Source organism: Melanerpes formicivorus, unplaced genomic scaffold (genome assembly GCF_026170545.1).
Source record: "Melanerpes formicivorus ecotype bairdi unplaced genomic scaffold, bMelFor1.0.p_v2 SCAF_44, whole genome shotgun sequence".
In the NCBI taxonomy this organism is placed as follows: Eukaryota; Metazoa; Chordata; class Aves; order Piciformes; family Picidae; genus Melanerpes; species Melanerpes formicivorus.
The window spans coordinates 5,516,195-5,588,283 of NW_027142396.1; positions in this window are offsets into that span (position 1 = coordinate 5,516,195).

Below are 72,089 nucleotides of genomic sequence, written 5' to 3' on the forward strand. Positions count from 1 at the left end.
GCTGGAGGGTAGAGAGGCTTTGCAGAGAGACCTTGACAGGCTGGACAGATGGGCAGAATCCAACGGCATGAAATTTAACACATCCAAATGCCGGGTTCTGCACATTGGCCACAACAACCCCATGCAGTGCTACAGGCTGGGGTCAGAGTGGCTAGAGAGCAGCCAGGCAGAGAGGGACCTGGGGGTGCTGGTTGATGGTAGGCTTAACATGAGCCTGCAGTGTGCCCAGGCAGCCAAGAAGGCCAATGGCATCCTGGCCTGCATCAAGAACAGTGTGGCCAGCAGGAGCAGGGAGGTCATTCTGCCCCTGTACACTGCACTGGTTAGGCCACACCTCGAGTACTGTGTCCAGTTCTGGGCCCCTCAGTTTTGGAAGGATGTTGACTTGCTGGAACGAGTCCAGAGAAGAGCAACAAAGTTGGTGAGGGGTTTGGAACACAAGCCCTATGAGGAGAGGCTGAGGGAGCTGGGGCTGCTTAGCCTGGAGAAGAGGAGACTCAGGGGTGACCTTATCACTCTCTACAACTACCTGAAGGGAGGTTGTAGACAGGCGGATGATGGTCTCTTCTCCCAGGCACCCAGTACCAGAACAAGAGGACACAGTCTCAGGCTGCGCCAGGGGAGGTTCAGGTTGGATGTTAGGAAGAAGTTCTATACAGAAAGAGTGATTGCCCATTGGAATGGGCTGCCTGGGGAGGTGGTGGAGTCGCCGTCGTTGAGGGTGTTCAGAAGGAGTCTTGATGGGGTGCTTGGTGCCATGGGTTAGCTGTTTGGGTGGGTTGGATTGGTTGATGGGTTGGACACGATGATCTTGAAGGTCTCTTCCAACCTGGTTTGGTTTATTCTAATAAAGGTTTATTCTAATATTCCATTTGTTCATGCTGAATGAGAGCATACAACGTGACTATAAGGCACCTGAAATATATCTGGAGGTTATTCTCGGAAGCAGATGCTTGTACTTGACTGACCTGCATATTCCAGTTTTGTGTACTACTGATTTCTTTGCTACTTTTTAACAGATCTTCAAGATGAGCATTCAAAACAAAATTCCTAGTCATCATGACCAATGCAAAATAACTAAAATCCTACATTTTAGATCACAGGATATTAGGGGTTGGAAGGGACCTCTAGAGATCAAGTCCACTGCCATAGCAGGGCCATAGAATCTAGCACAGGTAACACAGGAATGCACCGAGGTGGGTCTTGAAAGTCTCCAGAGAAGGAGACTCCACAACCTCTTTGGGAAGCCTGTTCCAGGGCTCTGTGACCCTCACAGTGAAGAAGTTCATTCTCATGTTGCAGTGGAACCTCCTGTGCTGTAATTTATATCCATTGCCCCTTATCCTGTCACAGAGTGCAACTGAGAAGAGCCTCTCCCCTCCCTCTCAACCCCTAGCCCTCAGATATTTATAAACATTTATTAAATGCCCTCTCAGTCTTCTCTTCTCCAGACTAAACAGCCCCAGGCCTCTCAGCCTCTCCTCATAAGGCACGTGTTCCCATCCCTTAATCATCCTGGTAGCCCTCCTTTGGACTCTCTAAAGTAGATCCCAGTCCCTGATCTACAGACCTCATTGGTGTGCTGCAATTAATAGGAAGCTTTGGGAATAATTGCATACAGTATTCTTTTATTTCATGTAAAATTTTATGAGCTACTCAATTAACAGCTCCCCCACAGTACCTTCCAGCTTTGTAACTGAGTTGAACATTCTGCTCTGGCAGGGGGGGTTTGACTAGATGATCTTTAGAGCTCCCTTCCAGCCCTTGACATTCTGTGATAAGAGGGAAAATTTTATTATTGGTTTGGATCATTCTTTTTATCAACAAGTAATTGTAGAATTGTTGAGAAAATACTGCTATGCCTTTTCACCTCTCTTTTTAGAGTTTTTAATCTTTTCACCAAATTTTACTTTATACTATTTAGTAATATGCCTTAGTAATATATTGTCAGCACAATAGAGAAGGCACAGAATCACCTAATTCCCAAGGTCTGGGAAAGTCAGAAGGCACCAAGTTTAGGACTTACTAACTTCTCAAAATCCACTGGATCAAGATCCATGGCAGTGCATAGTACATTTGTGGCAGTTTCAGGCTATGCCTTTAAAAGTTAGCTGCAGATTTTCAAGCAGAAGAGTGGAGGAATATAAACAAATCCACAGCTGGCTGTATAAAGGAAAAGAAGAGATTATTCTAAACAAATGTCATTGGTCAGATATGTGGGATGTATTCTAACAATCTCACATTCTTCTTCATTCCTTTCTCTCTGCTGGCATGCTGCTTTCTGCTCTGCTAAGCTGGGAGGACCTTATCAGCTTAAACTTGAGATAAGAGCACTGACTCTCTAACATCTCTTTTTCTTCTAATTAAACAGAGGAAAGGGGTGGGAAGGTTAGGGGAGAAGCAGAGCAGTAGTCCCCACTCTTTTTGGGGATCCCATTAGGGGTTCAGGGGTGATTCCATGCTGTCTTTATGATTGTAAATACCTGTATAATATTGCAAATACTGTATATTTGTACATATTCTTAGAATAGCATAGCATAGCATAGCACAGACTAGACTAGACTAGACTAGACTAGACTAGACCAGGTTTAGGAGAGACCTTCAAGATCATTACATCCAACCCATCATCCAACACCATCTAATCAACTAAACCATGGCACCAAGCACTCCATTAAGTCTCCTAAACACCCCCAATGATGGTGAATCCACCACCTCCCCAGCATTGCATTCCATTATAGAGTGTAGTTTTGCTTGTAATTACAGCTTCCATTTGCTTTCCCCAACTGAGTGAGCCAAGCTTCTTGCTAATGTGGTGGTAGATTCTAAACTACTACAACGTTCCACTAGTATATTCTACTTCCTGAACTTCTTTAAAGGTAGTGAGAATGGGGGGCAGACTTAAATGCTAAGTAACACAGTGAGAGGTATGTGACAAGAAACAACTGATGCCTGTCCCTGCAGTGAGAGTATTTTTTGACAGATGCACTTGCTGTTACTCATTATTTAAAACCTTTCTCTTTCTTCCTTGAAGAATTCACTCCTCTTTCCTCAAGGAACTCTACATTCTGTGTAGATGTGTAAGGTAAACATTTTTTTTTTCTTTCTCACAAATATACTGAACACCTTGCTAACTGCACATAGCCAGAATTGAAACAGCAACTGCTACTTAAGTGTACAGAACAAATAGACTATGTTTAAGTCTAATAAAATAAAAACATTGTTTATGCTGTACCATGGAAATTATCTGTGGCAGCATTGTAAACATCTGTGGGCTTCATCTTACTAAATCTCATCATTTAGCATGGTTTATTTCCTTTTATTTTATTTCCAGCTTTTTATTTTCCCCCCTACTCAGGCATGATAGAAAGAGAGGAAAAAAAAATGCCAAGTTGATGCAGCTTGTTATGAAACTTCAACAGTTCCCATTCCCTCCAGTTAACTGAAAGGAATATAAACACCATGCACTGCTTTATGCACCCACAAGATTCTGTGAGCACCTGCTAGCTGATGGGGAGTCTTACCACTCAGAGCTGACTGTCAAAGAGAAAGCTAGCAAAGTTAAAAGCTTCTCTGGGAACTATAATCTTCATTTACTTTATTTGTCTCTTCTTTTTTTTTTCCTTTTCCCCCACAATAGTTGAAACCCAAATAAAGTAGCTGTTCTTAAGTAGTTGTTCTTAAACACTTCCACAAAATTTAGGAAAAAAACCCCAAACAACTGACAGATGAATTATTTAAACTAGTAGATCATTTCCAACAGCCTCCAGCTGCTGTTTCAAAGGCAAACGCCAAAACCTTTACAATTGTTAATGGGATAGATTTTCATGGAATTCCTTCTAACTCACAAAAATATCAGTGTTCTACATGACTGAAAAACAGGGCATATATGTCCCTCTCATACATAATTGTGGGAGTTTGAAGGCAGATCCTCCCTTGCCTCCCACCAGGGCAGGAAAACTATGAGACTCACACAAACGGATTGCAGAAGTGATGGAAAGTTTAAATGGAAAAAGCAGTGAGTGTTTTACAGAAGCTGCAAGCACAGTGACAAAAGACATCCCAGAGCATACAGAGCCCCTTATAGCATACCCAGAAACCTCCCAGCACTCCCCTTCTCCCTACCTGAGGGTACACTCAAAACCCCCAGGGCTCTTTCTTCCCCCCATCCACTGTTAGGCTAATCTCAGCTGGCCACAGCTGAGATTGCTCTTCCCCCTACTCCTCTTGGCAGGACTAGGAGGCCTTGAGATAACGCCCCTTCCATTACCAGATAGGGAGCATCTCCCATGGGAGCAGCAAGGGAAGAAAGAGGAAGTGTGAGACTTTGCAGATGGGTTTACAGGGCACAGGACATTATGGGTGTGAAATACGCAGCTTTCTGTGTCCACCCACTGGGCTGGACCACTGGGGCACCAGAGGCATGCAGCATGCATGCACCAGAGGCATGGTATGGCAGCAGCAGGAGGCACCCACCCCAAACTGCCACAACAATATTTAAACAATCCTCGAAATATCTTTTCCTTCTTTCCTTATTCCTTCATTCTGCCTTCCAAATTCCTTCCTTCCTTCTTAATTCCTTCCTGCCAAATTCTTTCATTCCGTAGCTAAATTGTGTTAGCGTACGAGCAACACAGCACTACTGTCTGTAGTATTGAAAACTCATTGCATGGCATCACATGCGGGCACACCTTCCACACTGTTTAAGTCCTTATCCAACCTGGCCTTGAACACCTCCAGGGATCACCCTGGGTAACCTGTTCCAGTATCTCACCAATCTTCCTGTCAAGAATGTCTTTCTAATATCTAGTCTAAATCTACCCTCCTCAAGCATCAATCCAGTCCCTCTCATCCTATCACTACAAACCTTGGTAAAAAGTCCCTTCCTGTCTTTCTTGTAGGCCCCCTTCAGGCAGGACAGCATCACAGTACATTAGAGGTTGAAAGGGACCTCAAGAGATCATCAAGTCCAGTCCCCCCTGCCAAAGCAGGCTCACTTAGGATATGCACACAGGAATGCATCCAGGTGGGTTTTGAAAGTCTCCAGAGAAGGAGACTCCACAACCTCTCTGGGCAGCCTGTTCCAGTGCTCTGTCACCCTCACTGTAAAGAAGTTTCTTCTCATGTTGAGGTGAAATCTTCTATGTTCAAGCTTAGACCTATTTTTTCTTGAGTCTAGAGAAGTACCAAAATTTAATTTTGTATGAAATGTAAGTTGATGTGGAACTATATGGAATTGAACAACACTCAGAATCTAAGCCCAGCCCCTCTGATATCTGAGGGTAAGCTGGAAGACAAGGCGGTTTATTTTCTGCCAAATTGGTTAATGTTTGGGTTTGGGGGCAGGTCAATCTCGAGGGGAAGTCTTGAAAAAGTGTCCCTTAGGTTTATTTTAAAACACTGGAATCAACCAGGGTAAAGTGTTTGTGAAAGTTTGAGAGGCAGAGCTCATGTTGGAACGTTAGTTGTATTTACTGTAGAAAAGGGAGTATTGGAAGAAGAGAACAAAGGAATTAGTTGAAACAAAACTGTGTTACACTGAAGAGGACCAGAGGAATTTAACAGTTTCCCAGATAAGACTCTGGCTCCAGCTAAGCTAGGGAATGAAATGTTAATTGATAGAGATAATAATAAATTGCTTTAAGGGACCTATAGGAGGGCAGAGAATTTAAGGATAAATAAGTGAGATTGTTACACCAATGCATGTCATGGTCCCATATTCTTGTACGATTGTAAACTGAATTCCCTCATGCCATTATTAGGTACTTGATTTAAAGCATGCCTTCTGGGTATGTCTGTTTACAGAGGGAAGAAAACAGCAGTTTGCCTTTGAATAGGAGCAGGAGGAAAAGGAAAAAAACAGTGAAGCAATAGCTGTGTGATCTGAAACCTTTTAGCATCTACGTTGTAAGTTTCCTTGCTGAGGACATTCCGGGGCTTTCTATTTGCCTTAAGAGCTATCCTAGGCACTTCAGTGTGCAAGACAATACCTGCTCCAGCCTAAGAAAGCTTTCTGAGGGGACTTTGCTAGGATTTCATGGACAAATAGCAAGGGCTTCTTGCTGTAGACTAATGCTAGATGAAGCCTTAGAGCTAGGGAAGGTTATTTGTTTGTGGTTGTTCCTGAATGAATTAGCTAAGTGGGCTCCTGGTGGTCATGGCAAAGGACTTGCACTTGTTCTCACTCGACTTTTCCATCAGGATTCTCAGAATTACTGAGTAGAAATGGAAACATCAGTGTAGTTTCATTGGTTCTTGCAGCTCCTGCTTTCTAGGGGGTGCCAGGGACCAGTGGAATTGTTTAATTTTCTTGCAAAAATAGGGGCTTAGAGTATTAGAAAAAGCACAAATGGTGGTTAAATATCTGGGATATATTCTGACTGAAGGTTAATGATGTATTGACCCAGATAGAGTATGAGGAGTTTTAGAAATACCGGTACCTAAATCAGGAAGAGTTGTGACAGTTTTTAGGATCAGTAGGTGTCGTAGTTTGGGCTGGCTGCCCTCTGCTACAGGGGTGTTTCCTGTGTCCAGAAGTCCAGCCCAGTGAGTGGACACAGGGAATTAGGTTATTTCCTACCATGATCCCTTGCACCACTATAAGTTTCGCGGCGGGGTCTGGCACTTCCTCTTTTCTTCCTCCTCCGTCAGCCGGTAACATGGGGGAGAGATCTCCTGGCTTTGGGCCTGGCTAGGCCCAAGGCCACGGGGGGATGGGCAGTCTCAGATCTGGCCAGCTGAGACTAGCCTAGCAGTGGGAGGGGGAAGAAGGAGCCCTGGGGGTCTCGGGTGTACCCTCAGGTAGGGATGGGATTTCTCTGGGTCTGTTTTGGGCTCTTTTCTCTTGTCACTGTATTTCTAGTTCTCTGCACGCACTCACTGTTCTATTTAAACTTTCCATCACTTTTGCAATCTGTTTGTTTGAGTCGTTATTTCTGCGCGTGGTGGTGTGAGAGACTAATAAGTTTGTCTCTCTCTATGTAAGTCAACAAAGATAAAGTGATAGCAGAGCCACTGGAAAGAAGGTGGAAAGAATCCTGTCCACCAATCCTGGATGCAAATCAGCTTGTGATTGCATCGTGATAACACGGGACTACAACAATGGACCCAAGGACCCAGCCATCACACCTTTAGGGCAAGATAATCACCACCTGTTTCCTGAGCTTTGTCTGGATGGAGACAGGGTAGACGGAGATTCCCCCCTCCTCCAGCCAGGGTCTTGCCCAAACACACAGATTTCCTGCCACTGGAATTCCTGAGGGACAATATTTTGACTACATACCTAAGGACTAAAAAACTGTATAAAAGACTTGAGCAACTACTGGTTTGTAGAGAGAAACACAAGAGAGAAACAGAGGAGAGAAACAGAGGAGAAAAACGGGGAGAAAAACGGAGATGAAGGAAAACACAGGAGACGGGCCAGGCCGCTGAGAAGCCGGGACAATGCTGCTCCGGAGAACAGAAGCTGCCCGGAGGACCACAGCTCCAGCCAAGCCTCAGCATCCTTTCTCTACAGACCCAGGCTGCCCAGAGGAGCCTCAGCACTGTTCCTGTATCAACCCAACATCTCCCCAGAGGACCACAGCTGTTCTCCAGCAAAAGCCTCACCACGGTTTCTCAACAAACCAAACATCTCCTGCAGCACCTTTCCTCCACAGACTTCAACTGTCCTGGGGGGGATGTGGGGTGTGGTAATATAATTCCTTTCCTCTTCTATCTCTCGTCCCTCTCTCTCTCTCACTCTCTCTTTTCTCCCTCTTCCTTTCTTATGTCCACTTTCTCTCTTTTCTCCCTCTTCCTTTCTTCTCTACAAACCAAACATCTCCTGCAGCACCTTTCCTCCACAGACTTCAACTGTCCTGGGGGGGATGTGGGGTGTGGTAATATAATTCCTTTCCTCTTCTATCTCTCGTCCCTCTCTCTCTCACTCTCTCTTTTCTCCCTCTTCCTTTCTTATGTCCACTTTCTCTCTTTTCTCCCTCTTCCTTTCTTATGTCCACTTTATGTAATAAATAGTCTAGCTGTTGATACTTTGGCCTCGTTTGTGCCTTTAATTTCACAACACGGGAATATTTAAAAGAACTGTGTCTCTGGACCGAGACATCTAATGTCTCCGGACCGTGACATTTAAATGGCGTAGTCGGCAGGATTCCCGTGCAGTGAAAAGTATCACAGCAAAATTATTGCATTTCTGAGAACCCCGAAATGTGTGTGTGTGCCTGAGACGTACTTTTAGTACGAAGCGAGAGTGGAGTCCAGATTCGCGTTTCCACTCGCCCGCGAGGGAAGTGGCCGGAGAAGGACGAAGCGAAATTTTCAGAGAGACTGTGTGGGAGTTCTCAAAAGCTTTAAATGTGTGTGCTTTCTCGGGGAAGATTATCTGGGGTACAACTGTTGGTTTTATAGTGTGACCTCCTCGAGAATCCTCTGTACCCTGCTTTAAATGTGCGTGCTTTCCCGGGGAAGATTATCTGGGGTACAACTGTTGACTTTATAGTGTGACCTCCCCGAGAATTCTCAGTACCCTCTTTTAGGAAACCCAGTGTTGGTGATATTTGTAAAGTGTGGCTTTCCCGAGAAGCCCAGTATTGAAGCAAAAGTTGAGAAACTTCTGCTGGTGTGTGTTCTCTCAGGGAAACAGAGTGACTCTTCCCTAAGAATCACAAGGTTGTTATCCTAGTGTAACAAAAAAATTTGAGGTACAAAAGCTAAGAAGCTTTTGCAAGTGTGGGTTCACTCAGGGAAATAGTGTGACTTCCTTGAGAAGCCCAGGTCGTTGTTGTTTTTTCTTGTGTGTGACCTCTCCTGAGAAATCTATTGTGCATTTTTCCTGGAGAAGATTATTTTGAAGTAAGCCTTTTAAAAGTGTACGTTTTTCCAGGGAAGATTTTGCTGGTACAAACAGTGTTTTGATCTGACTTCCCTGTGAAACTTAGTGCCCCATTAAGAAATGCTTTGTGAAACAAAAGAGATGGCCGGGAGTGAGAGGTTTTTTAACCTTTTAGAAGTTCACGGTGCCCGCCCATCTGTACAGGTACTTGACTGGGCCCGTGAAAATTGGCATAATTTCCAGAGTGTGGCTGATAGAATTGTGGCCCTGCAGAAAGATGCACGAGCAAAAGCCGGGAAAGGCAAAGGTTTTATTTGTGCGGTTTTAGGTGCCTGTTTAGCCGCCTCAGTGAAGGAGAAAGAGGAATGGCATGAACAGGAAAATATAACTATTTCCTCTTTGCAGGACTTAGTTTCGTCACTACAAAGCCATGTTGCCACTTTGAAAGACGTAGTGGCAGATCTTAAAATTCAATTGGAAAAGGAGAGGAGGCAAAATTCGTATTTGGACTCAAAAGAGGGTGTGAATTACTTGGAGTCTGCCCCTATGTGCCCTCGGGCAGAACTGACAGTGGCTAAGGAAGCTGCTGCGCATATCAGACCTCTCATTAAAACTGAAGTTTTATATGAGGATGGGGAGGTTACCCCCACTATCACAACCAAAGAAACGCCTTTCTCCTACGCTGAATTGGCCAAAATTCGTAAAGAATTTGCACGCTTTGCTGGGGAATCTGAGGTGGAATATGTCTGGCGAGTTTCAAAAACTGGAGGTGATCAGATTCTGTTAACAGAAGCTGAAGCCATGGGCTATTGGGGTGATAATGTTTTCTTAACTACAAAAAACAGAAGTGGACCCTGGAGTCTTACGCAAAGAGCTGCCTATTGGGCAGGGGGGTTTGATCCAAAGGAGAGGGGTGAACCCCTAATTCTGCGGGGAGGGATGAATCAGATAATGGAGAATGTGCAAAAAGCTGCATGCCTGCAGATGATATATGAAAGGGAACTAAAACATCATTTTGAATCCCCTCTTTCTATCCTGGTGGATGCAAACAGAATGACTCCTTTGATCAGGGGCCTCTCTGACTTGCTTAAAATAAGAGGTATCCAGCTTCAAAAAGAAATAGCTAATACCCCACTTTCTTCCAGGACATGGCAAGATGTGGGGAGGGAATTATTAGATTATGCTAGGCAGTATAGTGTACCTGAGGAAATGAAAAAACCTCAAACTAGAGGCTTGAGACATGTGAAAATGACTCACCCACCAAGCCCCCAGGGCCAGATGCGCCGTATTCCTAGTAGGCACCTGGCTGGGGGCAGGGAACACTTGAATACCCGGCAATATTGGTGGGGGGTGGGTCGGGAGAAAGGTATTCCAAAAGAAGTGGTTGATGGGGTAGCCACGAGACAATTACGAATCATTGTGCAATGTTGGCCCGAGCCTAAAAAGAGGGCTGAGGTCACTGCTCCCCTCTTGGTGGGACCATTTGATGAGGGGAGGGATATGGCCCCCAGGGCAACTAAGGGCTTCACTTCCCAGCGGTGAATTGGGGGGTGAAGCATGAGTCAGGAGATCACCAAAAAATTGTACTTGGTTTGGAAAAAGGCCTTTGTTTGTGTTTAGCTTGGCTTTGAGAGAACCTGAAACAATCAACGATACTTACAGGCCCATTCAAAGTAATTATCACCTGAGAGGGTGGCTCTGAATGGTAACCTGGAAATACCAGTTTTGTATGTTTCAAGGTTGTGTTTCTTATTTGTGTTTCTTATTTAAGTTCTAATGCTAAATTTAAGTTCTAATGCTGAAGACTACCTGATGTATTGTCAGAAGGACTTGTCTTGCTACAATATGGAAGACTTCTCAAGTTTTGCATCACAGAAGACATCTCTTCAAGGACTGTACTTTCCATAACCCCGCAGACATTCAGATCTGGACTGAAGCTCTCACTTCAATTCCAAACTGAAGGACTGACGGGGTGGGGGGGTATGGGTTTGTTTGTTCTCCTGGCTTCCAGGAGGAACAAGGATGCTTTCACCTTGTGTAATTACCTGGTTTAATTTTGTTATATTTTCTTAGCATTGTCAATCTTGTATAAATCCCTGTTGTATACAGTGATTCAACATGTAGTGTCCAATATGCAGTTTGTGTCTAATGATGGTGTACAACAGATTTGTGCTGTTAGCCAATCAAAACTTATGTCTATTGCAAAAATTGTTTAAAACTTCTTTCCTTTCTTTTCCACTTCTTTCCTTTCTTTTCTTTCTTTCTTCCTTTTATCTTTGATTGACGGGGTGGTGTGAGAGACTAATAAGTTTGTCTCTCTCTATGTAAGTCAACAAAGATAAAGTGATAGCAGAGCCACTGGAAAGAAGGTGGAAAGAATCCTGTCCACCAATCCTGGATGCAAATCAGCTTGTGATTGCATCGTGATAACACGGGACTACAACAATGGACCCAAGGACCCAGCCATCACACCTTTAGGGCAAGATAATCACCACCTGTTTCCTGAGCTTTGTCTGGATGGAGACAGGGTAGACGGAGATTCCCCCCTCCTCCAGCCAGGGTCTTGCCCAAACACACAGATTTCCTGCCACTGGAATTCCTGAGGGACAATATTTTGACTACATACCTAAGGACTAAAAAACTGTATAAAAGACTTGAGCAACTACTGGTTTGTAGAGAGAAACACAAGAGAGAAACAGAGGAGAGAAACAGAGGAGAAAAACGGGGAGAAAAACGGAGATGAAGGAAAACACAGGAGACGGGCCAGGCCGCTGAGAAGCCGGGACAATGCTGCTCCGGAGAACAGAAGCTGCCCGGAGGACCACAGCTCCAGCCAAGCCTCAGCATCCTTTCTCTACAGACCCAGGCTGCCCAGAGGAGCCTCAGCACTGTTCCTGTATCAACCCAACATCTCCCCAGAGGACCACAGCTGTTCTCCAGCAAAAGCCTCACCACGGTTTCTCAACAAACCAAACATCTCCTGCAGCACCTTTCCTCCACAGACTTCAACTGTCCTGGGGGGGATGTGGGGTGTGGTAATATAATTCCTTTCCTCTTCTATCTCTCGTCCCTCTCTCTCTCTCACTCTCTCTTTTCTCCCTCTTCCTTTCTTATGTCCACTTTCTCTCTTTTCTCCCTCTTCCTTTCTTCTCTACAAACCAAACATCTCCTGCAGCACCTTTCCTCCACAGACTTCAACTGTCCTGGGGGGGATGTGGGGTGTGGTAATATAATTCCTTTCCTCTTCTATCTCTCGTCCCTCTCTCTCTCACTCTCTCTTTTCTCCCTCTTCCTTTCTTATGTCCACTTTCTCTCTTTTCTCCCTCTTCCTTTCTTATGTCCACTTTATGTAATAAATAGTCTAGCTGTTGATACTTTGGCCTCGTTTGTGCCTTTAATTTCACAACACGGGAATATTTAAAAGAACTGTGTCTCTGGACCGAGACATCTAATGTCTCCGGACCGTGACAGGTGGGGAGGGGGGCCTGCCCCAACCCATTACAGTAGGATATTGCAGGACCTGGATTGAGGATTTTTCAATTTTAGGTAGACCCCTGTATGCTCTTGTGACATGGGAAAACCCTGATGTTATATTGTGGACACCAGAAGGGAGGCAGAGCTTTAAACTGTTAAAAAGCAGGTGAACTGAAGCTCCGGCCCTAGCCCTTTCAGACCAGGAAGAAGAATTTGAGTTATATGTGCATGGTAAACGAGGCCATGCTAAAGGAATTCTAATGCAGGAACGTGGCAGTAGTTGAAGACCAGTGGCTTACTTTTCCAAACTATTGGATCCTGGAACATGTCCAGAGAAGGGCAAAAAAGCTGGTGAGGGGTTTGGAGCACAATCCCTATGAGGAGAGGCTGAGGGAGCTGGGGTTGCTTAGTCTGGAGAAGAGGAAGCTCAGGGGAGACCTTATTGCTGTCTACAACTCCCTGAAGGGAGGTTACAGCCAGGTGGAGGTTCATCTCTTCTCCCTGGCAACCAGCACTAGAGCAAGAGGTCACAGTCTCAAGCTACAGTGGGGGAAGTGTAGTCTGGATGTTAGGAAGAAATTCTTCATAGAGAGAGTGATTGGCCATTGGAATGAGCTGCCCAGGGAGGTGATGAGGTTGCCATCATTGGAGGTGTTTAGGAGGAGACTTGATAGGGTGCTTGGTTGCATGGTTTAGTTGATTAGATGGTGTTGGATGATGGATTGGATGTGATGATTTGGAAGGTCTCTTCCAACTTGATTTATTGTACTGTATTGTACTGTATTGTACTGTATTGTACTCTATTCTATTCTATTCTATTCTACCCTCCACACAGTCATCACGGACAGCAGAATTGTATGCATTAATTGGAGCCTGTGATTTGCATTAAGGAAGAATAGTAAACATATAAAAATATTTACAGATTCAAAATATGCATGTGAGGTGGCTCATGCATTTGGGAAACTGTGGGAGGAAAGAGGATTATTGACCCGAAGAGGAAAAACATTACCTCATGGGGATTTAATTATTCTCCTATTGAAGGTGGTGAATTTGCCAGAGGCAGTGGCAGTAAGACGTCAAAGGACATCAGGTAGGACACTCTGAGGGGACAATAGGGAATCAATTGGCAGAGGAAGAAGCTTGCCAAGCAGCACTTCTGTCAGAAGCATCTAAGATCCTCCCTTTGCTCCAGGTGGTTCAGCCACTGAGGGAAGCGTCTTTTCTGCCAGAAGAGTTGCAGATAATTAAAGATAGTGGTGCAGAAGAAGGGGGCTAATTGGTAAACAATGTGTGAAAGAAAGAGGAGATAAGTGGTAAACAATGTGCGTCAAAAGTTTTGACATGACAAATGTTGAAGGATTTAAGGGAGCCACTGGAGCTCTTCAGTATTGGTGGCAGAAGCCTTCCTCAAGGTGTATGCTTCTTTGGGTCTTTTTGGGCTAGCAAAAAGAGCTATTGAAGGCTGCTTGGTTTGTGCCAAGATGAATAACCGGTTACAAGGGAAGTTGCCTAGGGAGGGCAACTCCGGTCTATACACCCACTCCAACAGTGTCAGGTGGATTTTGCCAAAATGCCTCAAGTGAGATGGCTTAAACATCTTTGGTAATAGTATGCCAACTTAACAGGGTGGCCAGAAACTTTTCCAGTTGCTTCAGCAACTACTGGAACAGCTATTAAAGCATTTCTGGAACAAATAATTACAAGGTATGGAATAGTGGAAGCTGGGTAGAAGAAAGGAATGGGGAAATCAAGAAACACCCTTTGAAGCTAGTTTTAGAAACCAAAATGCCATGAATATGGATTCTCCCATTAGCTTTGGTTGAAATACGAGCCAGACCTAGAGGGGATATACAGCTATCCCCCTTTGAATTAATGTTCGGATTTCCTTATCCTGCAAATTCTCAGCCCAGTGGGGAAGTAGAAATAAGTATCCAGGATACTGTCTCTTGTGAAGTCTCTCTGACAGGAAACTCAGCTTGCACAGAGCCTACCTTTGGATTTTGCTGTTCATAACATCCAACCAGGAGATTGGGTCCTAATCAAAGGGTGGAAGGAAGCACCATTGGTGGCAAAGTGGCGTGGACACAGCCTAAACTCTTAAACTTTCAAACCAGAGCACAGGCTTAGTAGATTACTAAATATTAACTTCTCCACCCAGAGTCGTGAAGAACCTAATTCAAATGAACATACAATGTACTGTGTCCAGTTCTGGGACCCTCAGTTTAGGAAGGATGTTGACTTGCTGGAATGTGTCCAGAGAAGGGCAACAAAGTTGGTGAGGCGTTTGGAGCACAAGTCCTATGAAGAGAGGCTGAGGGAGCTGGGGTAGATTAGCCTAGAGAAGAGGAGGCTCAGAGCAGACCTTCTTGCTCTCTACAACTACCTTAAGGGAGGTTGTAGACAGGTGGATGTTGGTCTCTTCTCCCAGGCAGCCAGCACCAGAACAAGGGGACACAGTCTCAGGCTGCACCAGGGGAGGTTTAGGCTGGATGTTAGGAAGAAGTTCTATATAGATTGAGTGATTGCCCATTGGAATGGGCTGCCTGGGGAAGTGGTGGAGTCACCATCACAGGAGGTGTTCCAGAAGAGACTTGATGGGATGCTTGGTGCCATGGTTTAGTTGATTAGGTGTGTTGGATTAGTTGATAGGTTGGACGTGATGATCTTGAAGGTCTTTTCCAACCTGGTTTATTCTATTCTATTCTAGTAGGAGGGTTGTATCTGAAGGGGGACATGCAGTAGGCGTTTCAGGAAACACTGTAAATCCTGAGTACCTTAGCCTATAGGGAAAGGGAGAGGGAAATTTGCAGCTGGGAATTTAGGATAAAAGGGAAGTTGCATCTCCCAGCAATTTGAGAGACCCCACCAGGAGTTGTCCTGTGGACTCTCCCTTTATCTGAATAAAGCTTTACTAAACTCCTCTGTCTCCATTGTGAACAGGAACTTCTAAGCAGAAAGAATTTTTCCTTACAATGGACAACAGACAGCTGTTCCTGACTTTTGTAACGACACAGCAGTTAGGGTGTTGCAAGAAGCTGAGAAGGAGCTCCATCAATCTATTAGCTGTTCAGCTTTTGGAGCTTTTTGGAGCAGGCCCTTCATTATCACCCTGATCTTGATTTCTATTGTATAAAGAGAACAGGTCATGTCAGAGGGTGATTTAGTACACCTAAGGTCTGGACTGACTTCTAGAAATTACTGCCTCTGTCTGTTTTCCACAGACAAAATGTAAGACAGCATTTTCCCAATTTACTTGCCTTGGGTATGCACCTGAAATACATAAGATGAATCTGGCCCATGCACTATCCTCAGTCAAGTCCAAGAGTACAGCAACACAAAGTTTTTAAAATTCAGTGAGATAGGAGGCTGCAGATGAGTGTTGAAGTGGGGATGTGATTTAACGATAGTGTTCTTCTCTGTTCATTTAGGAGGAATTTTTCTGCCAAACATTCACCTAAGTTCATCTGGAATGATGCTTTTATGCTGTGAATGCTTTCACATACACTAATAAATGAAGCATCCTCATTAGCCACAAGTTCTGTAGATTCTCGCACTCTCATTAATTAGCAAAAGGTCAATTTGATGGATGAGAAGGAGAAATCCTATTAGGTCTCACCACCCACCATTAGAGAAAAAAAAATTAGGGAACTGAAGATTCCAAGGTACATCTTTAATTTAATTGCATTTCACATTTAAGTAACATAAACCTGTTGATTAGCAGCAGATCCTCTTAAATCACTTGACTCATAACTTTGTATGCTGCAACCCCATTCTTGCACAGGTAAGGCCACTTCAGATATGAGTAACAATTTATAGAACAGACCAAAGCATTATAAAGAAGAAGCAAGCTCATAAACCTTCTGCCAGATTGAGTCTGAACTCTTCAGCTACACATCACAGGCCATACACATCTGATATTCTCATTCCTATTCATTTACAGAATAATGGTCCTCAGCAGCACAAACAGTGACATTATCCAAGGACAGGGAAAGAGTCAGTCAAGGAGTCAGGATCTGTGAAATGACACAAGTACCCCTAAAGTAAAGAGGGAAGGTGTCATGATCCAGACCTCCCTTTACCAAACCTGGTCAGCAAGGGGTAGGGGGTAGCAGTGCTAAGGTTTGAATAATTCCCTTGAAAGGCAGAACCATGCCAAATGGCTAATGAACTGGGTTTATTAGATTGAACTAGAGCAGAAGGAAAATGGGAGGTGAAAGCACCAAGTGCCATGTCCAACCCCCTCTTGAATGCCTCCAGGGATGGGGACTCCACCACCTCCCTGGGCAGCCCATTCCAATGGCTAACAACTCTCTCTGTGAAGAACTTTCTCTTCACCTCGAGCCTAAACCTCCCCTGATGCAGCTTGAGACTGTGTCCTCTTGTTCTGGTGCTGGTTGCCTGGGAGAAGAGACCAGCCCTTAGCTGGCCACAACCTCCCTTCAGGTAGTTGCAGAGAGCAAGAAGGTCTCCCCTGAGCCTCCTCTTCTCCAGGCGAAACAATCCCAGCTCACTCAACCTCTCCTCATAGGGCTGTAATGGGTTGGGGCAAACCCCCTCCCCACCACGCGCAAAAAATAATGACTCAGACAAACAGATTGCAAAAGTGATGGAAAGTTTAAATAGAACAGTGAGTGCGTGCAGAGAACTAGAGATACAGTGACGAGAGAAAAAGAACCCAAAATAGACCCAAAGAAACCCATCCCTACCTGGGGGTACACCCGAGACCCCCAGGGCTCCCTCTTCCCCCTCCCATTGCTAGGCTAGTCTCAGCTGGCCAGATCTGAGACTGCCCATCCCCCCCGTGGCCTTGGGCCTAGCAAGGCCCAAGGCCAGGAGATCTCTCCCCCATGTTACCGACTGACGGAGGAGGAAGAAAAGAGGAAGTGCCAGACCCCGCCACAAAACTTATAGTGGTGCAAGGGATCATGGTAGGAAATAACCTAATTTCCTGTGTCCACCCACTGGGCTGGACTTCTGGACACAGGAAGCAGCCCTGTAGCAGAGGGCACCCAGCCCAAACTACGACAAGGGCTCATGCTCGAGACCTCTCCCCGGCCTCGTTTCCCTTCTCTGGACATGTTCAAGAGTCTCAATGTCCTTCTTAAATTGAGGGGCCCAGACTATGCTCTAAATCTTGACATTTGACATTTCTAGGTCTGAGCACCTCACCTAACACTCCCTGTAACTATGTGGAGAGAAATAGATTACTGTCTTGAGTTAATTCATCTCAAACTAAAACAGGTGCTTTAGGTAGATGAAGTAAATCAATTTCTGTCTATACCTTATTCTCTCAGTGATTGCAAAAAGGACATCAAAACACTTGAGCATGTCCAGAGAAGGGCAACAAGGCTGGTGAGAGGCCTTGAACACAAGCCCTATGAGGAGAGGCTGAGGGAGCTGGGATTGTTTAGCCTGGAGAAGAGGAGGCTCAGGGGTGACCTCATTGCCCTCTACAACTACCTGAAGGGTGGTTGTAGCCAGGAGGGGGTTGGCCTCTTCTCCCAGGCAACCAGCACCAGAACAAGGGGACACAGTCTCAAGCTGCGCCAGGGGAGGTTCAGACTCGAGGTGAGGAGGAAGTTCTTCACCGAGCGAGTCATTCGGCATTGGAACAGGTTGCCCAGGGAGGTGGTTGAGTCATCGACCCTGGAGGCGTTCAAGGGGAGATTGGACGTGGCACTTGGTGCCATGGTCTAGTCATGGGGTCTGTGTTGATAGGTTGGACTCGATGATCCCCGAGGTCCTTTCCAACCTAAGTGATACTGTGATGCTGTGAAAAAAATTAAAATCTTAGGGTGACTAAGTAAGGCTCAGATGCCTTACTCTTAAATTTCTGAAGGTAGAAACAATCAAGCCCATATTCTGGAAATTATATGAATGAAGAAGAGAGTGGACTTGGAAGGAGTGCACCTGTTCCAATCCACAATGGAAGGGTTAAAGGGAATTAATGGGTTATTTATGGAGCTGAATGATCAGGAGTATGATAATGGAGTTGATAGTGACAGAAGAACAAGAAGAGGGGTGAAAGCAGTGACAGGGCAGGATAGTAGATCATATATGACCATGTAAAGCAGAAATTGGCAGCAATTTAACAAGGTGATGTCAGATCTTCACATCACCTTGCTCAACTGAGCAAAGGGAAGCAAATCCAGAGTAAGGAGTTAGGTCAAGTTCTAGGAGTCACAGTCATTAAGCATGTGAATAAATGGGTAAAACCACTTTCAAAGGCACGAATAAAATGTGATAATGAAATATGCATTAAGTTAATCAGGATCATCATAGATAAATCATTCCCTTCTCATGTATTTAACTGATCCATGTGAATAAAAAATGATTGAAAAGAAAAATTAAAAAGGTAGACTAAGGACAGCAAAAAGGCATTCATGTTCTAGATAGATTTCAAATTACCCAGTCAGCCTTTGATGACAGTGTGTCAGAAACCTAAAAATGTAACAATAGGGAGGTTAGGGTGGGTTACACAGAGGTAGGAATTATTTGATTCCAGCAAAAGTGCTCCAAATGCATTTAGCAGTGTTACAGACCTATTCCAGGAATTTTTATTTAGAAGCAAAAAGTTGAATCTATTATTGATATTTTCTGTGATGCATAAGAGAATCATGGAATCATGGAATCATGGAATCAATAAGGTTGGAAAAGACCTCAAAGATCATCAAGTCCAACCTGTCACCCAAGACCTCATGACTACTAAACCACAGCACCAAGTTCCACGTCCAATCCCCTCTTGAACACCTCCAGGGATGGTGACTCCACCACCTCCCTGGGCAGCACATTCCAATGGCTAACAACTTTCTGTGAAGAACTTTCTCCACACTTTGAGCCTAAACTTCCCCTGGCGAGATTTGTTTACTCTGTTAGTCTAAGAGTGACAAAGCTGCAGTTGCTCCTCGTTCAGCTCTCAATATCAGCAATCCCATGATGCTTATATATATGTCTTCTGGACAGTAGCTTCTTTGTGAACTGGCTCAAATCTCCTTTCTCCTAAGGATTATGTTTATCCATAAAAGAATGTTCAACTCTGAATGGCGCTGTGTCTTGCTGCTCCTGGATTTCTGACTGCTTTCTGTGTAATTTTAGTCTGCCTATGTGATTTAGTTTTCCTGCTTCTGTTTTTCTTCCACTCCAAGCAAGTAATATGTTGGCTTGACATTAGCCTTATTTTGAGGATGTTATGTAGAGTGCTGAGGCCAGAGAGGAAAAAGCTCTGACAAATGTTGTAAATTTTTAAAGTCCGTCAATATAAGCATTTATCGATACAAACAAGATTGCCTGAAAAGATTATTCATGTTTAACACAATACAATATTTATCACTGTATTAATCAATGTATGCTTATAGAATAGAATAGAATAGAATAGAATAGAATAGAATAGAATAGAATAGGACAGAATTAACTGAGTTGGAAAAGTCCTTTGAGATCATTGAGTCCAACCCACCATCCAACACCATCTAATCAACCAAACCATGGCACCGAGTGCCTCATACAGTCTCTTCCTAAACACCTCCAATGATGGTGACTCCACCACCTCCCTGGGCAGCCCATTCCAATGGCCAATCACTCTTTCTCTCTGTGAAGAACTTCTTCCTAACATCCAGCTTAAACCTCCCCTGGCACAACTTGAGATCGTGTTCTCTTGTTCTGGTACTGGTTGCCTGGGAGAAGAGACCAACTGGCTACAATCTTCCTTCAGGTAGTTGTAGACAGTAATATGGTTTGCCCTGAGCCTCCTCTTCTCCAGGCTAAGCAACCCCAGCTCCCTCAGCTTCTCCTCATAGGGCTTGTGTTCCAAACCCCTCACCAGCTTTGTTGTCCTTCTCTGGACACCTTCCAGCAACTCAACATCTTTCCTAAACTGAGAGGCCCAGCATTCTGTATCCAACAATAGCCAATGTTGTAGACTGCAGAGGAAACGCCCAGTGCACTGATTTGTGCCATACTGCACCTCACACAGAGATTTATGCTGTGTTTTTTGAGTGTAATTTCATTACAACTGAAAATGTAAAACATCACATTCATATCCTACATATTTGCTGAATTCACTACAAACTGTTTATTATTCTTCAAGGGTGTATTTTTTGTTTTTCATCGTGGGAAGGAAGATGCCCTGAAGGGTTGAAGAGAATGAGTATACATATGTAGAACCTAGAAACACTGGATCTCATTAAGCAATGAAAATTGTCAGCCTAGTGCAGGAATGAAAGAATATGACATTACTAGTCTTATTTACACAGATGATTAGAAAGAGATAAAGTAGCTGACCCAGACAGCTAATAAATACAGTATTAAAAACACAGCACTTTGTGCCTTATTTTTTTCTGACCTATTTTTCTTTCCCATAATTGTCTTACAGTTATATCCCGAGTTCACATATTTGTTGCATCCATTATTCTGGCTTCACTATCTCCTAGTTATTTGTTAAATTTAGTAAGAATTCGTTTGATTAGATTTGATTTAGTTCCTCTTGGGAGCCCTGAGGGACTGAGAAAGATAAGCAAATCCTGCAAGTAGGAGCTACACGTGTTCTCTATCTCATTAAGGAATAAAAAGTGCTGGGTTAGGGGAAGAAAGGAGGAGAAGGGTTATTCCTATTTACACTGATCTTTCAAAAGCCAGGGCATGATTCTCTACATTGTTAAATTGGTCTCATTCTCGTTTAACTCTTTAAATGTAACTAAACTCAATAAACTGGGGAGTTCATATAAAGCAAGAGAATTGAATACTTCTCAGTGTACAAGGTTTACACCCTTAACAAAATTTAACATAGTAACTCTATAGGATCTCCTCCTTTTTTCCCCCCTATTTTTTCACATTGATTTGCCATAATTAAAGTGCCTCAGTAATGTATATTTTATATCTGGATCTTCAAAATGTTAAGATCTGGCCTTAAGAATTCTTATACCTTAATTTGAGGAACAAAAAGTTGATTTTGACTGCTCCCAAAAAAAAAGGAAGTCTTTGCCCCTCTGTCTACTTACTATAGTAATCCATGCTTCCTGGAAGTATTAAGCAGAAAGAAATTAATCCAAAACCATAAGCCTTTATTTGTGGCTACCATTTTCACACCAGATTGTCTGACCTACTAGATGCGCAAAGTTGAGCCCTACCATATTGTGTCACTCCTCCCCACCAAAACGGGTGGTTTCCTCCTGCACGTGTATTTATGTTTCTGTTGCCCTTTTTAGAAAGAGCTTTAATTATAGAGTAGAGTAGAATAGAATAGAGTAGAATAGAATAGAATAGAATAGAATAGAATAGAATAGAATAGAATAGAATAGAATAGAATAGAATAGACCAGACCAGACCAGGTTGGAAGAGACCTTTAAGACCATCGTGTCCAACCCATCATCCAACACCACCTAATCAACTAAACCATGCAACCAAGCACCCCATCAAGTCTCCTCCTAAACACCTCCAATAATGGTGACTCCACCACCTCCCTGGGCAGCCCATTCCAATGGCCAATCACTTTTTCTATGAAGAGCTTCTTCCTAACATCCAGCCTAAACCTCCCCTGGTACAGCTTGAGATTGTGTCCTCTTCTTCTGGTGCTGGTTGCCTGGGAGAAGAGACCAGGCCCCACCTGTCTACAACCTCTCTTCAGGTAGCTGTAGACAGCAAGAAGGTCTGCCCTGAGCCCCCTTTTCTCCAGGTTAAGCAACCCCAGCTCCCTCAGCCTCTCCCCATAGGGCTTGTAAATTTAAATGTAAATGTATATTTGTAAATGTGCATTTGTAAATGTATATTTGCAAGCCTATTGGTTACCCTTGAGAAAGACAAATTAATTGTATTCTTTTCAACCTCACAATTATATCCTTATTTTTTCTTTTCCCAAACTTTTTCTACTTAGCCATATCCACATCTTTAGCTGGATAAACACGTTGAGGCATACAACATAGTCATACTCCCTTTACAGGTTCTTCCTTTTCAGAGTACAAGCATTTTGTCTTCCTGGGAGACCTAAAATAAGTCTGTAAGTCACTTAGATACAGGATGTTTGATTTCTAACAGGCCTCTATTTCAGTGAGTATAGGAGAGGACTTAGCATGCACAGGAAGAGTGGCACAGAGCACCATGCTGCATCTTCGGGACAACTGCTGCACTTCTATGGAAACAGAAATGTCAAAGACATGACTTTTTAATTATTTTTAATAACTATTTATTTCTTATAAAAACTGAGGTTCTTATGTAACCTCTTGATTACTTTACCTACCAGGAAGCTTTATCTAACAAGAAAGTAACCATTACTTGCTGTAAAAGTGCATATAACACCCTCAAAGTTGGTACTGTTGGGTTTTGTATCCTGTCTCATCCTTCCTCAGTGCAGGACTTATTGGCTATAATGTTATCAGCTTAGAAACTCATGACAGTCTTGTTTTATTCAGTAATACACTGAAGGCTTACAGAAAAACAAAATTAAATTTCCTTTAAAGGAAACCCAGGCCCTGGAGCCAAATCTAAATATCACAACCAAATGACAAAGATTTTCTCAGAGGACTGGGGGAAAGTCACTATTTAATGCCACCACTTTAGAGACAGGTCACAGGAGATCAGACTAAGAAAGGTGCTAAGGCAAGTAAGCATCTAATCAAATTAAAAGTCTAACTGTGGTTGATGGAATAATTCATGAACTTAAAATTAGACACCTGTCTCAGTGTGCAGTCAAAAAGATGACAAGACCTTGTCCTTTAGAAAGAGCAAAGAGAGCAGCTTCCATGATTTCAAAGTGCTCCCTACTGAGGTGTTGGAAAAGCCATAAAGCCTCATCAGAGCCAGTGTTTTGAATCCTGTCCCTAACCCCTTTCCCACAGATGCCACAAATCTCAGACTCTCCAAGCCACCTTGATGATCATCTGTGCTGTGAGCCCATGGAGATCTGGGATCAGCACATAGCCGCTGCCCAGAAGCCAGACGTTACTTCACAGGCTGATGTCCAGGGACAAGACTTTGTCCCTCAGTTGCTGGATGGCACTTGCCCAGGAGAAGTTGTTTGCTGCTAAGACATTGAGATGTATTAACATGTGCCTTTCACAATTACTGCAAGGAAACATGTTTGTTAAGAACAAACAAAAGATAAAAAGGGACACACTACTAAAATCAACTGTTTGTCCATGCTGTATGAGAAATACAGTGTTTGAGATCTATTTTAGTGAAGGTTATCTGTGCTTGGCTAAGAAAGGAGATCATTAAATTGGTTTTGTTTTGAAAAATGCACTGTCTCATTTATTTCCTGATTTGTGTCTATATGAATTTGCTTTCCTTTGTCCTTGCTACTGTCTGACATGCACCATAATATGATCCTAATGCTTTAGTTTTGTTCCATTTCCTTTCATACTACTTCTTAATTACCCCTTTTGTACCTCTAGTCTGTGGTCTCTGAGCCTCTAATAACATGGCTGTGCCAATTCCACCACCCCTAAGGCTTGTCAGGTTAAAGATTAATGAGTAGACTTTACCCAGAGGCTTTACAAAGGTTAAACATAATTACAAATGGGCATTTTATGCAATGTTGAATATGTGAAAGCTGTTAAAAAATAGACCAAAAAAAGGATAAAAATGAAAAAAAAAATAAGGGGGGGGGGGAAGAATGAAACTTATAGGATTTAAGTCAACCATTTAGATCTTCTGGGGGAAAAAAGTATAAAAAAGCAGCAGCAATATTAACAAAAACAAACAAGGTAAGAAGTTCTAGCCTTTGTTCCAAAGATGGTGATAAAAACAAAAACACCATATGGTGGAAATTAAACCGCATCTCAAGCTTGCAACTTTACAGCCTCCGAATTCTCCTTTAAAGTTAACTAAAATGTGCTGCATTAATAAGGTGAAAAGGCAAGAAGGTCTAAAATTGTTGGTGAATCTTCAGTTTGCTAAAGTCTCATATTTGCCTCTTTGTTAAGAAATAATAACGTTTTTCATGCAGGCAAAGCGTTGCCTCTGGGGATAGTGTTACCTTAAAAGATTGCTTAACCTAGCTGCCTGATGGCTAATTTTCTTAATTGTTTTGGTGCTTTTTATACTGTTGTCCTGGGTTTGAGGCAGATCCTTCCTTGCCTCCCACCGGGACAGAAAAATGAGACTCAGACAAATGGATTGCAGAAGTGGTGGAAAGTTTAAATGGAAAAGCAGTGAGCAGTTTTACAGAGAGCTACAAGCACAGTGACAAAGGAGATCCCAAAGCATACCCAGAAGCCTTCCAGCATTCCCCCTCTCCCTACATGAGGATAGACCCAAAACCCTCAGGGCTCTTTCTTCCCCCTCCTCCACCGTTAGGCTAATCTCAGCTGGCCAGATCTGAGATTGCCCTTCCCCCTTCTCCTGGCCCAAGAGGCCTTGAGATAACTCCCCTTCCATTACCAGATAGGGAGCATCTCCCATAGAAGCAATGAGGGAGGAAAAATGAAATGTGAGACCTTGGTGATAGATTTATAGGGAGCAGGATATTATGGGAATGAAATATGCTACTCCTGTGTCCACCCACTGGGCTGGACACCCAGGGCACCAAAGGTGTATCTTATGTGGCAGCAGCGGCAGGAGGCACCCAGCCTAAACTGCCACAACTGTAAAACGCAAACTTAACATCTGGGACAAGATTTTTCTGAGTATGAGACTGAAGTTCAGTTCATGAAACCAATATAATACTAGGGAAGTAGTCTGACTATCAGAAGTTCTAAACTCTACCAAATGCCATTGAAGTTAAAGAAAACTGCTTTGAAGTCTCTTTGCTTGCTCACTTCCTTGATTCGTAGAGATCGTTCTGTTTAGCTGATTGACCTGATTAGAGCTAAAACAGAATTCTATTCAGGGACTTTAGTTTCAGCTAAATGTCTCCTCTAAGTAGGTGCACTTTCTGAAGTTAATATCAGTGTCTACTGTAAACAGTGTCTATGTCATTCTTTTTGACCAAAAAACTTTTGCTGTTCACTGGAAATATACATATGGAACAAATGACAGCTATCCTCTGTGGCACAGAAACATGAAGAGCGCTTGAGCATATATCAGGGTAGATTGGTTTCCCAAACATAAAACAGAAACAGAATGTTCCTGTATTTACTGAACACTGCATTTGTAGCACCAGACAAAGAGAAAATAAGCATCATGTGACCTTTTACTGTAGTCATATAACTTCTGTCTTTAGCTTGAATGATCAGGATTTGAATACTCAGGCAGAAAAGCTGAAGAAAGATAAGATGTTGGCACCCCTAAATAATAGATATGAATTGCCTATGAAATGGAGACCTCGAGAAAAACAAACTGGGTTAAACCAAATACCCAACAGTTCTTCAGCAACAGATGCCAACAGAGAGTAAAATAGGTCAAGCATATATGACGCTTTCTCAGCCTCCAGCAATCTATGGCTCTCAGATTTCCTGAGCCAGAAATGTCATTTTGAGGTGGTATTTGTGGCCAGGCTATTAAAAGTGTGGAGGAAGCCAAAAGCCTTTAAAATGGAGTGTTTGTAAAGAGACCACTGTAAAGTATCTATACTATCTTAGGATAGTCCTGTGATTCAGATTGTTTATTTAAGGAAAGATACTGCAGTCTATAATATCCAGTGCTAACTGAGGGTGGTAACATGTTGAAACCGTGCATAAACATTGAATGCTTTCACTAAGTCTGCACAGTGGCTATGAAACTCCTATGATACAGAAGGAAATACCTTCAGAAAAAGCGAGGGACAAGTAATCCCGTACAAGTTAGCTACTATTCACATGTCCTGATGTACCTACTCTCATAGGCTATTAACATTTAGATAAAACAATGAAAAAAATCCAAAAAAGTCATGGGTATCCCATGTTTAGGCCACACCTTGAGTACTGTGTCCAGCTCTGCGCCCCTCAATTTAAGAAGGACATTGAGACACTTGAACGTGTCCAGAGAAGGGCAATGAGGCTGGGGAGGGGTTTGGAGCACAAGCCCTGTGAGGAGAGGCTAAGGGAGCTGGGGTTGCTTAGCCTGGAGAAGAGGAGGCTCAGGGGAGACCTTATTGCTCTCTGTAACTACCTGAAGGGGGTTTGTAGACAGGTGAGGGTTTGTCTCTTCTCCCAGGCAACCAGCACCAGAACAAGAGGACACAGTCTCAAGCTGCACCAGGGGAAGTTTAGGCTGGAGGTGAGGAGAAAGTTCTTCACAGAAGGAGTGATTGGCCACTGGAATGTGCCACCCAGGGAGGTGGTGGAGTCACCATCCCTGAAGGTGTTCAAAAAGGGGTTGGATGTGGCACTTGAAGCCATAGTTTAGTGGTCATGAGGTGTTGGAGGACAGTTTGGACTTGATGATCTTTGAGGTCTTTTCCAGCCTTATAGATTCTATGATTCTATGTCTTAGGACAATGAGAACCATGAAGCGTTTAACAGGAAAAAAATCACACCGAACAATCAAACCCATAAAAAACAAACCTCAGGCTCACCAAGGAATAAAATGAACATGAAATCACAAAACAGAGTCCCAGCTATGCTGTCATGTAACCCTTTCCCCCAGTTTCTACTTCTCATTATGCTCCATTCCTCCTCACTGCAGTTGTATCCCATGTTTCACTGCAAACTCACTGAAGTTGGGATGGATGTGATCTCCACCTCAATCAGCATTACAGAGCAGTGACATTCATCCCACCAAGGGGTACACTGCAACATTAACAGAGGGGTGGAGTTTCAGGTTCACCGTACATGCAAGATGAGAAAAACCCTAAATCACAGTAACATTAGTGTTAGTCAGTAGGTCTTAACCGAAGATATATTATGTTAATAAAAACTATGTCTTGCTGAGATTACAAGTATGGCTCACAAAGATGTGAGTACTTACTTTGACCCAGTACTTTATCACCCTCTGATTACCAAATTGTCTCTATTAAAAATCAATGCAATCAATGGATTAAAAATAAATGAGAGAAAAGTTAATTTTTAACTGGTAATCATCATGTGTTTAGCCAGTTCACACAACGATCTAGTCTTGCCTCCACACTCATAAATATTGTTACCAATGATAGAATAGAATAGAATAGAATAGAATAGAATAGAATAGAATAGAATAGAATAGAATAGAATAGGTTGGAAAAGACCTTTGAGATCATCGAGTCCTACCTATCATCCAACACTATCTAATCAACTAAACCATGGTACCAAGTGCCTCATCCAGTCCCTTCCTAAACACCTCCAGTGATGGTGACTCCACCACCACCCTGGGCAGCCCATTCGATTGGCCAATCACTCTTCTATGAAGAACTTGTTCCTAACAGCCAGCCTAAACCTCCCCTGGTGCAGATTGAGACTGTGTCTTCTTGTTCTGGTGCTGGTTGCCTGGGAGAAGAAACAAACCCCCACCTGTCTACAACCTCCATTGAGGTAGTTGTAGACAGCAAGAAGTTCTCCCCTGAGCCTCCTCTTCTCCAAGCTAAGCAACCTCAGCTCCCTTAGCCTCTCCTCACAGGGCTTGTGTTCCAAACTCCTCCTCAGCTTTGTTGCCCTTCTCTGGATACGTTCCAGCAACTCAAAATCTCAGCATTGCTAGGTAAATCTAACAGAAGAGGAATTGGGTTTGAGTACTTCCTTGTCATAGAAGGAGAGAAGGGGACATATTTACTGGAAAATGCATTGTTGTAAATCTTTGTACAAGCTTTCCTGCTGTGGCAGTCACAGAGAGAATGAATGGCTAACAATCACAAGTGGCTGATGACCCTCAGTCAGCAGTGCAAGTGAAAAGCAACAGTGAAACAGATCAGAGCACAGGGGGAATGTATCCCGTCCAGCACTGATTCTGCATGCATGCTACCATGAGGTTGGGCAAACATTCTGCACAGTAAGTACAGTATTTACTCTTCTGTTCACTTCATCTAAAGCACACTCACCACAGCCAAGTAAGAGAACATGTGTAGGGGTGTTGAAGTGGCTATCAGAACATGTGTAGAAATGCTCAGCTGTAAAAGACCACCTGATTCCAGTGACTGGGTCTTCTCAACCAGTGTATAGTCTTCATGAAATCATGGCAGAGGCTTGTGGATCTGATGCTTCCCTCAACTTCTGTATTGTTGCTGTGTTTCTGGTTTCAACTTGTGAAAACCTGTATAATGCGGTGGGTTGAAAATTCCCCCCAACATTAAATTGCCAGACCAGCTCAGTTGGAGGCAAATGAAGCTGTATTTACAAGCAAAACCACAATCTAAAATGAAATGCAATGGATATGTACAAAACACACAATATTTACAGGTATTTACTATTGATAAACAGCACAAGAACCCCCCTGGACAATCAGGGGAGTTGCTAATAGCTTCCCCTTCCCTCTACCCTCCTGTACACAAAGAGACAAGAAAAAGAGCAGAGAGTTGTTTGCTAGTGCTTAGCCACAACAAAGAACACAGTCAAGGTCAGCAAAGAGCCAGCAGAAGCAACAGCCAGAGCGAGGAAGCTCAAAAAGAAAAAGATAGTTTGCAGACCTGGCTTATGTTGGCAATTTTTCCAATGGGGTTATTTAGAGCTTATAATTTTTACACCCAATGGTGATTTTCTTACATTCTACCACTTTCTGTTCAAGATCTGTGGAAAATTTTCCAGGCACAGCCTGAAACTACCACAACATGTAAATAATTTCTTATGCCACAGAGAGGTTAAATCATTATTTTGTTCTTGGAATGATGCTTTGTTTCAATTCACAGAATCACAGAATCAGTAAGATTGGAAAAGACCTCAGAGATCATCAAGTCCAACCTATCACCCAACACCTCATGACTAACTAAACCATGGCTTCAAGTGCCATGTCCAATCCCCTCTTGAACACCTCCAGGGATGGTGACTCCACCACCTCCCTGGGCAGTACATCCCAATGGGCAATCACTCTCTCTGTGAATAACTTTCTCCTCACCTCCAGCCTAAACTTCCCCTGGGGCAGCTTGAGACTGTGTCCTCCTGTCCTGGTTGTCTGGGAGAAGAGACCAACCCCCACCTGGCTACAACCTCCCCTCAGGTAGTTGTAGACAGCAATAATGTCTCCCCTGAGCCTCCTCTTCTCCTAGTATCTCTGTTATTAACATCTTTATATTAGTATTGGATTTAATGAGACACTTAGCAAGGTCAACTTAAATGAACACTTCAGTATATCTATTACTCAATCATTCATGTTTCAGAGTATTCATGACCTTCAACACTGCCACCTTTTTACCAGTGCATCAGCTCCTCATTGTTCAAGTCTGTTACAGTAAGGTAAAGATGAAATTTTCAGGAGTTATCTTTATTATGAAGACAAGGAATGAGAGATGGAATCTCACCTCCTGCTGTACTGTCCCACTCAAAATTATTTCCGTTCCTGGGAGTTACACATAAAACATCCAACCAATGGCTCTTCCTGTCTTAGATGCCCACATCTCCATTACATTCTTGAAAAAAATTGTTTGTTTGTTTTTAAATTAGAGTATCATGTCCAGATGTAGGCAATTGAATGAGTTCTAGTGTTCTGTTTTTCACAGAATCACCAAATCACTAAGGTTAGAAGAGACCTCAAAGATCATGAAGTCCAACCTGTCACCACAGACCTCAGGACTAAACCATGGCACCAAGTGCTACATCCAATCCACTCTTGAACACTTCCAGGGATGGGGACTCCACCACCTCCCTGGGCAGTACATCCCAATGGGCAATCACTCTCTCTGTGAATAACTTTCTCCTCACCTCGAGCCTAAACTTCCCCTGGTGCAGCTTGAGACTGTGTCCTCTTGTTGTGGTGCTGGTTGCCTGGGAGAAGAGACCAACCCCCTTCTGGCTACAACCACTCTTCAGGTAGTTGCAGAAAGCAATAAGGTCTCCCCTGAGCCTCCTCTTCTGTTTTCCATTTCTAGCTTCAAGTTAAGAAGCCATTTTCTGAAAGCTTTCTAGTCTCAACTGAAAATGTGGAATTCCACACAACAGTCTACATTATTATTTCAGAACGAGCTATCTTTGCTTATATTTACTTAACACACCCACTGCAGGTCGAAAGCTCATCATGAGAAAGTGACCTGGCCACAGATGATATTCTGGGCAGTAGAACATTGCATTCTTTGGGCTGCATTGTGTGTTTGTATAAACTTTCCCTGAGTGCCACGTATCAACCAATCGATGTTTGCAGCCACTGCTAATTAGGACTATTCTAGACTGGATTGCATCCGTCAGTACTGCAGCACCATTCAGTACGACCTGCTAGTGCCAAAGAAATGTGTTCTAAACAGAGGTGCAGATGCTACCTGGTGAAAATCTTTGACGTTTTAAACATCAGCCTGCCTTTGACAAATAAAGTCAGCTGAAGATCTGTCCTGTTTATAGCTGCAATATATAAAGGTCAAGGAGGACCACGAGTCTTAGAGAAACCGGTTTGCTCATAACTGGACAAACAATTCTCAAGGCAGGCAGTTTAGACAGACAATAAAACTCTCTGAGTTTGACTCCATCTCTCGATGCAATAATAAGTTTGAGAATATTGTCCCAACTTCTCCCAAGGTATATCCTCAGGTGATTGGCACACCCTACCTTGATAGCCTATGTAAAACTTTTAAACCTGATAAAGGCTACTGGTGTCAGAATCTGGAGAGCACGAAACTCAGATAAATCTGTCTTTGTTTTCAGGACCAACAAATTACCATTCATTAAGAGAATCTCCACTTAGGTTTTGAGTTCAGTAGAAGTACATGCTCAGCACCCAGAATGGGAGTGCCTGCCATGACTGCAAGCCTACAGCTCAACCCACAAGAAAGCAATAGCCAATGTATAGTATCATAGTATCATAGTGTCATAATATCATAGTATCAGTCAGAGTTGGAAGGGACCACAAGGATCATCTAGTTCCAACCCCCTGCCATGGCCAGGGACACCCCACACTACATCAGGCTGGCCAGAGCCTCATCCAGCCTGGTCTTCAACACCTCCAGGGACGGGGCCTCAACCACCTCCCTGGACAACCCATTCCAGGGCTTCACCACTCTCATGATGAAGAACTTCCTCCTCACATCCAACCTGAATCTCCCCACCTCCAGCTTCATTCTATTCCCCCTAATCCAATCACTACTTGATAGTCCCCCTGTTCTGTGTGTAAATACACATTATTCCTTTTAAATGGTGAATTTGCTACATTTTACTGTGTTCAGCTTCTGCTTCAGAGATACATAAGGACACCAATGACAAGGTATTTTAAGAGAAAATATTCCTGTTCTATCATACAGTTTCTATATGTCAATAGTCAGGTTTCCTGCGTGGTCACTCTTTTACCTGTCTTGAGTATCTCACTGGCAATTCTAGTATCACAAGGTGTCTTGGTCCGGGGACACAGTTCTTTTAAATCTTCCTGTGTTGTGAAATTAGAGGCACAAACGAGGCCAAAATATCAACAGCTAGATTATTTATTACATAAATAAAGTGGACATAAGAAGGGGAGAGGGAGAAAATAGAGGGGGAGAGAGAGAAGAGAGAGAGAAGAGGAAAGGAATTATATTACCACACCCCTCATCCCCCCCAAGACAGTTAAAGTCTGTGGAGGAAAGGTGCTGCAGGAGATGTTGGGTTGGTACAGGAACGGTGCTGAGGGTCTGGCTGGAGAAGAGCTGTGGTCCTCTGGGCAGCTTGGGTAGAGAAAGGGTGCTGAGGTTTCTTTTCTCTGGAGCAGCATTGTTCCGGGCTCCTTCTCAGCAGCATGGTCCATCTCCTGTGTTTTCCTTCATCTCCGTTTTTCTTCTAAAGTAGCCAGTAGTGGCTCCAGTCTTTTATACAGTTTTTAGTCCTTAGGTATGTGTCCAGGTATTGTCCCTCAGGAATTCAGAGGCAAGGAAATCATCCTTAGGTAAATGTCCAGGTATCGTTCCCCCAGAAATTTTTCTGTGTATTTCTGTGTGTTTGGGCAAGTTTCTGGATGGAGGTGGGGGGGCCTCTGCCTCCTCCGTCTCCATCCAGACAAGCCCCCACATTCCTTACACATCAGGAAACAGGTGGTGAGTCCATTGTGTCACCCTTCCCAGGGTACTTGATGGGTGGAGATTATCTTGCCCTAAAGGTGTGATGGCTGGGTCCTTGGGTCCATTGTTGTAGTCCAGTGTTATCACGATGCAATCACAAGCTGGTTTGCATCCAGGATTGGTCTTTGCACCTTCCTTCCAGTGGCTCTGCCCAATACATATCAGCAATTGTCTGGGCAAGAAGCAAGTGATTTTATCTTTGTTGAGTCACACCAAGAGAGACAAACTTTTAGTCTCTCACACAAGGTAAAAACAAATATTCTTTTTCTATAATTCAATAAATTTGACCTGCAGCCCCGTCTGTTTCTGCTAGCTGAAGGTTATTTTACTTTGACATATCCTTGCAATGTCCTTCTCTTTAATTAATAATGTTGCTGTTATGTATTATGAAAGTCACTCTTTTGTGCACTGTTATCTTTCCAAATGAGGCATTTTATAAATCCTTAAAGTTTCTGGCTTAAGAAATGCATAGAGTATTTTCAATCAGAAGTCCAATCTATCTGCATGCACAAGAGCTGAAAGATTTTTCATGCAAGTGGTCGTACTCTTAGGCTTTTATTATTTCTGCTTGAGCAGAAAGCAATAAATATGTCTTGAGAAATGGGAGAAAGTTAATAAAAAATTGTCCTTTCCTCTTTGTGCTAGACCCTGCTTTAAAATCAACTTGTCTTTCTTGGACAAATTAATTGGATTAGCTCTGCTTCAGCCACAAAGGACAACAGTCTGTGTCACAAGCGTATTTGTATAATGAACCATCTCTGCACTTGTATACTAGAGGACTGATCCTGAAATCTTGTTCTAGCCAATATTATTAGTATTAACTTTACAGTGCAGTTTGTGGGACAGACGAAAAGAAATCCGTATTTTAACTTTACCTACACATTAGTGAACTGCTGATGGAAATAAAAAAGACCTGTATAGTGGAAGATGGTATAGAAAGAAGACTTACCCTCAAAGACCTAGCTACTCAGAGGGCAGGTCCTCACTGTCAAAAGATATTAAAAGGGTGGCCCTGGAGATACTGTCATAGAAAATTTCACTATGATCGGAGAAGATGTCAACAAAAGGAACAAAGCTTTTTAAGAAGAAATATGACTACTTTCCTTAGGTAGAGAAGAGACTGGATATAAAAAAAAAAAAAACCACTTTTGAAAAGATGACAATAGCCAACTTTTTATCCTCCTCTCCTTCTTCAACTTAATAACAGCATTTAAAGCTGAGACTATTCATTTGTTCGGTTCATTTAGAATGGAGTGGAGTGGAGTGGAGTAGAATAGAATAGAATGGAATGGAAGGAATGGAATGGAATGGAATGGAATGGAATGGAATGGAATAGAATAGAATAGAATAGAATAGAATAGAATAGAATAGAATAGAATAGAATAGAATAGAATAGAATAGAATAGAATAGAATAGACCAGGTTGGAAGAGACCTTCGAGATCATTGTGTCCAACCAATCATCCAACACCATCTAATCAACTAAACCATGGCACCAAGCACCCCACCAAGTCTCCTCCTAAACACCTCCAGTGATGGTGACTCCACCACCGCCCCGGGCAGCCCATTCCAATGGCCAATCACTCCCTTTATGAAGAATTTCTTCCTAACATCCAGCCTAAACCTTCTCTGGTGCAGCTTGAGACTGTGTCCTCTTGTTCTGGTACTGGTTGCCTGGGAGAAGAGACCAGTCCCTGCCTGTCTACAACCTCCCTTCAGGTAGTTGTAGAGAGCAATAAGGTCTCCCCTGAGCCTCCTCCAAGCTAAGCAACCCCATTTGCCTCAGTTTCTCCTCATAGGGCTTGTGCTCCAAACCCCTCCCCAGCTTTGTTTCCCTGCTCTGGACACATTCCAGGAAGTAAACATCTTTCCTAAACTGAGGGGCCCAGAACTGGACACAGTATTCAAGGTGTGGCCTTACCAGTGCAGTGTACAGGGGCAGAATGACCTCCCTGTTCCTCCTGGCCACACTATTCCCGATCCAGGCTAGGATGACATTGGCCTTCTTGGCCACCTGGGCACACTGCTGCTTCATGTTCAGCCTACTATCAATCAGTACCCCCAGGTCCCTTTCTGCCTGGCCACTCTCCAGCCACTCTGATCCCAGCCTGTTGCACTGCATGGGGTTGTTGTGGCCAATATGTAGAACCCGGCACTTAGATGTGTTAAATCTCATGCCTTTGGACTCTGCCCATCTGCCCAGCCTGTCAAGGTCACTCTGCAGAGATCTCCTAACCTCTAACAGATCAACACCTGGAACTGTCACAGGGAAATGTAACCTATAGAATTGAAATGGCTGAAGTTTATTAAAATAAAAGAAAAAAAGAAGTTGTCTCCTTTAAAAATTGCAGTGTTGTTTTGGTTCACTGTTGCTGGCTGCCCTAGGACAAGTCTTAATAACTGAAAGGCCTATAAATGCTTACTTTCTGGGGTATCTGCTATATAGACCATTTGCTACAGAATCTCACTGGATGTTTTGCTTAAATATTCAATAGCCACAATGCTTAATTACAACCAATTGGAATTTTTCTTAATTGAAGTCCCAGGAAAATTGTTAAAGGGGGAATGACTTGTCCCTTAGTGGCCAATGAAAAATGACCTCTGTATTAGACCGTAGGGATAAATGCCCTCTTTTAAATGCAAAAGCCCTCTACCTCTGGCAATTTTTCTATTGTCTGGGTGGTTGATTTCATAGTTGCTATTACTATCAATTATTGCTATTTTACCTGCTCCCATTACAGCAAGGGCTGAAGCTATTTCTTAAAATAAACCCACACCTTCTCATTCTGGGCACTGTGCAAACACCCACCAAGAGGTAATGAGGGTCCCAAGGAGCTTACAGCTGCAGACTAAGGAGGAGTGTTTATCACTACTTGGCACATCCTACATTTACAAATTTGCAGCTGCCTTTGGATGGGAGGGAGGCTGTCACACTTACAGCTGGCATGAATAACTATTCACTAAGGGCACCATGAAATTGTAGACTGCTGGGTCCAAAGAAATAGCTACAGAGAAGTCTGGGGCTGGGCCTGGAAGTTGGGGCATTCTTTAAAGAATGGAATGGAATGGAATGGAATGGAATGGAATGGAATGGAATAGAATAGAATAGAATAGAATAGAATAGAATAGAATAGAATAGAATAGAATAGACCTTCAAGATCATTGTGTCCAACCCATCATCCAACACCATCTAATCAGCTAAACCATGGCACCAAGCACCTCATCAAGTCTCCTCCTAAACACCCCCAATGATGGCAACTCCAGCACCTCCCCAGGCAGCCCATTCCAATGGGCAATCTCTCACTCTATGAAGAATTTCTTCTAAACACCCAGTCTAAACCTCCCCTGGCACATCTTGAGACTGTGTCCTCTTGTTCTAGTGCTGGTTGCCTGGGAGAAGAGACCAGTCCCTGCCTTTCTATCTTTCTATGTGGTAACAAACTGTGGCTTCAGAAATATTTTGTTGCACAGACTCTTTCCTTCTTTCTTTCTATACTGTTTGTGAACAATTTAATGGACAAGGAATTACTAGGATGTGTAATACAAGCCTTGCTTGATGAAACTAGATGCACCTTTTCGTTATGAGAGGCATAAATTCTTATTAACTGTTAACTACTGTTATAGGTAGCATAGAATTACTCAGGCAATAAAATAGTTTATTTTTTCCCTCAGTTAGTTGTAAATTAGTCTAAAGGGAACCCAGGACTTCTCAGTTAAGCTCATTTCATACCTGTAGCAATAGCTTTAACACCTAATACTGGATATGTTTATACATTTTTAATAAAGCCCAAATTTTACACACAGTATCCTCTAGTGGCTTCAGCTGCTGCAGCAGCCTCCCGAACAGTTTTTCACATAATAGGCTCAGCAGGTTCAAGACTGGATTATCTTTCTTACAGTTCAATATCTTCCCTTTTCCCTTCGTTATGTGCCAGCAAGGGGACTGTACGCAGGTTCTCTGTAGAGGCAGTCTTGTACGTGAACATGCAAGCAATGTGAAATCAATGTTCTGGCTGAATCCGGTATTCAAGGAATTTAATTGAATTATTGAAATTCAGGGTTGAACCCCTGGGACATTGATCCTGTATTGTCAGCTTCAAATCCGAGGTGCGCTGGTTGCTTGATAATGCGTTCATAGGATTTGCAGCAGAAGGGATGGTGAATCAAAGCCTGTGACAGTATAGCTAACTGACAGAAAACAGAGTAACTGATGCTGAATACATTTAAAAATGAATCAATATAGACTGGCCTGATTGAACAGTTCTGGCAATGCATTGTGCTGGCATGGCTGCTGACTTCCCGATTTAAGGGTAGGCTCAGGATTCATGCTAGCTGGAAAGCTGGAGAGGCCTGTCACTGGGGCAATCCATTCACCTTCCAAGACAGAGAATATTTGCTCATCTGTTTTCCTTGCCAAAGGCTAGAAACTATTGTTGTGGCTGCCAAATGAAACAAAGGGGGATTAAAAGAGAAATGAAACGATAAAATAATGCTTGCAAAAAGCTGGGGAGCAAAAAAAAAGATAAAACTCCAAAGAAGTGGCTTTCATTTAGATTGACATGAGTGCAGATGCTTTGCTTATTTTCCTCATATATTAAAAGATCGCTGAGAATTTGAGGCTAAGGTCAATAAAAATGAACAAAAATAGAAGCGCTTAAAAATATTTCTCCAAAATTATGCTCAGCCTCCTCTGAATGCTAAGTCCTGTTCTTCCTCAAGTGGGACCACTGATAAAAGGATGTAAAGCAGAGACAGCTGCAGAACCCCTCTGCCCCATTGCTTGTTGTTTTTTCCATTGTTCTTTCTCAACAGCCCACCTGCTTTATTCAATTTATCATTGTCTGCTTCCCTTGACATGGGACCTGAGAACACTTGGCTGAGCTGGACTGAATAGCTGTCACTGTAACATCTGCAAGTGGAGGGTAGCTTAAAAACCTTTCTGTAGCATTATTCCCTTTGCTGACAATAGACAATAGACAGTTCTTTCTTCTAGCACCATGATGTGCTGAAGCCCTTAACCTTCCTTCCTTCCCAGCACTGCCTGTGTAAATCAGCATAAATACCAACAACTCAAAGCCTTCAGGCTGAGTCCTCAAAAGGATCCGTTACTTTTTATCTCTGTGGAATCAATCTGGCAAAATCCATGGTCCATGTACTCTTTAATCAGGCTATTCATGGCTGTTAGTGTCTTACTGTATGTACAGGACTCCTGACTCAAGATGGAACAAAGGTCATCCAGAAGTACACTCTTATCATTACCTTACAGAACTACCTAAGGCTGAGTCATTGAGATAGGGATGAAGTCAAAGAAACCAAAGAAGGTGCTTGGCATCTTTCACCTTGGTATCCTTTTAAAAACTCTTGAATGGAAGCAGACTACTGAAAAGTGGACTTAGTAAGTATCATTCAGAAGTCCTACAAACTTTGTTACCTAGTTGGCTATGACAGTAATGTACCTGATCCCTAGAGATTAATTCTAAAATGTAGTGTGTACAGCAGAGAATGGGACACTGGAACTGGTCCCATTACCACTGGGAGATACTGAAAAGTCTAGCCTTTATCTGCAGTAACTTTAACATAGAAGAAACAGTTTGGTTTTGTTTGGTTTGGTTTGGTTTGATTTGGTTTGGTTTGGTTTGGTTTGGTTTGGTTTTGCTTTGTTTTGTTTTATTTTGCTTTGCTTTGCTTTGTTTTCAACATTTAATAAATAAATCAGGTATAGTCTATCTGGTGGCCTGCTCACACCTTTCTGTTACATTCTTGCCCCACCTACAAACATATCGTCTTGACATCTGCGATCTGAATTAGGGATAATGGCCAGCATCAGATCCATGTGTATGCATTCTCAAAACAGAACGGATGTGCAGTTAAGAGCTGCAAAGGTTCTTGCATGCTGAACTTCAGCTTCCAATGCTGTGGGATAATGCATGCTTTTTACTACCCAGCACTTGATGTCCACTCCTCACTTAATCAAACCTGTGTATGGCTAGGGCTAAACCACAGTAATGCTGCACAGTAAGACAGAGCGGAAATTACTGCAACTCCAGAAAGAATCCTTAGGTCTTAGTGATAAAAATCTCAAGCCAAAAAACAGTTAGTTACCCTCTCTACATTGCAATCATGTATATGAATGGAGCCTACAAGAAAGCTGGAGAGGGACTATTAACAAAGAGCATGTAGCAATGGTTATAAACTAGAGAAGGGTAGATTTAGAAAGGACATTAAGAAGTTATTTACTATGAGAGTGGTGGACCAATGAAACTGGTTGGCAAGGGAGGTGGTGGAGGCACCATCCCTAGACACATCCAAGATCAGGCTTGATGGGGTTCTGAGCAACCTGATCGAGTTAAAAATGTCCCTTCTTACTGGAGGGGTGTTGTACTACATGACCTTTAAAGGTCCCTTCCAACCCAGTGCATTCTATGATTGTATGTTAATGCAATGTGAGAGAGGTTTCAAATCGCAGTCCCTCTTTCCGCACTCCTGAATTCAGTTCCCCCTATACAGCTATAATTCTGGAAGATATAAAAAGTCCTGAGTTATTTTATATCATAAATTGCCCACAAGAGGCTTGGGGTGTTACAGCTTTTCCAGTAACACCAGAAGCAAGAGGATATCTTAAAATCCACTGACTTCAGTATGCCTTTCCAAAGAGCTTCCTACATTTTTCATCCTTTGCTTGTTTGTTTATTTCATTCTACCCCATTCATATTATACTTCTGTAAATTAAAAATAGCAAATTAATTTGTTGAAAAATTAACACTCTGCAAGTGCTGACATAAGAGAAGAAGTGATGTTGAACATCTTCTAAAGTAACAAGAGGTGGGGGCACTTTGGGTGTTGCTTGGCTTTTAATCTTTGTTATTTCTCTTGGGGTGAAATGCAGAGGGTTTTGGTATGGCACCTGGGGATGTGGCTTAATGGCCACGGTGGCGTTGGGTTGATGGTTGGACTCAATCTTAGAGGTCTGTTGCAATCAAAACAATGATTCTGGAGTGTAAGATTTTTCTCTTTTTCTGGGTTATGGGCATTAAATATGACTATAGCTCTTCCATGTGTGCTTTGGTATTTTTTTCCATGTATATTTGATATTATTCAATTGTACTGGTGAGAGGCCTTGAGCACAAGCCCTACAAGGAGAGGATGAGGGAGCTGGGATTGTTTAGCCTGGGGAAGAGGAGGCTCAGGAGAGACCTTATTGCTCTCTACAACTACCTGAAGGGAGGTTGTAGCCAGGAGGGGGTTGGTCTCTTCTCCCAGGCAACCAGCACCAGAACAAGAGGACACAGTCTCAAACTGTGCCAGAGGAAGTTTAGGCTTGAGGCGAGGAGAAAGTTCTTCACTGAGAGACTTGTTGGCCATTGGAATGAGCTGCCTGGGGAGGTGGTGGAGTCACCATCCCTGGAGGTGTTTAAGAGGGGATTGGACATGGCACTTGGTGCCATGGTTTAGTAGTCATGAGGTGTTGGGTGACGGGTTGGACTTGATGATCTTTGAAGTCTCTTCCAACCTTACTGATTCTATGATTCTATGATTCTAAACAAGCAGTGTCAAGGGATGCTACTCTGACCAGTCCTGGCAAAGCCAATGATGCATTGGCATCATCATTGTTATGCCAATTTAAAAATAGGCAGGAGTTTTGGTAGTAATAACACAAAAAAGCCATCACAGGAGTAAAGCATTTAGTCAGAACTTACAGGGCATGCCTATACTAGTGTATAAAGCAAGTCAAAATATCTGTTCACTAGTCATAAAGGGAAATGGCAAGGCAAAGCTGGCACCCCCATAGCTAACTTCTCTCTCTCAGAATGCAATGCTTTATCTGTACTGGGCATTTGGCTTTGATATATCTGGGCCATGTTCTCAAACAAGGAACATATCAGGGAACATGATAACTACCAAATTAGGTGCAAAAGGCAGTGAAAGGATTTTGTATCCTTCTCGCAAATCATGGGGTCCACTCTTCTTCCAATACAGGTAAAGAAACCCAGAAAGCCTCTCCAGCTCAAGCATTGCTACAGTTTTGAGGGGAAAGAGCTTGGTTTAAAATATTTTCATTTAAATAAAAATAAAGGGGGGGGGGGGGGGGGGTGAGTGGGAGGAAGATACCCAACAGAAGTCATGAACAAATAAATCAATACAGAAATAAACATTAAAAAACAATTTTCAACAAATAATTCCTGATTTGCTTTCCACATAGGTGTTTGGAAGGTAGAATTGTACTTATTTTTATCTTTTTCTTTTGTTTTTCTTTTTTATTTTGTTTTTCTATTTCTTTTACGTTCACTTTTTCTTTTCCTTTTCTTTTTCCTTTTTCTTTTTCTTTTTCCATTTTTTCTGTTGTTTTTCTTTTTCTTTTTTCTTTTATTTTTCCTTTTTCTTTTTCCTCTTCCTTTTTCTCCTTTCTCCTTTTTCTTTTTCCTTTCTTTTTCCTTTTCCTTTTTCTTTCCCTTTTCATTTTTTCTTTTCTTTTTCTTTTTCATTTTCTTTTTCCTCTTCCTTTATCTCCTTTTTCTTTTTCCTGTTCCTTTTCCTTTTTCTTTCTCTTTTTTCTTTTTTTCTTTTTCTTTTTCTTTTTCTTTTTCTTTTTCTTTTTCTTTTTCTTTTTCTTTTTCTTTTTCTTTTTCTTTTTCTTTTTCTTTTTCTTTTTCTTTTTTCTTTTTTTTTCTTTTTTTTCTCTTTTTCTTTTTCTTTTTCTTTTTTTCGTTTTTCTTTTTATTTTTTTCTTTTTCTTTTTCTTTTTTTTTCTATTTTTTTCTTCTTTTCTTTTCCATTTTCCTGTTCCTTTTCCTTTTTCCTGTTCCTTTTACTTTTTCTTTCTCTTTTTCTTTTTCTTTTTCTTTTTCTTTTTCTTTTTCTTTTTCTTTTTCTTTTTCTTTTTTTCTTTTTCTTTTTCTTTTTTTCTTTTTTCTTTTTCTTTTTCTTTTTCTTTTTCTTTTTTTCGTTTTTCTTTTTATTTTTTTCTTTTTCTTTTTCTTTTTTTTTTCTATTTTTTTCTTCTTTTCTTTTCCATTTTCCTGTTCCTTTTCCTTTTTCCTGTTCCTTTTACTTTTTCTTTCTCTTTTTCTTTTTCTTTTTCTTTTTCTTTTTCTTTTTCTTTTTCTTTTTCTTTTTCTTTTTCTTTTTCTTTTTCTTTTTCTTTTTCTTTTTCTTTTTCTTTTTCCTTTTTTTTTTAATATTAAATGCTATTTAAAAACTGCTGTTAGTGAACCTCACTTTTTTTTTTCTTTTTTTTTTTTTTTTCATTAAAGACAAGACCTAAGGCTCAGTGAAATCAGTGGAAACATTCCGGGAGGAAATGAATCAAACCCCCTTGGTCTTTTGCTCCCCTGCAGCATTTTTCTTTTTATATTGTTTCCTCTTTCATTACCATCCAATTAACATTAACATAAATCAAATACTAGCATATGATCAGTGCATTCAAGTAAAAACAGCAAAATACACACAGATGCTAACAACTGTGAATTCAGAAAAATGAAATTTCTCCAGCTGTAAAAGTTTTGCTGAGAACTCAGTCACTTTATTGAGAGGAAACTTTGCTTCTGGAGAATGCATTAAAATGTTTCCTGCATACTTAGTCTATTCTGTGGTTTACATGGAACTCATTAAGGTAGTCCTTGATTGGACTGGGAAAGTGTTATAGCAACATACTGTTTATTTTCACAAATATAATTTCACAAATATAATCACCTAGGACTACAAGTCATTTCTGTACTACTTTTGCTGAAATGAGAGTGCTAGCATAGCATAGCATAGCATAGCATAGCATAGCATAGCATAGCATAGCATAGAAAGACTAGACTAGACTAGAGTAGACTAGAGTAGACTAGAGTAGACTAGACTAGAACTACCTGAAGGGAGGTTGTAGCCAGGAGGGAGTTGGTCTCTTCTCCCAGGCAACCAGCACCACAACAAGAGGACACAGTCTCAAGCTGCACCAGGGGAAGTTTAGGCTCGAGGTGAGGAGAAAGTTCTTCACTGAGAGAGTTCTTAGCCATTGGAATGGGCTGCCCAGGGAGGTGGTGAAGTCCCCATCCCTTGAGGTGTTCAAGAGGGGATTGGATGTGGTACTTGGTGCCATAGTCTAGTAGTCATGAGGTGTTGGGTTGCAGGTTGGACTTGATGATTTTTGAGGTCTTTTCCAACCTTGATGAGTCTATGATTCTATGATAAAAAGACATGCTCAAGGCCAGTGAATCTACAGTGGTCACAATAAACAGGAAGGTAGAAAGCAGCTCAGGCAGAAAGCTCACTGTGCTAAGCAACTTTTGCCCTGTCTGATGCTCATGATATGGGATACGCCTGTGAGCCAACTCAGGTCAGCTGCCCTGGCTGACTCAAAACTGCCAACGGTCTGCAGCCTATGGCTGTGATTCTGACCCAGTAAAACCAGGATGCTTAGTCTTTTGCCGTTTTCCATTTCATTGTTGCACATTGTTTGTTGGTTACTGTGGTCTATTTGAATAAGGACAATGTAATTACTTTTAAAATTGGAGTTTTGGTCTTTTGTTTTAATTCATTTTTCCAGCTCAGTAAAGAGGTCTCTTGCTTCAGGAGACTTCTGACTGATTTACTCCAGCTCTCCATCATCATAATCAGCAACAATATCAAACTGGTGTCACTAAAAAAAGTTATGTATTGAAACCAGTTCAGTTTCTTTCTACCACCACTTCTAATGTAAGAGTTTTCTAGAACCTCTTTTTTCAGTTATTGTGTCCTCTCTATGTCAAAATTGTACCTTAGACTTATTTAGAATTTATTTATCTAGAATAAACCAAACCAAGTTGGAAGAGACCTTCAAGATCATCGCATCCAACCCATCAACCAATCCAACCCACCCAAACAACTAACCCATGGCACCAAGCACCCCATCAAGTCTCCTCCTGAACACCTCCAATGACGGCGACTCCACCACCTCCCTGGGCAGCCCATTCCATAGCGCAATCACTCTTTCTGTATAGAACTTCTTCCTAATATCCAACCTGAACCTCCCCTGGCGCAGTTTCAGACTGTGTCCTCTTGTTCTGGTACTGGCTACCTGGGAGATGAGACCATCATCCCCCTGTCTACAACCTCCCTTCAGGTAGTTGTAGAGAGTGATAAGGTCACCCCTGAGTCTCCTCTTCTCCACGCTGAGCAACCCCAGCTCCCTCAGTCTTTCCTCATAGGGCTTGTGTTCCAAACCCCTCATCAACTTTGTTGCTCTTCTCTGGACTCGTTCCAGCAAGAATAATAACTTAATGGGACTTCTTTTTTCTTTTCCATCTCCTTTTTTTCATATCTTTATACAAGTAGACCAAAAATGCTCTTGTTTTTTATTTAGTTACATTAAACAAATTGATAAGCTTGGGCCACAAAACAGGCTTTCTGCTCCTGTAGTAGCAGCAGCATTATCTCTTTTCCCCTCTCCACCAGTTCCACCAGGAGTTTCACTTTTTGAGTCTTTATGACTGGAATTCTAAACTCTCTACCAGGTAATGTCTCACAAGTGCAACTTATAATTAATACTTAATGATTTGGTTTTGTAATAGTCTCACTGGATAAATCTGAGAATTGTAATTCCATTTTTTACTGCTACATGCACCTAGGTGGTGCATAATAATTCATTGACTGACTAATACCCCTAAGTCTTCTTGTTTCAAGCAGTGGGCCTTAGAATGATTGCAGAAGTTCTGATTGAAGGAATTCTCACCGCTCCCCATATTCATTACCTCTCATTTCGAACTAATTAAATCACATATGTTGTCCTAGTTCTCAGGCCTATCCATTTCTTCCCATGTGATATTCTGATCATTTTCCATATTCTTAATGTCTTCTGCATTTGTATTTCTTGAAAAAAAATAAATTATTAACACATTCCTATTTTTGTAATCAAGATACTACTGATACTTTCCATAGCTCTGGGTCTGACACCAATTCCCGAGGAACTGTGGCTAACAATTCACCTTCATTTTAGCACATTTTATTGTAGTTCCCACACTGTGATCCTGTGCTAATCCACCTTTTATTCCAAGTATGTAATAATTTTCCATGTGCATTGAATCCAAGTAGATTAAGTGCTAAATTAATCTCCTCAGACAAGCTCAGTTGCCAAAGTTCAGTCAGACACAATCCACTTGCTAATTCATGGGCCATTGTACCCTCTTTTTCATTCATCTTCATATATTTAAATATCATTCAAAAGTTGTACTAAGCTTCATGTACAACTAATGTAAGATTATAGAGTTTTATTTGGACATTTCTAATCCCTTTCTTAGACACACCCAGCATAGAGTTGCCTTAACTGTGCCTTGTAGCTGTACTAAAAACTAGAGTCACTGCTTCCAAATTCTTCTTGATTTTGTGTGCCATCCTCTCTTCTTGTCCAAGCCTATGAAGCTCAGCTGTCTCAGCAGGCCACACTGAGCAGCAATATTCCCCTCAAAATCAGGCCCAGCAGTGAGAGCTTTCAAAGGGTGAGCTGTGTGTGTGCAGAACTTGCTTGTTCAACAAGGGACCAGCATTTCCAAACAGATTCAGCTCCTGAATGAATCTCCTAGGAAACAGCAAACTGAAGCTGCATTATCTTCTCCCTGGAGCCCGCCCTACCTCCAGTCCTACAAGCAGGCACAAACAGGCAGTCACCTGGAGAGATGCTAGGAGCACTATGTAGGGTGACTTCAGCTGCAGCTTCATCCTATAGTTGTGGAGTTTGCCTCTGGAGGGGACAATCAAACCCTATGCTGTCATTACAAACAGGGAAGATAAATGCAGAGTGGAGAATAACTGATGGAAGGCAGGTGCTGAGTGAAGCTCTGTAGGAAGCAACACAGCTGTGCATAAATAGTTTGCACTGAGTAGAGACTGCAAATTCCAAAGATTTCTTCCCCATTTTCAGAGAAATTAAACTCTGATGAAGCTTTTCCTTCACTGCTTGGATAAAACCCATCTTTTCCAAAGCAGTTATTGAAAATCTGGGGCTATTTATTAATGCATATGGCTTCTCAATTCAGGGGTGACATCTTATCATGGATGATAGAATGAAATAAACAGAAAAAAAGCATTTTAATCATGTTTTTGTAGATTACATCAAATCCAAAACATAATTTACATATACCATAAAAAAAAACAAAACCCTAGATTGAATTGATGTGCTGTTATGAACAGGCAATGTCATTTTGTAATCTTCATTTTAAAGAACACTTGCCTTGCTGATAAACACCAAAGCAATTGTCACAGAGTCAGATCTTTATTCTCTGCCCATGAATAACAACAGGGCCAAATGAAAGTCCTCTGACTCTATCATTTTGCATGTGTTCACCCACAATTGCTGAAGTGTCGTGATTTCACCTTTGCTCATCAGGTGGTCCGTAATCCAAACACTCCTGGTTGCCAAAGGCACTTGGCTCCTGAGTGAAGCATATCCATCCATGTGCCAGGTGAACATTTATGAACTGGGGCAAGAAGGGTGTTCAGTAAAATGGAGGACATGTGCTGGAAGCTGTAAAAAAGCCAGAAAAGTCTTAAAGGCTAAAGCCTTCTTGCTGCAAACAGCTTGACACTTATATAACCTGTTAGAGTTTGTCTCTTATCGATTCAAGGATCTAGCCCATTCCATAAAATTATCCATGTGCATAACTGCTGGGTTATAACTGCTGCAAAACTGATGGGTTTAGAGCAGCAAAGTCAAATGACTTATAAATGGATCTCACAGATGGCAAAACTGTCCAGAGAAGATCCCTCTTCTCCACTGGTGCGAAGTTGACTCTGAGGTGCATAAGCACTGAAGCTTGAGAGAGGTCCAGAGAGCAGGGGAGGGAAAATCATAATAAAAAGAGCTGACAAGCTGCTAGGCATTAGAATCTCAGAATCTAAGTGTGGAGGAGCCGAGCACCACAGCACATCCAGCAGCATGTGGACACTGTAGCACTCACCTGCTAGAGTTTATGCATTAACTATATACTCCCAAACTGAAAACATATAGAATTTGGAGGTATTACAGGTTAGAGTAGTGGCCTTTATAGTATTGTGCTCCATCTTTTGCATTTAGCTTTGAGAGATGAATATGACATGCAGAGTGAATTCTGCATAGGAAAGGCAATTATGGGCTCCCCCAAACCAAGCAATGAATATTGTTCCAAAAGTGAGACCAGGAGTCACCATCACTGGAAGTTTTTAGGAAGAGACTGGATGGGGTGCTTGGTTGCATGGTTTAGTTGATTAGATAGTGTTGGATGATAGGTTGGACTCAATGATCTCTAAGGTCTCTTCCAACCTGGTCTGGTCTATTCTATTCTATTCTATTCTATTCTATTCTATTCTATTCTATTCTATTCTATTCTATTCTATTCTATATAAATAATAATAATAAAATTATGTATTTTATATATATGTGTGTATATAGAGAGAGAGAGCATATAAGGGAGGTTGTAGACAGGCAGGGGCTGGTCTCTTCTCCCAGGCAACCAGCACCAGAACAAGAGGACACAGTCTCAAGCTGCACCAGAGGAGGTTTAAGCTGGATGTTAGGTAGGAATTCTTCATAGAGTGATTTGCCATTGGAATGGGCTGCCTGGGGAGGTGGTGGAGTAGCCCTTTTTGGAGGTGTTTAGGAAGAGACTTGATGGGGTGCTGGGTGCCATGCTTTAATTGATTAGATGGTGTTGGATGATAAGTTGGACTCAATGATCTTGAAGGTCTATTCCATTCCATTCCATTCCATTCCATTCCATTCCATTCACATACATAGTGTTCCCTATTAGAAAATAAGAAATTGCTGTTCTTGGTTTAACAACTGTGTACCACAACTATCTTCCTGCAAATACTACTACCACAAAAAAAAAAAAACAAAACAAAACAAAACAAATAATGTGAAAATGCACAGAGATTTACAAATGTTTTTTGTATCTGATTAGATTTACTATGAATTCCACAAGGCTTGTCCTTGCATTCTGGTCTCTTTAGTTTCAAAAATAAACAAATTGAATTGATCATTTAACAGTCCACATGATTTTCCTGTTCAAAAGAACTAACATCACATGTAGCAAACTGAGGCTTTGTGGAATTTTGCAGTTATTAATAAATAAAATAAGATTTGGAAAGCAGAGAAGGCAATATCCATGAACTCCTCTTCATTACCATAAACCTTTATCTTAAGAAATCAAAACTAAATTTCATTGTGCAACACTGGAAATATTTCTGCCCTTTCAGTTCAAGTCACAAAATATATGCTTCCTCATTTATCCTCACTATCTTAGCAAACAAAATCTCAGTAATATGAGAGCATTCATGCATGAGCTGTGCAAACATAGCACAAAATAGCAAGATTTGCAGTGTTCCAGGCAAGTATTTTGTCAGCTTCTTCAGTCCAGTTGCTGTTTAGAGTGCTGCATGTTTAGATTCTGTGATAATAGGCTATACAATAAAAAACTCCAAAACTAAGATGCTGTCTAGCTAGCTTGCTGGGAGATGGATATAGAATCATAGAATCACAGAATCAATAAGCTTGGAAAAGACCTCAGAGATCATCAAGTCCAGAATCATAGAATCAATAAGGTTGGAAAGGACCTCAAAGATCACCAGCCTGTCCCCCAACACCTCGTGACTAACTAAACCATGGCTTCAAGTTCCACGTCCAATCCCTTTTTGACCACCTCCAGGGGTGGTGACTCCACCATGCTTCTGTTTATTTAGGTTTTCAAATATTTTTGTTTTGCTTTTCTGTCTTTGCTGATCATTCAGCTAACAGCAGAATTCATCAGTCTTCCTTCTTTCCACTATGAGTTATGTAATGGATTTCTTGTATTGATAACTAGTAGATATTTTAAAAAGAGGTCATATCCTTAGACCTTGTCACAAGAGTCAAGAGTTAAATTACTGAATATGACTTGTGGAATATTTGGCTTGCTATTGTAAGGGCAGAAACATCATTTTATTTATTTTTTTTTAAGTCTGGAAGTTATTTTTCTTACAAATGTTGGCAATATCATAGAACCGTAGTATAGCGACGGAGATTGGAATCAATACGGCTGACCAATATGATCGAGTATTGTTCCTTTATTGTTCCAGTATTGCAGGCCTATGGTGCAGGCCTATGGTGTGAGTATAGCACAGTAAAGTAAAGCATAGAAGAAGAAGAGAAAGGAAAGACAGAATTGAGTAGCAAGGGAACTCCTACAACTTATATAAACTCAGAGTGCCTTGTTGGCATGGCTTCATTGGTTCCCTATGAGTGACCACACATCACACTATTGTAGATTATTGGTCCAACTACTAACGACAACACGAGGTTTGTTGATGCAGGTGCATGTCCTGTTGTTCCAAGATAACTTTCTGTGTTTATAGCTACCAGTGCCTTGTTTTAGTTACATGCTGCAGGCACAGCACTGTTTTGCTACACTGCTAGCTGGCTCTGCACTTATGCTGAGCATGGCCTACCACCATGTCAGGCTCTAGGCCTACACTGGCAGATTGCTCACACCGCTTGTCGCTGGCATTGCCACATCGTAGAATCAATAAGTGTGGAAATTACCTCAGAGATCTTCAAGTCCAACCTATCACCCAACACCTCGTGACTAACTAAACCATGGCAGTACAGAAGTGCTTACATGAAGGAACACTTATGAATAGAATAGAATAGAATAGAATAGAATAGAATAGAATAGAATAGAATAGAATAGAATAGAATAGAATAGAATAGAATAGAATTAACCAGGTTGGAAAAGACCTTTGAGATCATCAAGTTCAACCTATCACCCAACACCATCTAATCAACTAAACCATGGTACCAAGCGCCCCATCCAGTCTCTTCCTAAACACCTCCAGGGATGGTGACTCCACCACCTCCCTGGGCAGCACATTCCAATGGCAAATCACTCTTTCTTTCTGTGAAGAACTTGTTCCTAACATTCAGCCTAAACCTCCCCTGCTGCAGCTTGAGACTGTGTCCTCTTGTTCTGGTGCTGATTGCCTGGGAGAATAGACCAACCTCCAGAGAGACTCACAAACATGCAGTGACCTCAAGAAAGGCCTGGAAAACTTTGATCTGTTGGTCTGATGAAAGCTATTTTCTCTTCATAAAAGCTTTATGTTGCTATGCCTTTAAAAATTTTTCAACAGATCTTGAACAGAAAGTAGTAAGATGTAAATGAATCACTATTTGGTGTAAAAAGGAAAATAGAGATAATTCTAAACAATCCCATTGGAGACACATCTACTATAGGATTTATTTCGCAAAACAGTTGCTCTCTTTTCATGCTTCTTTCACAGTATCACAGTATCACTTAGGTTGGAAAGAACCTCGAGGATCATCGAGTCCAACCTATCAACACAGACCCTATGACTAGACCATGGCACCAAGTGCCACGTCCAATCCCCTCTTGAACGCCTCCAGGGACGATGACTCAACCACCTCCCTGGGCAGCACATTCCAATGACGAATGACTCGCTCAGTGAAGAACTTCCTGCTCACCTCGAGTCTAAACCTCCCCTGGAGCAGCCTGAGACCGCGTCCCCTTGTGCCGGTTGCTGGTGTGTCTGGTGCTGGTTGCCTGGGAGAAGAGGCCAACCCCTTCCTGGCTACAACCACCTTTCAGGTAGTTGTAGAGGGCAATGAGGTCACCCCTGAGCCTCCTCTTCTCCAGGCTAAACAATCCCAGCTCCCTCAGCCTCTCCTCATAGGGCTTGTGTTCAAGGCCTCTCACCAGCCTTGTTGCCCTTCTCTGGACACGTTCAAGTGTTTCAATGTCCTTCTTAAACTGAGGGGCCCAGAACTGGACACAGGACTCAAGGTGCGGCCTAACCAAAGCAGCGTACAGGGGCACAATGACCTTCCTGCTCCTGCTGGCCACACTATTCCTAATGCAGGCCTGGATGCCATTGGCCCTCCTGGCCACCTGGGCACACTGCTGGCTCATATTCAGGTGGCTGTTGATCAGCACCCCCAGGTCCCTCTCTGTTTGGGAGCTCTCCAGACACTCCGACCCCAGCCTATAGCTCTGCATGGGATTGCCGTAGCCAAAGTGCAGCACTCGGCACTTGGACTTGTTGAATGCCATCATGTTGGACTCTGCCCATCTGTCCAGTCTATCGAGGTCCCTCTGCAGAGCCTTTCTACCCTCTAACTGACTAACATCTGCTCCTAACTTGGTGTCATCTGCAAATTTGCTGATGACTGTCTCGACTCCCTCATCCAGATCATCGATGAATATGTTGAAGAGGACGGGGCCCAGCACTGATCCCTGGGGGACACCACTGGTGACTGGCCACCAGCTGGATGTGACACTGTTCACTACCACTCTCTGGGCCTGGCCCTCCAGCCAGTTCCTAACCCAGCACAGAGTGTAATGGTCCAATCCATGGGCTGACAGCTTAGCCAGCAGTTTGCTGTGGGGGACGGTGTCAAAGGCCTTGCTGAAGTCCAGGTAGACTACATCCACAGGCCTCCCCACATCCACCAGGCGGGTCACCTGATCATAGAAGGAGATCAGGTTGGAGAGGCAGGATCTGCCCTTCCTAAATCCATGTTGGCTGGACCTGAGCCCTTGGCCATCCTTTGCTATGGTAGAGATACTAACTCGCTTCTGCTTGACCTTGGCTGCATTGTTTTGGCTAAGTCTAATTTCCCTCTCCTCCTTTCTCTTGGCCCTTCTTTAGTACAGGAGGGTACGGGGGTGGTGGGGAATAAGAAACTAGTAACTTCCTCTGGTCTTTGACCAGGGGGGCTCTTGTGCTGTTTATTAATTGTAAGTATCTATAAATACTGTAAATATTGTATACTTTGTAGCTATTCATTGCATTGCAATATAGATTGTAGTTTTGCTTGTAAATACAGCTTTCATTTGCTTCCAAGTGAGCTGGTCTGGCAAATTTAATGTTGGGGGGGTGGAATTTCAACCCACCACAACAATCCTGTTTAGTTCAGGAATCTTACCAGTCTTTCCAGTACAGGCATGGCTATAGAGTGGTGCCAGGTTTCACTTGTACTAAAGGTGCTGCCTTCTCTTTGTCTCATGCTACACAATGCATCTTGCTGCTAGTCTAGGCAAGATGATTTTGCATATGTTCTGGAAATTATTCATATCCAAAAACAAAGATCTAACATCCTTCTTCTGATATAAGCTTATGCTAAGCAATGTCTCCACACTTCCCAAAACTGTATGTGCCTGTATCTTTATGTAGCCTTTGATCATGTTGAAAGAATGAATCCATTCTGCGTGTTTATTAGCCCCAACAACCACATTCAGTGCATGGGTGGAAAAATTCCCCTTCAGCATGTTAATTACAAATTCACACTAGGAGTTCCTTTGTGTTCTGAGAGAATACAGTTCTTTGATTACACAAGACCTAAGTGGCATTTCAGAATATCAGCATCAATAACTCATTCCTACAGATCCACCTGGTAGAATGAAAATTAGGAAGAAGGGTTATAACTTGTCAAACTAGATTTCTAATTAATGGAGTCACTTGTGTTGCAACAACTACTTGTTCCCTCACATACTGTGCTGATTTCTTAAACAGGGCGGTTTTACATGTCACATGATGAAAATCTGCTGGGTTTGAAATTCCATCAGTATGAATTTAACAGGTTGACAGAAGAAAAATCTATCAAAAATATTCAAAACTTGTAGAAATATGGACAGGCACTGGGTTTACTCCACAAATACTTTGAATATATTTTGCATAAGATTGCAGATTCTTCTGTATGTATAATGCAGTAGGAATAGCACTCTGCTTGTGTAGAACGAATAACCACCCTACTCTGGCAGGGGGGGTGGACTACATGGCCTTTCAAGGTCCCTTCCAGGCCCATCTTATAGAGAGAGAGCAGTAAGCTGAAACTTATAACTGTTTTCTTCTTGAAACTACTCAAAAAAAAAAACACACCCAAAAACACACCACTTTCTTTCATTCCCTTTTACCCAGTTTTATGAGAGAAAGTAGATGGTGCAATCCTACACATTGGCCACAGCAAGTCCACAGTGCCACAGGCTGGAGTCAAAGTGGCTGGTTGATAGTAGGCTGAGCATGAGCCAGCAGTGTGCTCAGATGGCCAAGAAGGCCAATGGCATCCTGGAACAGTGTGGCCAGCAGGAGCAGGAAGGTCATTGTGCCCCTGTCCTCTGCACTGGTTAGACCACACCTTGAGTCCTGTGTCCAGTTCTGGGGCCCTCAGTTTAGGAAAGATGTGGAGTTGCTGGAACTTGTCCAGAGGACAACAAAGCTGGGGAGGGGTTTGGAGCACAAGCCCTATGAGGAGAGGCTGAGGGAGCTGGGGTTGCTTAGCCTTGAGAAGAGGAAGATCAGAGGAGACCTTCTTGCTGTCTACAACTCCCTGAAGGGAGGTTGCAGCCAGGTGGAGGTTTGTCTTTTCTCCCAGGCAACCAGCACCAGAACAAGTGGACACAGTCTCAAGCTGCACCAGGGGAGGTTTAGGCTGGATGTTAGGAAGAAATTCTTCATAGAGAGAGTTATTGCCCATTGGAATGTGCTGCCCGGGGGGGTGGTGGAGTTGCCATCATTGAAGGAGTTTAGGAGGAGACTTGATGGGGTGATTGGTGCCATGGTGTAGTTGATTAGATAGTGTTGGGTGGTAGGTTGGACTCGATGATCTCAGATATCTCTTCCAACCTGGTTAATTATAATTCTAATTCATGGTGCGACTAATCTTGTCTATATTACGCCTCTAAAATTCAGTTGTGTAAATGCAGTCAAAGTCTCTTATGCTTCCCTTGGACTTAATGGAGAGTAGTAGACACCTCCCAGCTGATGTAGTCAGCCTCAGACAGAAATCCAGCATAGACCAGATGAACTGCTCTTTGCAGACATTCATGTCTGTCTATTAACTATAAAAAGACCTTAGGGTGCTGATTTCAGGCTTTAACTTGACACCTTGAATATGCATAGCAAACATTGCTTCACAAATCCACATAATTACTATCAAATCACTGTTTACAACATGCCTCCCCTGTGCAACCTAAGAGCTTACGGACAATGGACAAGCTGTTAGCAAGCTTAGACTTCCTGTGCAATAATTTGTTTATTTTGTTGATATCTTTCTCCCTGGTGGATACTTTATACACATATGTGTATCTTGCCAATCCAAAAAGGAAAATCCCATCCCTGTTGAAAATGGCAGGGCCAGGATCTCTCATCCTCCTTTAAATACCACAAAATGTACAACACAGTTAGAATTAGAATTAGAATTAACCAGGTTGGAAGAGACCTTTGAGATCATTGAGTCCAACCTATCATCCAACACTATCTAATCAACTAAACCATAGCACCAAGCACCCCATCCAGTCTCTTCCTAAATACCTCCAGTGATGGGTGACTCCACCACCTCTCTGGGCAGCACATTCCAATAGGCAATCATTCTTTCTGTGAAGAACTTCTTCCTAACATCCAGCCTAAACCTTCCCTGGTGCATATTGAGACTGTGTCCTCTTGTTCTGGTGCTGGTTGCCTGGGAGAAGAGACCAACCCCCATATATTTCTGCAACATCCCTCCAGGTAGTTGTAGACAGCAAGAAGTTATCCTCTGAGCCTCCTCTTCTGTAGGCTAAACAATCCCAGCTCCCTCAGCCTCATCTCATAAGGCATGTGCTCCAAATCCCTCCCCAGCTTTGCTGCCCTTCTCTGGACACGTTCCAGCAACTCAACATCTTTCCTAAACTGAGGGGCCCAAAACTGGATACAGGACTCAAGGTGTGGCCTAACCAGTGCTGAGTCCAGGGGCACAATAACCTCCCTGCTCCTGCTCACCACACTATTCCTGATCCTGGCCAGGATGCCATTGGCCTTCTTGTCCACCTGGGCACACTGCTGGCTCTTGTTCAGCCTACTATCAACCAGTACCCCTAGGTTCCTTTCTGCCTGGCTTCTCTCCAGCCACTGTGACCCCAGCCTGTTGCACTGCATGGGGTTGTTGTGGCCTGTGTTTAGAACCCATCACTCAGATGTGTTAAATCTCATGCCCTTGGACTGCGCCCATCAGTCCAGCCTGTCAAGGTCCCTATGCAGAGCCTCTCTACCCTCCAGCAGATCAATTCCTGCCCCAAGCTTGGTGTCGTCTGCAAATTTACTGATGATGGACTCAATGCCCTCATCCAGATCATCAAAAAAGATGTTAAAGAGTATAGGGCCCAGCAGTGATCCTTGGGGCACACCACTACTGACTGGCTGCCAGCTGGATGTGGCACCATTCACCACCACTCTCTGGGCTCGGCCCTCCAGCCAGTTCCTAACCCAGCACAGAGGCCTGCTGTGCAAGCCATGGGCTGACAGATTGGCTAGGATTTTGCTGTTGGGGACAGTGTCAAAGGCCTTGATGATGTCCAGGTAGACTACAAGGTTACGGTCCAGTCTTTAATGCAGTCCAGTCTTTAATGCAGTCTTTAATATAATGCAATAAGCTCTGTAATATTATGCAATAGCCTCTGCAAGAATTCTATGATTCTGTGATTCTATGTGGTTTCTTATGTTGTAGTCCTCCATAGGAAGTTAAATCCCCAAAACTTTCAAAGGACATATAAATAGATTGACCAAATAAAATACCTGTGATATTAAGACCAGCTTGCTCTGCTGTAGGGAAAAAAACAAACAAATAAAACAAAGCCAGCGACCCCAACTCCATCCACCCCCAAAAAAAAAACCCCAAACCAAAACCAACAAAACACCACCAACCACAAAACAACACAAAAAACCTACAATGCAAAATGATCCTTTCAATGAAAATTGAGTTTTTCTGGTTCCTTATTAGATACTCCCCTCACAACTAATTATATTAAATGCCTGTGTTCTCTGCTTTTTTCTCATCAGCAATCTCACAATCTCCAAATCTGTGAAAGTAAATGCTTAGTCAGTGTGTAAATTGAGGACAATTATCATTATGACCACACAGTAATATGAAAATAATTAGACCATTGCTAGCAGCAAAAATATAAATCAAATCAGTTTGTAATAGGAACATTAATAATTTGTTAAAGATACAATCTATTGCACATGAAGGGTGGAAAGCAGCTGAGCTGAGCTGCTTTGCTGAAGACAGTGCTTGTTTTGAAATAAAAAGCACAACCTTCAGTGTATGTGCATCAGTGATAATCTATGGCTGATTGTGTTCAAGAAAATTTACAACCCATTCCAGATGCCTAAACTCGGTGGAACTGGGAAATCGAATGGCTGAGTGGTATTTATTATGCTACCCTTATCTTTGCCAACATAGAGGGAAAGAGTAGGACTGTTCACTTTGCCTCTAGGCATCCAGTAATGAGCCAACCAGTGGTGCATTAGGAAGTAGTGGGCAAGTGGCATTATCATCAGGTGCATTTTTAGTAGCAGAGTCAAGTAGCACTGGGAGCATTACAAGTAGTGCAGTCGAGTGCTAGAGCACTGGTTGTTATAGCACAGAATGTACAATGGCAGAAAAGCTTTGGGAAATATAACAAGCAGAGTTAGGCCAGAAACATCCACTTTAAATACTTCCAAACTTTGAAGAGCAGCAGCTCTAAACTCAGACTTTCCCTTTAGTGCCTAGGGATCACTTTAATGGGCAAAACCTGATTCTCAAATTTGAACTCTCTCAAATCCTAGAAAATCTTGGATACATTTCTGATGACAAGTAACACAGCCCAGATTCTTTCAGACCACAGCAGATAGTGCCACTGAATACCGCAGCAAACTTGTCAAAAAGAACCATTTGGCCTAAAAAGCAGGGGGGCAAGATAATACCAAATGCACAGCCTGATAATTATGGCAGAGTTATAAGTGATGGGCAATGCTACTCAAGTCTTTCCAGGCAATGATACCCGAAAAGAATCTTAACAATGTCAGGGATCACAGTAAACCTTTGAGCAAAGGGCTCTGCAGGGTGCAGGAAGACTCTTAATCGGGTGAGACTCTACTTACTGCCCAACAGTAAATCTCTATGAATGAGGCAGTCAAGACCTTTCCTGAGAGAAATGTATACTACTGTGAAAGTTACAGCAAAAAGGCTGCCTCCCAGTCCAAGCTTTTTTTCCTGCCCTTGCCCATACGCTCCCTCTCCCACTTTTTCCTTGTGGGACCAACTGACCTAACATACACAGCAGGTCTGCTTGAGCATTTCACTGGGGTGGGATAAATAAATCTAATATCATGGACTTTGTGACAACATTGGCACATCTCCATGTGTTAGGACTCAGGGTATTTCTGCACCATCAATGTATGATCAAAAGAAGCTACAGGTGATTTATATGAAATCTGGACTCTAGTCTTCTTCCAGATGTAGATCAGCAGTGAAATTGTAATAATGCTGAAAACATTGACATGTTCTGAATGGGAGACATGGAGAAGACTCAATATATTTTGCAGTCCTCATTCCTAAGCCCACAAAACTGTAAAACTTCAGAATGTTTTTGGCTCTACAGCTCTAACATGTACTTATGGGAAGGTAGTTTAAGGTCAGAGTGAAGTGTAAGTTAAACATTTGTATAAACCTTAAGCCAGATGGGGGTTGGTTCTCCCAGGCAACCTCTGACAGAACAAGAGGACACAGTCTCAAGCTGTGCCAGGGGAGGTTTAGGCTGGATGTTGGGAAGAAATTCTCCACAGAAAGAGTGATTGGACATTGGAATGTGCTGCCCAGGGAGGTGATGGAGTCACCATCACTGGACGTGTTTAGGAAGAGACTGGATGGGGCACTTGGTGCCATAGTTTAGTTGACTAGATGGCGTTGGATGATAGGTTGGACTTGGTGATCTCAAAGGTCTCTTCCAACCTGGTTAATTCTATCCTATCCTATCCTATCCTATCCTATCCTATCCTATCCTATCCTATCCTATCCTATCCTATCCTATCCTATCCTATCCTATCCTATCCTATCCTATCCTATCCTATCCTATCCTATCCTATCCTATCCTACTCTATTCTTTCACAGGAAAGACTGTGAAGACTGTGAAGAGTGTATTGTCCTCTCTCTGTGGTGGTTGCAGCAGTGAGCATTAGGAAATCTAAGAGGCAGGTCTCTGTAAATGCTACTAAAGCGTGTGTGGGACAGGGTGGGTGTTTTTTTCCCTAATACCATAATATTTAAAATCCATAGAAAGTAATTTCTTTTTCAAAGAAAAAGAAAACTTTAACTCAGTGTGCAGACACTGCATTTATAACTTCTCTTAATGTTCAATTATTTTTAACTGAAAAAAATAAATACTAGAGAAAACTGAATGTTGCTGGAGATTGTCTTGGCATTAATGAAAACCCTTATTAGTATGTATTAATGTCTGAAACACACATCTCTTTTTCTCTCTACTCTCTTTTGAAGAAAACTTACAAGAAGGGAGTTCATATGAAAATTGGAGTTGAGTATGTTGTCCTCCTCCTGGTTTACTTTTGTCTTATATAAACACATTTGCTCTGGAAAGAGGATTTCTGCAAGGCTATTTTAGGGAGGGAACGGTGCTTTTGCAGTGCCTGGACTGCTACTAAAATCTGGGCCGTCTGTATCTGTGACTGGTAACAAACTGAGATAGTCCCACAACAAATGCCAAGATAACTTATGTTCTTCTCATATGGAATTATCATTTGTGGGGTACATGTTATTTCTTCTTCAGGTGTAGGTCAGAACTGATAACGATCTGCATCTCCCGTGAAAGTGGTACACAGCTGCAGTGTCTGTGTAGATTCATGTCTGAGCTCAGCGAGTGCATCTCCTCTCACATCTTATATCAATTTTTATGAGATACTTGCTCTCCTGGAATTCTGGATGTTGTTCCTATTATTCAGTTATTTTCCACATTTGTGCTGCCTGTCTACCTGTTTCTGCCAACACCAATCAATTACAACTAGTCCTTTGCTATGCAAAATGGAGATCTTCCTCCTCTGAACTTTAAAGGATGTCATTCAGAATATAAAGTGGTTGCCATTAGAAATTCAGCATTTTCTAACAAACCCCATCTTCAGAATGAAGTATATAGAGAACCATTACTTTGGACACAGAAATAACTGGCATTTATTGAGAGTTTTCTAAATGCCTGACAGAGAGTTTCAAGAGTGCTGAAGCTTTCCAATTTTCCATTAGGAAAATGAATGTCTGCAACATGAATCACTCCTTAGAAGGGTCTACAGCTTCCATTGATTAAGAGGGAGTGCAGAAAGCTGGGGCTGATAACAAATTCTGCACAGTAGGTGTTTATACTTGGTCAGACAAGGCTCATCTATACTGACATGTTTCAGTTTGGGTCAATAAAAACAGGGTTTGGCTTAGTGTGATCCAAGCCAGCAAATACATACATACCTAGACTTCAGTTTTAATACACTACTTCGAATAGAACAAACAAGCACAATATTCAATGAGAAGTGAGTACACAGAGTACTGAAATATATTTCCATATGTTTCTTATATTCTTAGTCATCTTTATATTATCATAGAATCATAGAATCAGTCAGGGTTGGAAGGAACCACAAGGATCATCTAGTTCCAACCCCCCTGCCATGGGCAGAGACACCCTATTGTGTCCATGTGTTCTTTTAAAATCCTTAACTGCATCCCATACCCCCAGTGTTTTCCTGTAACCTCACATGTCTCTTTGATTTTTACCCAATTCCTGCTTACAGTAGTTTTCACTGTCTGCAGATTTCGTCCCTATTTATGGCACACTCTGACTGCTGAGTTCGGTGATGGGCATACTCACGGTGAAGCAGAGCACACAGCTGTTTGCCTCACAGCAGCACGCTTCCTCTGTGAGTCACTGACATAGGAACCCTTTCTCTGCATAGCTGCCTGTGTTCAAGAAACATGTAGAGGTTTTTGTTGTTTTTTTTTAATGACAGGATCAACATTACAAAAAAATTAAATAAATAAAAATCACAGACTATTTCTCTGGGTGAAATAGTCTGTAAGCTTAATGAATAGACAGACATTGAGCATGGTCACAAAAGATATGTTTTCTTGAGAAAGAGGGCTAAAAATATTTCCTATTAACACTGCTAAAAGAGGTATTTCTCTCTGAGTGATGCATACAAAGCTGCATTTATCTGGGCTCCCGCTTTTCCTCGTGAGAGTTTTAATGTCAATGTCCTGTTTCATTTATTGTCTGGGATCCTCCACTAAGCTTTATCCCCCAGGAGCAGAGGGACTAGAGAAGACACCACTCAAAGCAACAGGATAGGCTTGTCAGTGCAGTGAGAAGTCTAGCCCAGGGGAAGGAATTACACTCTGAATATTAGGCATGCAAATTAACCCCTCTCAGGGGGAAGTCCAGGGAGACTAGCTTATAGTACTTCACCAAATGTTTCCTGGCACTCCCATCACCAAAAACACTGTTGAATTTTCAACTTTGCAATGCACAGTTTGAAATGAAAGTTTTCTGTGAGATGAAAGCTTCCTATTTTGACCAGGGCTAAATAAGGGGAGAATTTTATACACATTTCGTTGTACTAGTATAAGCAGCCATCTCCTGTAATAGGATGTATGTTCTCAGTGTAAATATGGACACTTCATTTGCAATTATGCACATGAATTTAATATGTGTTCTCAGTTTTTGCTCCCTGTTTAACAATATTTTTGAGATTTGTGTTTTATACTTCCAGAGGACAATCATCAAAATTTATTTCTACTTATTCCCTGCATAATAAAGAAAAATGCTGAAGCATAAATATAGAGAAGGAGATGAAAGACCAAAGTATCTTATGTATTTATTAATTGAAACAGTGTCAGAGTGGCTGGAGAGTGGCCAGGCAGAAAGGGACCTGGGGGTACTGGTTGATAGTAGGCTGAACAAAAGCCAGCAGTGCGCCCAGGTGGCCAAGAAGGCCAATGGCATCCTGGCTTGTATCAGGAAGCGTGTGGCCAGCAGGAGCAGGGAGGTCATTCTGCCCCTGTCCTCAGCACTGGTTAGGCCACACCTTGAGTCCTGTATCCAGTTCTGGGGCTCTCAGTTTAGGAAAGATGTTGAGTTGCTCGAACATGTCCAGAGAAGGGCAACAAAGCTGGGCAGGGGTTTGGAGCACAAGCCCTGTGAGGAGAGGCTGAGGGAGCTGGGGTTGCTTAACCTGGAGAAGAGGAGGCTCAAAGGAGACCTTATTGCTGTCTACAACTACCTGGAGGGACATTGTAGAAATATGGGGGTTGGTCTCTTCTCCCAGGCAACCAGCACCAGAACAAGAGGACACAGTCTCAATCTGCAACAGTGGAGGTTTAGGCTGGATGTTAGGAAGAAGTTCTTCATAGAAAGAGTGATTGCCTATTGGAATGTGCTGCCCAGAGAGGTGGTGGAGTCACCCATCACTGGAGGTATTTAGGAAGGGACCTGACGGGGTGCTTGGTGCCATGGTTTAGTTGATTAGATAGTGTTGAATGATAGATCCGACTTGATGATCTCAAAGGTCTTTTCCAACCTGGTTAATTCTATTCTATTCTATTCTAAATAGCAGAGAATGTCTAAGTGTTTGTGTATAGAAGTTTTATGTACATGGACCACAGATAGGTGGTTAAAAAAATCACAGTTAGCCAAAGCAAAAATGTCACCACATTCTCAGAACATAGAACAATTCAAACACTTCAATTATACTCCTAAATGTCAATATCTTGAAACCTTTATAGGTGTACTTGTTTAGAGAGAAAATTTACATCAGCAAAATAGAAATATTTGCACTTATTTTAATATCTATTCCAAAACCCATTACCATCTGAGTCAGCCTCTTCATTACTTTCAGTGAGATTTGACTCAGGTCTTTTGAGCACAAGGATGAGTAAACAGACTTTGTCATTTCTCTTACAGTGCAAGGTAGGTGAGTTTTAGCTTGGTCTTTCACTGAAAACACCCTATTGTGCAACCCTGAGATGTAAATTCAGACACTAGCATCTGTTTGATCTCCAGTGTCATGCCATGATTGAAGAAGCAGTTTCTAAAGTGTATTTGCAACTGACTGGGCTAGGCCTTTATGGTATTGATCGCAGGGAATGTTTGCTTTATGTACTGTTCTGTACAGTAATCCTAGATATATTGAAAGTGGGATCAAGGATCAGCATAAAATGATGTGACTTTGTTTAGTAAAAAGATGTACCCCTCCCAGGTCTTTGTAATTACAATGCAGGGAAGTTTGATGATGGCATTACTGCATCAATTCACTCTGTGTGAAAGTTAAAGGCAGCAACAGGATCATTGGTTGTAACAGGAAATACTTACATGTGGATAATAGAGGTTTCTTTAGTAAACATCACCAAGATTTTTCATTGATTTGTTTAGACAGATGTCTCAAGTAGTTGAGAACTATTCCACTCTTTGTGTATAATGAGGTCCATAGCATTAATTATGCATGTAATTTCATTAGAAGAAATGTTCTCTTACAGACATATGCACTATGCTACATTCACTCATGCTATGAAAGATGCCACTATTAAATCTATCAACGCTTGTCACTGCCGTAACTGAGTACTGCACTGTGAGAACCCCAACCTCCAGCATAAATAATCCCCATTTCCATCAGTCAGGAGTCAGGACTCTTTCATTTCAGTAATATTTCTGATGTACTTGTTTGCACTTAATTTGCTGTACATAGCATAAATTAGCAGTGGTCAATATATGATGGATTTATGTTGTTTTCCTCCAAAAATATGTTTAGAGCAAGGACCCTGGGTTAAAAGTGAAAGAGCTTACACAGAAAAAGTGAAGTCAGGAAATCATTGTGCCCCTGTACTCAGCACTGGTTAGGCCACCCCTTGAGTCCTGTGTCCAGTTCTGGGCCCTTCAATTTAAGAAGGACATTGAGACACTTGAATGTGTCCAGAGAAGGACAACAAGCCTGGGGAGAGGCCTCGAGCACAAGCCCTATGAGGAGAGGCTGAGGGAGCTGGGATGGCCTAGCCTGGGGAAGAGGAGGCTCAGAGGAGACCTTCTTGCTCTCTACAACTACCTGAAGGGAGGTTGTAGCCAGGAGGGGGTTGGTCTCTTTTCCCAGGCAATCAGCACCAAAACAAGAAAACACAGTCTCAAGCTGCCCCAGGGGAAGTTTAGGCTCAAGGTGAGGAGAAAGTTCTTCACAGAGAGAGTTGTTAGCCATTGGAATGTGCTGCCCAGTGAGGTGGTGGAGTCACCATCCCTGGAGGTGATGATCTTTGAGGTCTTTTCCAACCTTCTTGATTCTATGATTCTATGAATTGACAAGACGCAGGGGATCAAGATTATTTTTGTTTAAACTGATGCCTGCTTCCCCATCAGAACTGTAACAGGAACCTCTCCAGCACCTTCATCCAGAGTGTGCAGTCCGGTGCCTCACAATCAGTTGTCTCCTGGTCTGTGAATGAAGTGGGATCCCTTCAGCTTCTCTGGATGCATGTCCTCTTGTTCTGAGCCTGTCAGTGGAGAGACCAATAATAGAGAGCACTTCTCTGTTAGGGTTATTAAATAAGCTAATATGGTTGGAGAATGTAACGAGGATGTGTATAACAGAGTTGGGTTTACTATAAGATTATTCAACTGTTCCAGGATTTGCAGCTGCTGAACTACAAATATTCCCCACTGTGGAGAGAGTTGTGTCAATACACCAATTTATTTGGGAGATCTGAAAAATCATTAGGGAAGGTTTGCAATTGATATACCCTTAGGAATCACTGTGTTTTACCAGTGTGTTTCACCAGTGTGATTTACAGCTTGAGGTGCTTTTGCACGGGATAATCCAAATGCTATTTAAAGTTCAATCACTGGAAATTAACTAACCTGTTAATTCCTAACTGATTTGTGTCTAACCCCTTTAGACTGCCCAGGATGTTTTTTCTTCAGGATGAAGAAATGCAGGCTGAAATCCTACACCCATAGGAAAAAAATACCAGTGTGGCTGTCAAAAAAAGAAGAAGATGCACCTTAATTACAAAGCAGTAAGATGTGCTGTGGAGCCACGCAGCCGTACACAGTAAAATGCAGGTACTTTTTATTGAATGTAATGTCCCTATAGACAAAAATTCCAGTGCACAAGGGACAGAAGGTATATTTTCTGAATTCAGAATGTTTGGTTGTGATACTGGCTTAAGTTTAGGTTTTTTTCTGCTTTGTCTCAGTCATTTTTTTAACCAGTGGTCTTCCTGTAAATAACATCTTTATGGGATTTTGATTTTACTCTGCAAATTCCAAAAGTTCTTCAAGACTTGGGCTTTGAGGTGAGGAGAAAGTTCTTCACTGAGAGAATCATTAGCCATTGGAATGGGCTGCCCAGGGAGGTGGTGGAGTCACCATCCCTGGAGGTGTTCAAGAAGGGATTGGACATGGCACTTGGTGCCATGGTTTAGCCATGAGGTCTGTGGTGACAGGTTGGACTTGATGATCTTTGAGGTCTCTTCCAACCTTGGTGATTCTGTGATTGCATACATTTATGTTATTAGGTCTTACTGCTTAAAGTTTCAGCATTGAGGAGAAAGTACAAACCAAACACAATAGACTATAAGTGGTATTTTATAATGGGGAGGCTGCTCTGCCAGCTGCTCTATGCTACAGTCCTATACCCACATCAATGGGAGTTTTGGAGTTGCAATCAGCTTCTGATATCGTCCATCCTTTGTCTTAACAGTGCTGTGCTATTCCTGGCAGACATGGGCCGATGAGATCCTGGCATGTTCCTGTAAGTCTCCTTGATAGAGTATGAAAAATTTAACACATATTCTACATGACACAGCCACTGAATTAAGGAAAGAAAAACACACACACACCCCCCCATCAAACAAAACCCAACAAACCAAACCAAAACCCAAAACAAAAAGGCACCAAAAACCTGAAGAAGGTCCATGTGTGCACACTAACTTTTTGGGCATACCACAGTGAACCTTTTTTTGTTTGCTGGCCCATGGGATCTTGTCATCACCTGCCCAGTAACACAGCTTCCAGGCTGAAGACTGAACTCACTTCGATGTACAGCATACCCTGGAAATGGGAGGTTTCTGTGGGTTGTAGATGTACATGGGCCAGGCTCTGTCTTTGTGCTACAGTCACCCCAGTTTTTGATAGCTGTGAGAATGCTGGGATTGTGCTAGCAGCCACACTTTAGATGCACACAAGCTCTGAGATCATCTTTTCCCTCAGTCTCTGAAGAAGAGGAGGAAAAAGTTTCGTTCTGGGATCCTGTCTTGCTTTCTGTACCTGAATGACCTAACCCATCTGCAATACAGCCTTCAGGATCAGAAAATAGAGGATGAAATCCTATACAGACAGAAGCAAAGTAACTGTACAAGTGTGATATTCTATTACTTGTTTTGGGAAAGACAGCTATGCACACCTCAGGCTGTTCAGTCCGGCAGTAAGCCCCAAACCCCAGGAAGACAACCAGTTTATCAGTGCCTCAATCACCCTCCCAATTTGCTATGCAGAAACTCTCGCAGAGTGGCTGCTTGACAGCCCATTCAGCGTGATTCTGTTTTGAGCCCTCTCCAGGGACATCACAACTGTTAAAAGAGACCAGAGGTTTGTCTCAGTCTTTCCCTTCTCCCAGCCTACCTTTTGTACTGTGATAAAGGGGCACAGAGATGCAGAGGTGTCTAGAAATTCCCTGTATCCAAGGAGATAAAGGAGGTTCCTTGCATCTAAAGGATGCTCCACAGGGGTCCTGTAGTCTCACTCAGAGGGCGGCAATCCCCTTACACATCAGGGAATCTTTACTGTCAGCTCACTTGCCAAGTTCCTTTCCATGCTTTGAAAGGATATTTTTTGTTTATTTGCCATCCCCTACTCTCTTCAAATTCATGTTGCATGGGAAAAAGGATTTTATTACAAGCTACAGGGTACAATTTTGTGGGCTCCCCTATGTTCATCTGTTGGCAGAGTATCACTGAAGTGTACTTAAAATTGGGGTTTGCTATGAAATGCCACATGCCTTTTAAGCACTGCCAGTTCACTTACCACTGCCCTGGACAAAAACAAAGCCTATCTCTGCTCCAAACTCATTACAGAAAAGGCATTCAAGAGCTAATCACTATATGACTGATATGACTTTGCTGCAAACTTGTATCATAGAAGCGAAAAAGGGGAAAAGAAAAAAGAAAGGTGTATTATGCACAATAGTGGAGAGGGGTGTTGGGGTGTGGGATTTGCCCCACCTTTATCACTCAGATTCATCAACCCCTACAATATCCCTAAGACACATGTTGAAAACGTTATACAGGCAGACAAGTTCAAGCCTTTTAAAGTCACTAGGAGACATTGTTTGAGAGGACTGTGCGAGCATTGCTGGCTTTCTCGGGAAGGGCTTTGCAAAGCAAATGGTGGTCTGGTGTCAGAGGGCTGCTGGAGTCTCACTGAACTCGCTGAATGCTGCTCTGCACAGCAAAACCTTCAGGAGTCGCAAATTGAAAGCACATCAGTGACTGAATACTGCATTGCCAGCCACACAAGGTGTAGGATCTTAGGGCAGCAGGATCGCACAGACGCCTTCTCCCTCCATCCCTTCAGCAAACACCGTCACTAACAAGAACCTGTTTGTTTTGTTTGGTTTTGGTTTTTGTTCTCTTCTACAGCAAGCTCTCCACTTCGGTTTGCCAGCGGAAGTCAAGAATGTAGCTCCATACCTGAAGGACCGTCTTGTTTCCACCGTCATTTTTCACGCTGCCCGTTGGTGCTGCCTGTTGGTCTCTCCGCTGCGGCTGCAGCTGCCCCAGCCCCGGCGCCGCTCGAAGCGAACCGTGAGGGGCCTGCGACACCTAGTGGCAGCTGGGGAAAAGCCGCAGCCGCTGGAAACTAGAATCTCCTCTCTCATAAATATCAGCTCGTTGAACTCTGACTTCGTTTTTAAAAGGCAGAAAATTAAAATGTATACCACTGTCTCAAAACCCGTGGTAATTAAACATAACCCACAGGTGCTGCTTTAATGGTGCCAGTTCTTCAGACTCGAGGGCTAAGCAAATACGGTTTGTTGTTAACTAATTGCATTGTCTTAATTGAAAAACTTAAATGTCCTGAACAAATAAAATCACTATTCTAGATTTCTTCACCGTACCTTCTGCCTCATACCATCTGAACCCCATCGCTGCAGGTTTTTGCTGTGCAGAGCAGCATTCAGCGAGTTCAGTGAGACTCCAGCAGCCTTGTCTCATCAGACCACCATTTGCTTGTCAAATCCCCTCCCCAGAAAGCCAGCAGTACTCACGCAGACCTCCCTAACAATGTCTACCAGTGACTTTAAAACGCTTGAACTTGTCTCCCTGTATTAGGTTTTCAACATGTGTCTTAATTAAACAGAGAGAAATCATTGCTGAGACAGTGTAATGTAGCTGAGCTAATTTCCCCCCTCACTCTAAACAAGCAAGCAGGCAAGGCATCTTATCTTCCAAGGAAAACACTTCACATCTGTCAATGACACTGTGGCCAATCTGAAACTTTCATCTAACTTTGTCCTCTCAAAAATGTTAAGTAAGAAAACAAAATCTATGCATCATTTAAAGATGCCCCAGGACAGCTTTGAATTATGCAGTCCACAGTTATGTGAGCTGCTGCTTAAGGGATTCTTTGGCTCTTTCATGACACTGATCAATCCCCTCTTGGTTTTATTTAAAAGACCCGGTCACTGAAGCATTCAAACCACATTATTCACATCATTCATTCATTCATTCACATGCCTAGAAACCAATGCAAATAAACACATGAGGAAGAATGAAATATATGGTAACTAGATACATTTTTCACAGATTGGACCTTCTGATTAGAAATCATTCTGAAAGGAAGTAATGGGAAAATGAAAAACCAGTTTTCAGTCTATTTTAAGCCAGGTTTGGGGCCATTGCTCTTGTCATTCAAAGGGTCAGTTCCCCAGGTGCAATCAAATTGCAGAGATCAAGGCTGTTGTGCAAAAGTTCTGAAAGACATTCCCTTGGCCAGTGTTTTGAGCAGTCCATAGTTGTTTTAAATTATGCCAGCCTTTAGTACTGCAAGGTGCCCAAAAAGAGAGCAGGCACACATTTAACTGGTGCATCAGCCACCACACCATGTCCTCAGACATATCTCTGTTTACTAGTGAAGCCAACAGCGGGGCTCAGGAGCGGCGTGGAGTGTCTATCATTTCTGTGTGATAAAGGCACACACCCAGCCCTCCGAGAGCTAATTACCTGAATGTGATTTAAAGTGATCACCAGAGAATCTGCTTCCAACAACACTGCATGTCAAGGCCTAAGAGGTCAGGCAATTTTCAAACGATCAGTGCTGGGAAGATTTCAGAGCCATATTAAATTACCTGCCTCGAAAATCCGGCTGCTGAATACAGACGTACATTATTGATTTTGAAGGACTCTAAACTCAGACTCTACAGTTCTCTTTCAGTTAGCCTCCTCCTCTGGGACCAGACATGGAAAATGATGCTGTCAACCTGCTGCCCACCCCTCCCAGAGAGCAACTTTAGCCCTCAGTTTACCACCACCACCACTCCCCCAACTGAAATGTGACTTTCTCCTAATACATCCTGCAAGGTTATTTACCACTGTTGGAAAGAGAGCTGTGAGAAAATCCTAAGAGGGGCTACTATGTCCTAAAATCCAGGTCCACCATCTATTCTGAAAAGACAAGAGCCCTCACACAAAGCTAGCCAGGGCAAATGGATGATGATGTAGCCTAGAGGATGCTGCACTGGTCTGGTACTTCATAGACCTGAATTGCAGCCTTGTTCTGCCTCTGGCTTACTTTGTATGCATTTTCTCCACCCTGCACTCAATTTTACAGTAGCTTCTAGCTCAGGCATTTAGGCATCTGAACTGCCAAATGAGGTTTTGAAAGGTATGTTCGCATTTGCATATATTTCCCAAGAACATGTCTTTATTTATGCCTCTCTCTAGTAGTAAATTTTAATCCTGCTAACAGCAGGAATAAATGTAGTGGGCAGAATAAAGCAGACTCTTGGAGCTTAACTTATTTTTCTTATTCTTTTCAAACGAACTACAGCCTTTCAAGCTTACCTTTAAAGGACAAAAAAAAAATCTCTACATTGAAGAAAAGGCTTTTTTTTTTCTAAGCCATAGACAAACTTATACACCAAAGAAAGGGAAAAGGAGATTGAAACAGCCTTAAGACAACTGAGGTATCTTTTATTTCCTATGCTATTTAACGATGGTTGCTATTACTTTCAGAATCTAGTATTTTGCAGGTAATAAAAAGAGTGAAAATCAATCAAAACAACAGAGCACACCTCCCAGAGGACCAAGAGAAAAATAAATCCTCAATATATAACTGACTGCCAGAAAGCAAGCATTAAAATAACCTGCATCAGGTAGAAGTGCTGCAATAAGAAATGGAGACAAAACTCAGACCTATAAAAGAGACAAGCTCACATTTTAATTGAAGAATTGAGCTGCGACTTGCAGGTCGGTGTGCTCTGTGTCCTTAGGTGCTTCCCAAAGGCTGAGCTGCAATGCAGAACACCCAATTCAGGCTGCACTGTTAGGTCCTGGGAGGGCTCAAGGACACAAACTGCCTTTATGATTGTTAGTTAGGCATCAGCAATCCACCAAAAAGTGAAAATCAGGCTTCCCTCCTTGGGCACACCTGGGAAGCTGACATAGATATCTTACTAGATAAGGTGTAGGAAAGGAAAAATAGGCACGAGATTTTGCAGAGTCTTAGTGAGAAAATGTTATCACTGCCCAAAGAGAATGAGGCTACAGTTAAGGCATCAATACTAACGTTAAAGTCAGTGGAAGTTTTAGGGATATTTAATAGTGGAGGGTTCTCTTCCTCCCTTCAATTTTCCTCCCAGATCCAATTAACACAAAAAGAATTTGACCTATTGTTCAGGTCTCACTTGCCTTGCCATATCTGAAGCTTGCTGCCGAGGTCTGCCGAGCCGTATAGCATCTATCATGCTTCTGAGCACTTCATAAATAAATAGTATGAACTGTAATGAGAATACTAATGAAATGTATAGCTGTGTGATTGAAAACTCTCCCCTCTCAAGCTGTCTTTTCAAAGGAAAATTAAAAGGATGAATTGTAGCACCTGATGTCATAAAGCCTCCTGAGTTAATGTATTGGTTGCCATGTCACAATATTGCAGAAACACTGATACTTTATATGTGGCACAGTCGTGTAATTTAAGAGTCATTCCACTGCCAATTAGACATCCAATACCTGCCACTGGCTAGGCAAAACTGCACTAACAAAACAAAACACAACAAAACAAAACACAACACAACAAAACACAACACAACAAAACAAAGCAAAGCAAAGCAAAGCAAAGCAAACCAAACCAAACCAAACCAAAGCAAAACAAAACAAAGCAAAACAAAACAAAACAAAAAACAACAAAGCAAAGCAAAGCAAAGCAAAACAAAACAAAGCAAAACAAAACAAACAAACAAAAAAAAAGATGTGAAAAGGAATAATGTAGTAGACAGGCAGAGATATTCTCAACGTGCTTCTCAGACTCATGGAGCAAATCCAGCAGAGCACACAATGCTGACAGAGCCTGGCAGAGGGGTGAGGGCAAAGGTCTAAGAGCTGCTGAGCCCAAATGCTGCCTTCAAACTGAAAACATGCATTGCCATGTGGCATACTCATGAGTTAATACCCATGCTTCTGATTCATCCTCGTGCCCTAAATACCTCATCTACCTCAAGAGGACACAGTCTCAAGCTACACCAGGGGAAGTTTAGGCTTGAGGTGGGGAGAAAGTTCTTAACAGAGTTGTTAGCCATTGGAATGTGCTGCCCAGGGAGGTGGTGGAGCCACCGTCCCTGGAGGTATTCAAGAGGGGATTGGTCATGGCACTTGGTGCCATGGTTTAGTCATGAGGTCTGTGGCGTCTTAATGACCTTTGAGGTCTCTTCCAACTTTATTGATTCTATGATTCTATAATACCAAAGAAAAGGGTTAAACCATAGTCATAGAAGCAAGCTACTTCAGCAGATGCCTGACCTATTTCAGAGACTGCTGTGGAGATCTGCCATGGGTTCAGCTGTTCCAGGGTTCAGATGTGGCTAATTGTTCTACAAGGGACAGAAATCAAGAAATACATACATATTAAAAAAATAAAAATAGAAAATAAATTACTTCCTTATATTCTAAATTTGGACAGACCCAAGGGGCAAAAGAAGGAGGGAAGTCTGCAGAAAGCCCTTTTGCCTGCATTTGTTTGAACTCTGATTTCAAGAACGTTTTTTGCTTCTCTTTGAATTCATGCTGCATTAATAAGCACATTGACTTACATTTAGGCAAGTAAGCAGTAGGGATACTGATATATTTAGCATCTCATGTTCCTTATGTGTTTTTCACTTCTTAAACATCAGGCTATGAAACCAGGCATGTCAATATATTACATAGTTAGAATAGAATAGAATAGAATAGAATAGAATAGAATAGAATAGAATAGAATAGAATAGAATAGAATAGAATAGAATAGAATAGAATAGAACTGAATTCAATTCAATTCAATTCAATTCAATTCAATTCAATTCAATTCAATTCAATTCAATTCAATTGACTGGGTTGGAAAAGATCTCAGACATCATTGAGTCCAACCCATCACCCAACACCATCTAATCAACTAAAACATGGCACCAAGCACCCCATCCAGTCTCTTCCTAAACACCTCCAGTGATGGTGACTAAACCACCTCCCTGGGCAGCCCATCCCAATAGCCAATCACTCTTTCTGTGAAGACCTTCTTCCTAATATCCAGTCTAAACCTCCACTAGTGCAGCTTGAGACTGTGTCCTCTTGTTCTGGTGCTGGTTGCCTGGGAGAAGAGACCAATCCCCACCTAGCTGCAACCTACCTTCAGGCAGTTGTAGACAGCAAGAAGTTATCCTCTGAGCCTCCTCTTCTCTAGGCTAAACAATCCCAGCTCCCTCAGCCTCTCCTCACAGGGCTTGTGCTCCAAACCCCTCACCAACTTTGTTGCCCTTCTCTGGACTTGTTCCAGCAACTCAACATCTTTCCTAAAGTGAGGGGTCCAGAACTGGACACAGGACTCAAGGTGTGGCTTAACCAATGCTGAATACAGGGACAGAATGACTTCCCTGCTCCTGCTGGTCACACTATTCCTGATCCAGGCTAGGATGCCATTGGCCTTCTTGGCCACCTGAGCACACTTCTGGTTCGTGTTCAGCCTACTATCGACCGGTACCCCTGGGTCCCTTGTAAGGGACTTGCATTTGTAAGGTCTTATTATCATTGCCTTCTATTGCAGTGCCTCTCACTTTCATAATGATTCTGTGGTTTTTGGGTTATGCCATAGTGGAAAAACCTTTGGGGCAGGGATGTTCTTGTTACATACTACTAGGCTTCTCAGCACAGCGGATTTCTAATCCCACTGTTACCGCTGTATTGTGGCAACAGTTTTCAGCATACACATCTTGACACGTGCTGCTCCTAACTTTCACTGTGTTGAGTGGTAACCACAAAAGAGCTCTAAAGCATCTGGATGGGGATGCTAACCCCTGTTCTCCCAAAGTGCTTTTGAAACACAGGTTTGTGTTATGAGTTTAATAATGTATTATGGTACAGAACTTCTCTTGGCTTATCGACAGTGTAGAGGTAATTAAATGTACTCCTCTTAATCAGCCCTATGCCAGGGAAAATGCATTTTATACCAGAGTTTTAAACAACCTAAAGAAATTATCATGAAATTATATTAGACTTGATCAGGAAAAGCTTTTGCACTTGATAAAAAAAAAGTCAGCAAAACCAAGTTAAACAGAGTTTATTATTTTTATATTTCTTCTAAACTATTTTTTTAACCCCCTTCTATGCCAAAATAGAAAAATACCTTGTAGCTTTGATAGAAAGGTAACTTTTGGGTCACTAAATGTTGTGAATGACTCAACACATCAGTTTTTTAGCAAATTCATCTCTCTAATTGAACAACCCTCCTGTAAGGCTGATGATGGAATAGTTAAAA